The sequence below is a fragment of the Pelophylax lessonae genome (genome assembly GCF_965119305.1).
Source record: "Pelophylax lessonae genome assembly, chromosome: 11".
Taxonomy (NCBI): Eukaryota; Metazoa; Chordata; class Amphibia; order Anura; family Ranidae; genus Pelophylax; species Pelophylax lessonae.
The window spans coordinates 155,762,849-155,834,937 of NC_138778.1; the positions used below are offsets into that span (position 1 = coordinate 155,762,849).

At 44.2% G+C, this 72,089-nt stretch overlaps 1 protein-coding gene across 1 annotated transcript; it reads right to left on the reverse strand.

Moving 5' to 3' along the window:
• Positions 1-18,023: 18,023 nt before the first annotated feature.
• LOC309566284 (uncharacterized protein) lies at positions 18,024-30,267 on the reverse strand. Its single transcript, XM_082271388.1, has 5 exons — positions 30,117-30,267; positions 29,872-29,959; positions 21,347-21,422; positions 21,149-21,240; positions 18,024-18,135 (listed from the first exon to the last, which is right to left on the reverse strand). Exons 2-5 carry the CDS (start codon positions 29,944-29,946, stop codon positions 18,109-18,111), a joined length of 270 nt encoding a protein of 89 aa, XP_082127514.1. The 5' UTR covers positions 29,947-29,959; positions 30,117-30,267; the 3' UTR covers positions 18,024-18,108.
• Positions 30,268-72,089: the final 41,822 nt, after the last annotated feature.

Below are 72,089 nucleotides of genomic sequence, written 5' to 3' on the forward strand. Positions count from 1 at the left end.
GGAATCTCCTATAGAGATCTTTACTTTCTTCGTAGTAGTCGTTCTGTTTTGTACAATTCCGTTTGATTCTTAGGAATTGGCCTGTAGGTATTCCGTTTTTTAGCCATTGAGGATGGTGGCTGTCAGCTTTCAGTAAGGTGTTTGCTGCTGTCGCTTTACGGAAAGTGTTTGTTATTAGTTTGTTATCTTGTTTGCTGATCCATAGGTCTAGGAATGATATCTTGGTTTGGTCATAGGTGTAGGTTAGATGTATGTTCCGGTCATTTATTACCCCCCACAAGGTTGCAAACCCAGGGCTGGTGCAAGGATTTTGACACCCTAGGCCAGGGGTGTCAAACTAAATTTTATTGCGTGCCGCATCAGCATTAGGGTTGTCCTCAAGGGGCTGGTTGTATCTGCAAGACTATCTATCTACTTAGATACCTAGGAGTTTGCAGTGTACAGAGTGTAGAGTTCATGAGTGTGCTACATACAGATAAGATTGCAATGTACAGGGTTGCACTGTGTACAGACTGCAGGGTTGAGGAGTGTATGACATACAGAGTGCAAGTCTTATGGCTGTTCTACGTACAGAATGCAGAGATAAGTACAGGGCATGCAGAGTTCCAGAGTGTGCGGAGTATAGAGTGCCCCCCCACCCACCCCTCCAAAAAGCTTCCTCACATCTCATTTGCCTGGCTCTAGTACCTCCCAGCAGTGTAGGTGGCTCTGCGTCTCTCTCTGTCTCTCACTTGCAGGGAGATCATTGGTTGGCACTGCTGTGCCCCGCTGTGAGTGCATGCAGGGTAGGCAGGGATCTACAAGAGTTGGAGGTGGCGGAACAGAGTTCCACCACATTCCAGCTGAAAAAAGCCCTGGGTGCGAGGGCCACATGAAATGACCTTGTAGGCTGGATTCGGCCTGCAGGCCTTGTGTTTGACACCTGTGCCCTAGGCACATTTTGGCTCCACTCGTGACTCCATTCCAGGGGGGAGTGATGAGGAGCAGGGCTGGCACAAGGCTCCCAGGCTCTGGCAGTGATGAATGGGGTGATTATGTTCCCCCTCCCCGGACATGTCCATGATCAGTATTACATAGAAGTGTCTACCCAATGCTCACTGATCTCCCTCTTCCCTCCAATGGATGATGAGGAGATCCCAGGGATGGAGGAGGAGAGAAAGTGAAGTCTGATGGCTGCTACAGGCGATTGAATGGCTGCGAATCCCCCCCTCCCCCCTTAAGTGTGTGATCATTGCTGCAGAGCAGGGAGTAAAACAAAGCCAGGCCAGATACAATCCACTGCCACAGATTGGCACAGGAGCCACACTCCTCACTGGGGTCCTCCACAAACACTGCACTGGGTATAGCCTGAAACCAGCAGCCGTGGCTGCGCCCTAGGCGGGTGCCTAGTTTGCCTAGTGGTAGCGCTGGCCCTGTGCATACCCTTACTGTGTACTCTATACATTTCTTATGATGCACGAGACACCCTCCTGACACCCAGCCATTAATGTTGGTTTCCACCAAGGTCGGGATCAGATAGCACTGAGGCTGGTTATACCACACTTTAGTGTTCCCCTCCCTCTTTGTTCTACCCTTTTGCGATGATTACGGATATCGATTGTAGGAGGTTGCAAGGTTCAAGCAGACAGGAATCAGGAGTTAAACAAGCTAGGAGACAGCCGAGAATACAGGAACAAAAACTTGGCAATGGTAACTAGGAACACTCAGAGGACAGGATACTATTGCAGAGAAGAGAGGACAGGATACATTGCAGGGAAGTGTTATCATGGAATTTTGTGCATGGTGCAATGACTCAATACATAAGCCCGGGATAAAAAAATTCCTTGCTGTAGCATCTCATGGATGCCAAGAATGCTGTCAATGCAAAGCCTGTGCCAGAAAGATGAACCCAATTTAAAAAAAAAAAAAAAAAAAAAGGAACAGTGATGATTATTTGACTGTGTAAGCTACAATGGACAAGATGGCGCTCCCATTGAAGTCTATAGGATGCAAAAACACACGACTCTGCCCCGAAGAAGCTCATTTACTTTTTTGAAGTTCGAGCAACAAGCTTCAAGTGACACGACGCTCAAGTGTGAACAGGAACAACAAGGGACTAGGGAGTTGGGTGGCTGATACTGAAGATCTCTGTATGGGTATGGGGGTTGCCCATCTTTGCCCTGGGTGCTGGATAACCTTGTACCAGCACTGATTACATATAAAGAGTTATAAAAAATTGACCTTTCTTTTTTATTGAGTAGGAACCTCTAATTTTTCATGTTTAATCATTGTCATTATTGCAGTACTTGTTCCAGTTGCATCTCAGAAGACTACATAGAATGAAGCAAACTACATACTTTTTTTATCAAATATGGAAATTTATGTAAGCACAGAAATTATAAAAGGTTACAAGGGGGATTTATTTGCATTCTGGGATTTTTCGCTTCTGCATTTCTATAGCAAAATTTTACTGTGAAAGAAAATATCATAAATCCACAACTAATATAGTTTTCCTTTAATTTTAAGAAAAAAAAAATCAGTTTAGCTTCTGGGTATACTTATAAAAAAAATGTACAGGGTCCTTTTAATGCTGCTTCAAAGGTGACAGTGGAAAATATACAAATCCTTTAAAATAAACACTTAGGCCATCCTAAAAGATCTGCTAAAAAATATATATATATATATATAATGTTCGGGGGTTCTGAGAAATTTTCTAGCAAAAAAATTATGATTTTTTTACATAAAAGAGCGGAGTGCCAGAAATGCCCCGGTATGGAAGTGGTTAAAGATGCACGCGGTGTCATGAAACAGGAGATTTGTTTGCTGACAGCCTTAGCGACAGTGTTCTGTGGCAGTGCATATTTTTCTGTAAAATAGATTTTTTTTTCTTGTGCAATAGATGGTGCTAACTATCATAGAAAGAAAATGATTATACTTCTGAGCTCCATGGGAGAATTTCGGGGCTAATAGGCATTAGCCCTGTGGGTTACTAAACCCATAACAGTAAAATCAGTCTGTATATGCAGTAAAGCATGCTTGTTATACTCACGGTGGAACATAAGGGGTTAATCCTATGCATTGTGTAAAAAGGCTGTTTGATCCTGTCTTCTCTTATCCTCCCCTTCTTCCGCGGTCACCAATCCATCTCCTGATAGAAAAGAGCATTGGGGGCACTCTGTACATGCTCAGTTTAGTGTGTATTGCTAGAGAGGTTTTTTTTTTCTTGGGAAATTGCATGTGATCAACATAGGGCCAATCAGAAAAGGAAAAAGGAAAGCGCCTCTAAGTGCAGTGTAAAACCGTTTAATGACATACAAATGAGGAACACTTACACTATCATTCACGAGAAGCAGGCATGTAGGGAAATCACGGGGTTCGTTCCATGAACTCCCTGTTGGCTTTCCCCTCTCCACCATTGGTCCGATGAAGGAGCTTTACTGTGCATGCTCCGAAATGCGTTTCCGCACCCGTGACGTCACAACGTTCCTACGGGACCTTGGCTCGGGACCTTCCTCCTAGTGCTCCACACCTCTCTTCTCCATCCCCCCACGCTGCTGGATGGCTTCAGCGAAAGGGTGCCAACAGGGAGTCCATGGAACGAACCCCCGTGATGTCCCTACATGCCTGCTTCTCACGAATGATCGTGAACCACCTACCGACCGCCCCACGCAAATATACTGTAGCAGGGCGGCTCGGCTGCGCAAACTCACATAGATCTACGTGATTTTGTGCACGCAGTCTCGACAGCGCACTCGCACCACCAGAGTTTAGACACAGCGGGAGGCAGGCCGAAAGAGGTCGCAGGCCTCCCGCGGTCATCAGAGAAACTGACAGAAGACCCGTCTGCTTATGTAAACAAAGCAGGCGAGTCTTTTGTCACACAGGCAGGGAGAGATCAGAAGTTTCAGCTAAGTTACAACCCCGATCTCTCTGTGCATGTCACAGAACCAAACCCCCCCCCCCCCCCCACACAGTGAATAAGCATTGTTAGACATTAACCCCTTTGATCACCCCAGTGTTAACCCCTTCCCTGCCAGTGTGATTTATACAGTAACAGTGCATACTATTTAGCACTGATTAGTGTAGTAATGTCACTGGTCCCCAAAAAGTGTCAAAAATGTCAGTTAGGGGTCCGATCTGTCCGCCGCAATGTCGCAGTACCGCTAAAATGAGCTGATCACCACCATTACTAATAAAAACAAAAAAATAAATAAAAAGTCCAAAAATCTATCCCGTAATTTGTAAATGCTATAACTTTTGCGTAAACCAATTAAAATACACTTTTTGGGATTTTTTTTTTTACCAAAAATATGTAGCAGAATACAAATTTGACTAAACTGATAAAAAAAATAGATTTTTACATTTTTTTTATTGGAAATGTTTTATAGCAGAAAGTAAAAAATATGGTGTTTTTTTTTCAAAATTGTAGCTCTTTTATTGTTTATAGCGCAAAATCTAAAAACCGCAATGGTGATCAAATATCACCAAAAGAAAGCTCTATTTGTGGGGAAAAAAGGACATCAATCGTATTGTGTACAGCATTGCATGACCGTGCAATTTGTCATTAAAGTAAAGCAAAAAATGGCCTGGTCATTAAAGGGGTAAAACCTTCTGGAGCTGAAGTGGTTAAAGACTGATTGCTCCCACAGAAGCGCCCTATGATCTTTATATTCCTGTACAGGGCCAATCTGCACTGTCCAGAAAGAGGGGCAGGGCTCCTGCAGCCTCATAGGACAGTCAGAGGAGAATGAAAACTCCTCCTACAAGCTTTAACTAGAAACTGATAGAAGTCACAAGACTGCTATATACTGCTGATGAGAAAATGTATTTAGCAGTTTATATTTACTAAAATAACTGCATTTCCATGTTCTGTGTACTGTGAGAGACCAGTAATAGTGAATGTAGGCTCCTGGGTTTAGTAACACTTTAATATTAAACAGGAATGGGAAGCCAAGCACATACTAGAGAAAAAAAAAACCTGGAGAAATGGTCCTTTTAATGCTGCTTCAAAGGTAAGAGTGGAAAATCTACAAATCATTTAAAATAAACACTTAGGCCATCCTAAAAGATCTACGTGGTGTTATGGAACAGCACAATTTTTACTGACAGCCTTAGCGATCGTGTTCTGCGGATTTGGCTGTGGAATTGATATTTTTCTTGTAAAATTAGCTTAGCTTAAGCCGGCCATAGATTGAGCTTTTTTCTTTTCTGCAATCCAGTCTTAGTCTGTAGGGTTCAATACTGAGTCGGCCCATTCTTTGTAGCTATAACAGCTTCAACTCTTCTGGGAAGGCTGTCCACAAGTTTTATTGGTGATGCAGGGGTTAAGTGTGTCCCTAGGGGCGTGCCTCTTACTGTAAAGGGGTGTGGCCTGCCTTTCTCCCTCTCCACCGGGAGATCGCGAGTGGCCGGCGGACATTTGGTCCGCCGGTCACACGCACGGACTTGTTAGGGAACGAGCGGGGGGCGGGAGGGTGCCTCCGGCGGCGCGCGCTCGCCCCCTAGGGGCTCACAGGCTAGCGACTAGTACTACGTCACTTTGCCTGTACGGGGCTGACCGCCGCAGTAAATAGTCGTGCGGCGGTCGGCAAGTGGTTAAGCCGGTGCATGCCCCTATTGGCTATGTTATGTTTTTGCAAACATTTTCAATAAAAAGAACTTAAAAAAGAAAAAAGCAGGGCTTGACGAATTTGCTTTGAATCTAGGAGCCAGATAAAGTTTTTTTTAAGGAACAAATCTTACGGGTAGAACGTGTAACATGTTCCTGAAGGTGAACTTATCCTTTAACCCTTTCACAGCCAGAACAACTTTTGTATTTTTTGCACATGTTTAAAAAATAATTTTAGGCCTGAAGATTACATATATATAAACATTATATATTTTCCGAAAGCAGACACCCTAGAGAATAAAATAGTGGTAATTCCAAATGTATTTTTGTCACATATTACCGTAAAGGTCTAGGAAACATTTTCTGTAGAAAAACACATTAAAAGTTAATTCTAGGGGCACAAAAATGCAAAAAATTACCACATTTTTGGGTAAAATAGTAAAATATAAAAACTGAGGTTGCACCGAGTAAATAGATACCCAACATGTCAAACCTCATACATGTCAGTACCCTATTTTTTCCATAGGGGATGCTTTAAATGCCCCCTATAAGTCATCAGTTTAGCGTTATGAACAAGGTCTGATGCTAGAATTATTGCGCTCATTCCGGTGTGCATTTACATTTGTACATGCGTATATGTGGGGGGGCGGGGGGATTATATGTGTTTGCGTGGAACTTTAGTTTTTTTTTTAAATTGACAGCTGAATGTAAAACGAATTGTCGGCATAAAAAAATCAGGAATTAGGAAAAAAGGTCCCTCCCCCCTATATCCATATCCTTATCAAAGCATGCAGCCCCACAGGTCTGTAAAGGGAGGGAACAAGCAAGCGCCCCCCCCCTCCTGAACCATACAAGGACTCAACATGGGGGTGCTTTGGGGCAGGGGGAGCTCTGCCCCCCGCCCCAAAGCACCTTGTTCCCATATGGATAGGGACAAGGGCCTCTTCACCAAAACCCTGGGCTGTGGTTGTGGGGGTCTGCGGGCGGGGGGGCTTATCGGAACCTGGAAACCCCCTTTAAGAGGGGGGGCCCCAGATCACGACCCCCCCATGTGAATGAGTATGGGGAACATAGTACCTCTACCCATTGATCAAAAAAGTGTAAAAGTGAATAAAGACCATACAAGGTTTTTTTTTTTAATAATAAAGGACTTGTCAATGTCCCCCGATACAGATCCATCGTCAATCACCTTGCCCGGCGCCACAGCCAGATTCAGAAAACAAAAAAAAATGCTCCTGTGGTCTGCCTTCCCCACCGTGTGCCAGTTCTTAGGCTAAGGGGTAGGGGCACCCGGCGATGTCAGCTGGTGGCACCGCCCCCTGTGACATAATCGACTGGTGCATGCTGGGCCACCAACATCACAGGGTGGCAGTACCACCAGGTGACGTTGCTTTTTCGCTTTGTTGGGGAATGGGTAGGGGTCTTATGTACCCCATACTCATTCACACGGGGGGGGCAGATCTGGGAGCCCCCTTGTTAAAGGGGACTTCCAGAGTCAGATAAGCCCCCCACCCGCAGACTCCCACAGCCACGATTCCCTTGTTCCCATCTACATGGGATGGCAAAGCACCCCCTCTTGTTGAGGGCATGTGGCCTGGTATGGTTCAGGAGTGGGGCGCTCGCTTGTTGTTTCCTTTTCCTGACCTTCCAGGCTGCATGCTCAGATAAGGGTCCGTTATGGATTTTGGGGGGGACCCCACGCCAATTTTTTTCTCATTATTTTTGCTGGCAATTCCTTTTTTTACATTCATTGATAGGGCTCGCTCGTCCCCTCCTTTTCCTGACCTTCCAGGCTGCATGCTTAGATAAGGGTCTGATATGGATGTTTGGGGGGAACCTCACGCTAATTTTTTTCCCTTTTTTTTTTTGCTGGCAATTCTTTTTTTTACATTTATTGATAAGGCTCACTCGTTGTTTCCTTTTCATGACCTTCCAGTCTGCATGCTCGGATAAGGGTCTGATATGGATGTTGGGGGGGACCCCACGCCAATTTCTTTCTCCTTTTTTTTGCTGGCAATTTTTTTTTTTTTACATTTATCGATAAGGCTCGCTCGTTGTTTCCTTTTCCTGACCTTCCAGGCTGCATGCTCGGATAAGGGTCTGATATGGATGTTGGGGGGGACCCCACACCAATTTTTTTCTCCTTTTTTTTGCTGGCAATTCTTTTTTTTACATTAATTGATAAGGCTCGCTCGTTGTCTCCTTTTCATGACCTTCCAGGCTGAATGCCCGGATAAGGGTCTGATATGGATGTTGGGGGGACCCCACGCCAATTTTTTTCTAATTTTTTTTTGCTGGCAATTCTTTTTTTTACATTCATTGATAAGGCTCGCTCGTTGTCTCCTTTTCCTGACCTTCCAGGCTGCATGCTCGGATAAGGGTCTGATATGGATGTTGGGGGGAACCTCACGCCAATTTTTTTCTCCTTTTTTTTTGCTGGCAATTCTTTTTTTTACATTTATTGATAAGGCTTGCTCGTTGTCTCCTTTTCATGACCTTCCAGGCTGCATGCTCAGATAAGGGTCCGATATGGATTTTGGGGGGGACCACATGTCAATTTTTTTCTCATTATTTTTGCTGGCAATTCTTTTTTTACATTCAGCTGTCAGCTGGGAATTCCGCTGACAGCTGATGACTCATCGGTTGTTAAAGACACAGCAGCCGGCTTCCCAGCACACTTCTAAGCAACCAGCAATATAGAGTGTGTTTAAAGAGAAATAAATAACACAAAATGCATGAAAACTGCATGCAAAAACGCATCAAAAACACAGGTTTAAAAACGCAAAATGCACCTGAAAACCACATCAACCGCATAGCTGGGAACCTATGGTTACCCATTATGTTTTAGCCCTGAAGAAAGAGGATGCCTTTGAGCTCCCAAAATACATTGGCACATTTTTTTTTTTTTTGTGACTCAATACTATTATTAAAGGTTTTTGGACTCCTGGACTGTTTGTTTGGCGCTCTCATTGCACTTTGCACACGTGAATCTTTCTCTGTTTTTGTCAAACTGCCACCCCAGAGCCACTGTGCCCTATTACATTCTGACCAATTATCTGATAACTTGGACTCTTCGCTGACAGTAGAATATAAATATACAACTTTAATAGAAACTGTTACTTAAATATTCTCCTTTATACATTTATTGGTTTAATTATTTATATTCTTTATGTCTTTCTATGTGGTTGTTTTCTCAAATGTATACATCTTTCTATGTGAAATTTTTTTTTTGCATATGTCTTCAAATTTCTTCTATTTTATATTCTTCATGCCTTCAATATTTTATATTTCAGAATTTTTTTAATATAATTTATACCTTTTTTTTTTTAGTTTGAAACATCTCTTCAATGTGTACTTACTGCAGGGTATTATAGTTTGCCGCAAAATCCAAACGCTACAGGTTTGAAAAGTTGGGTCGATATTTGTCTTGAATATGAAACAACACTACTGCACAGGCACTGCTGGTTGGGTGAACCAGCTTAAATGGGTTCACCATCAAAGATGAATTACTCCACCCTGCCTGCAGCTACAGAGGGCAGTAAGGACTTGGTAAATGTGTAAATATTTGACAGATTGATAAGATTTTATTCCTACCAGAGCTGCATGGTGATTATACAGTACATTTACTGGCCACTTTATTCGGTACACCTGTTCAATTGCTTAACACAAATTGCTAATCAGCCAATCACATGGCAACAACTCAATGCATTTAGGCATCTAGACATGGTGAAGGGGACTTGCTGAAGTTCAAACCGAGCATCAGAACGGGGAAGAAAGGAGATTTAAGTGACTTTGAATGTGGCATGGTTGTTGGTGCCAGACGGACTGGTCTGAGTTTTTTTAAAAACTGCTGATCTACTGGGATTTTCATGCACAAAAATCTCTTGGGTTTACAGAGAATGGTCCGAAAAAAGAGAAAATATCCAGTGAGTGGCAGTTGTGTGGAAGAAAATACTTTGTTGATGTCAAAGGTTAGAGGAGAATGGGCAGACTGGTTCAAGAAGATAGAAAGGCAACAGAAACTTACATAACCAATGTATGCAGAATGCCATCTTTGAACACACAACACATTGAACCTTGGGGCAGATGGGCTACAACAGCAGAAGACCACACCGGGATTGGGACTACAACTCCCACAGACTCACCAAAATTGGACAATACAAGATCGAAAAAACGTTGCCAGGTGTGATCAGTCTCGATTTCAGCTGTGACAATCAGATAGTTGGGTCAGAATTTGGCGTAAACAACATGAAAGCATGGATCCATCCTGCCTTGTATCAACAGTTCAGGCTGGTGGTGTAATGGTGTGGGGGATATTTTCTTGGTACACTTTGGGCCCTTTAGTTCCAATTGAGTATCGTTTAATTGCCACGGCCTACCTGAGTATTGTTGTTGACCATGTCCATCCCTTTATGACTACAGTGTAACCAGGGCTTTTTTTTTCTCAAAGAATAGGTGCATGAACTCCCCCCTTCAATCACTCCTTGTCTCTGCCCCCTTCTACCTCCGAGCCCCCGAGCCCCATCCCTTGGTTCCACACCCTACACACCTCCCAGTACCTCCCCTTTTAGAGAATAGAGAACCAAGTATCATTCTGTGGTGATAAGTAATTTGTATGGAATTTGTTAATAACAATAAGAAAAGCAGTAAAGTAGATCCTCCCAATAGACCCCCCCAAACAACAATAGATTCCCCCAACAACAATGGAGCCCAATAACAATAGACCTCGGCAGCAACAACAGATTGCCCAGCAGACAGCCCATCATCAATAGACTCTCCAGCAGCCAGCAACAATAGACCCTCCCTCAACAGTAGATCACTTTCAGCAACAATTGAACCCCCAGTAACATAAGCCCAACCAGCAACAATGGATCCCCCACCAGCAACAATAGACATCCTCAACAATAGACTACCAGACATAAATAGATGCCCTCCAGCAACAATAGACCCCCCCCCCCGGGTAGATCTTTTCCAGCAGGTGCTCCACTCTGGTATAAAATGCTGGTGCTCCACTCTGGTATAAAGTGCTGGTGCTCCACTCTGGTATAAAATGCTGGTGCTCCACTCTGGTATAAAGTGCTGGTGCTCCACTCTGGTATAAAGTGCTTGTGCTCCACTCTGGTATAAAGTGCTGGTGCTCCACTCTGGTATAAAGTGCTGGTGCTCCACTCTGGTATAAAGTGCTTGTGCTCCACTCTGGTATAAAGTGCTGGTGCTCCACTCTGGTATAAAGTGCTTGTGCTCCACTCTGGTGGTGCTCCACTCTGGTATAAAGTGCTGGTGCTCCCCCACTCACCAGAAAACAAATGCTCATGGATCAATAGATACACTCAGATCACTCTGCGATGTGGAACTCTCCTATGTGGCAAAAGCTGGGTCCCAATAGTGGTCCTGTGAGGGTCTACAAGAAGCTGCTGGAATGTGTTGCTGGTCTGGTTGTCCCTCAGTGAAAGAAAAGGTCCGCCATAGTGAAGTATGTCAAATATATATGTACTTTATTACCGCATAGAAACACTTACAAACAATGAGGCTCGGTTCACACTATTGCGATGCGGGAAGGCTGCGAATTCGCAGCCTGTTCCCGCATCGCACACGCACCCCCGGCAGTTCACACTGCCATATGCGATCCGCTGGGGGTGTCAATGTAATCTTAACGACACCCCCAGTTTGATCGCATATTGCAGTGCGATCGTGCAGTTCACACAGGATCGGATCGCACAAGTGTGAACCGCTGTGCGATCCGATCCTGATGCGGCAGCAAAAATGCCTCCTGTGCGTCTTTGCTGCGGGTGCGGTGCGAATTTAGCCATACAAACTGTATGGCTAAACTCGCACCGCACAGCTGATCGCATGTCATGTCGGAGCAGTGCGCTCCGACATGACATGCGAACCCGGCACACGCAGAAGTGTGAACCGGGTCTCAATATAAAATGGCAATGGCCGGTCCGATCGTTGCTGCTCCTGCAGGGTGCGTTCCACCGGCCGGATATGACGTATCTCGCTCTGACCTTGCTATACGTATGTTTCGCCCTCCCCTCGGGCGCCTTCTGTAGCTTTATTTTATTAGCAGCGCTGACTTATATTCACATTCACTTTAAAGGCACTTGCACTTTATTGTCAGCAGCAGCTTCACATTTAACTGAGCACACATCTCTTATTTTTTACACTTATACCATAAGCGCAAGGTTTACCACACACCGCCAAAAGAAAGCTCTATTTGTAGGGTACAGGGTCGCATGACCACGCAATTGTCAGTTAAAGTAACGCAGTGCCGTATCGCAAAAAAATGGCCTGGTCATTAAGGGGGGCAAATCCTTCTGGTCCAGAAGTGGGTAAAGTAGGTTTAAACTTGAACTGGATGACATTTAGTTTGTTAAAGCGCCATTTCATTTACCATTGCCAATTTTTTTTCTATAATTTAGGCCCCTTTCACACGGGTGTTCTGTATGTCCGTATATCACCCCATCCGTTTGTGGGTGATATACGGACATAATGCATGTCAATGGGACTGCGGATGTCATCGGATGTCCGCTGACATCCGATTTGCGTCCTTTCAGTTCTGTTCCGTTTTTTGGAACGGAACAGAACCCTATTTTTCTTCCGTTTAAAAAACGGAAAGGACGCAAAATCGGATGTCAGCGGTGTCATCCGCTGACATCCGCAATCCCATAGACATGCATAATGTCCGTATATCATGCGCAAACGGATGGGATGATATGCGGACATACGGACTGGATGACACAAATGTCATCCGTGTCCGTGAAAAAAAAAAAAGTGCTGGAGCGGATCGCAATACGGTCCGCCCCGTGTGAAAGAGGCCTTACTGTTTTTTTTTTACCCCCTCCCTCTAAATTCCAGTTGCAGCACTACCTTGTAGCTCACTGTTCCTCCACAGCATTTAAACTGATTAGGAGAGGTGACATCACTCCCATGGTCATGTGACAATGCTTAAGCATAGTGATTGGTTGTTAGACCAAGATACCATCACAGGTCATATCCAGAAGCGCTGGGTAGAGATCGACTGATATCAGTTTTTCGTTGCCGATACCCAGGGCTTTTTATTCTCAGAAAATAGGTGCAGGAACTAAACAACGACCCCCCCCCCCCCGCAAAACCCATCTTCCCCCCCACACTGGGAGACAAGTTATTTCTTGTCAAACACAGAAGCCGTACTTCTGAGTTTACAAGTCATAGTGGTGAGCAGGGAGCAGAGGGCCTGAGCCAGAGGTGGTGGAACAGAGTTCCACCAAGTTCCAGCTGAAAAAAAGCCCTGCCGATACCGATATTTTGGCCATTGCATATCGGTATTGGCCAATATGGGCCGATATTTTGAACATTTAAAGTTTTGCAAAATAAACACAATTTTGGACACAAATCTGGTACTGAACATGTTAATGTTTGTTTATTAACATTTTTACCATTAAGGGCTCGTTCTTCGCACCTTAACTGCATGGAAACTGATAGGAAAACTGCACTTGCAGGGACATCAGTTTCACATCATCTGATTGTGAATGATGCATGAACTGCTGCAGTAGTGCACTCGCTCACTGCAATAATTTTAAATCACTACTGCAGCAGTGCAGTCAGTGGCAGCAAAACTGCTAGAAAAAAAGCTAGACAGTGAGTTGGAGCCAGTGGACTACCACTGCAGTAGTGCGCTCACTGCAATGATTTTAAATCACTAACTGCAGTCAGTGCAAAACTGCTAGAAAAAAAGCTAGACAGTGGGGAGTCAGCGGAATACCGCTGCAGTAGTACACTCACTCACTGCAATAATTTTAAATCACTACTGCAGTGACTGCAGTGGTGATTTAGAATTATTGCAGCAGTGAGTGGCGCACTACTGCAGCTGTAGTCCACTGACTCCAATCCACTGTCAAGCTTTTTTTTCTAGCAGTTTTACACTGACTGCAGCACAGCACAGTCAGTGAAAAACTGCTAGAAAAAAAGCTAGACAAAAGCTAGACAGTGGAATGGATTGGAGTGGAGTGGACACTACTACTATACTACTACATTTTCCATACTCCCAGTTAAGTAGAACAATATTATAGTGTAGAAAGCATAACATTTCATGTTCACCAGTTACCTTTAGTGAGTGGCTGGCTGGCTGGCACCCTTTGGTGGGTGGCTGGCTGGCATCCTTTGGTGGGTGGCTGGCTGGCACCCTGTGGTGGGTGGGTGGCTGGCACCCTGTGGTGGGTGGCTGGCTGGCTGGCACCCTGTGATGGGTGGGTGGCTGGCTGGCACCCTGTGGTGGGTGTCTAACTGGCTGGTTGGCACCCTGTGGTGGGTGTCTGGCTGGCACCCTGTGGTGGGTGGCTAGCTGGCACCCTTTGGTGGGTGGCTGGCTGACTGGCTGGCACCCTGTGGTGGGTGGTTGGCTGGCACCCTTTGGTGGGTCGCTGGCTGGCCCCCTGTGGTGGGTGGCTGGCTGGTTGGCACCCTGTGGTTTGTGGCTGGCACCCTGTGGTGGGTGGCTGGCTGGCACCCTTTGGTGGATAGCTGGCTGGCACCCTTTGGTGGGTAGGTGGCTGGCTGACTGGCTGGCACCCTGTGGTGGGTGGCTGGCTGGCGCCCTTTGGTGGGTGGCTGGCACCCTTTGGTGGGTGGCTGGCTTGCACCCTGTGGTGGGGGGCTGGCTGGCACCCTGTGGTGGATGGCTGGCTGGCACCCTGTGGTGGGTGGCTGGCTGGCTGGCATCCGGTGGTGGGTGGCTGGCTGGCTGGCACCCTTTGGTGGCTGGCTGACACCCTGTGTTGGGTGGCTGGCTGGCACCCTGTGGTTGGTGGCTGGCTGACTGGCTGGCACCGTGTGGTGGGTGGCTGGCTGGCACCCTGTGGTGGGTGGCTGGCTGGCACCCTGTAGTGGGTGGATGGCTGGCTGGCACCCTTTGGTGGGTGGCTGGCTGGTACAGGCACAGGGCCTGTGGCTGGCTAGCTGGTACAGGCAGGGCCTGTGGCTGGCTGGTACAGGCCTGTGGGTGTGTGGGTGGCTGGCTGGCTGGCTGGCACCGGGCAGCTGTGGGTGGGTTTATGTATAGCGGCTGTGTTAAACACACTGTGTGCACTGTACACTGCACTGTCACTCACTGTCCCAGGACTCCCCAACTCCAGACGAGGCTGAGGGAGGCGGCCTAAGAAGTCAGAAGCTGTCCCAGTGCGCAGAGGAACGTGGCACAACATACGCCATGACGTCACAGCCATATCGGTAACCTTCGGAGCCGATTCCGATATATTTCGGGGAAAGTGCATATTGGCCCTCGATATATCAGCCTTGCCGATAATCGGTCGATCCCTAGTGCTGGACAAATGAAATGGTTCTGTCCACAGACCCATACTCATTTTAAAGCCTTGTATGTATGTTGGCGTCCAGTTATGTTGGCGTCATGCCTGTATGCACTGTTCACTGTGAGACCTTATATAGACAGGTATGCGTCTTTCCAAAGCATGTCCAATCAACTAAATTTACCACAGGTGGACTCCAAACAAAGTTGTAGAAACATCTCAAGGATGATTAGTGGAATCAGGATGCGCCTGATCTCAATTTTCAGTGTCATGGCAAAGGCTGTGAATAGTTATGTACATGTGCTTTTTTTTTTTGTTTTTTATTTTTAATACATTTGCAAAGATTTCAACAAACTTCTTTCACGTTGTCATTATGGGGTATTATTTGTAGAATTTTGAGGAAAAAAATTAATTTAATCCATTATGGATTTAGGCTTTAACATAACAAAATGTGGAAAAAGTGAAGCGCTGTGAATACTTTCCAGATTCACTGTATGTTGGCATCTAGTTAGGCAGCGTCATACTTGTATGGATGTTGGTGTCTAGTTATGTTGGCGTCATACTTGTATGTATGTTGGCGTCTAGTTATGTTGGCGTCATACTTGTATGGATGTTGGCGTCTAGTTATGTTGGGGTCATACTTGTATGTATGTTGGCGTCTAGTTATGGTGGCGTCATACTTGTATGTGTATGTATGTTGGCATCTAGTTATGTTGGGGTCATACTTAAATGTATGTTGGCGTCTAGTTATGGTGGCGTCATACTTTTATGTATGTTAGGTGGCATCATACTTGTATGCATGTTGGCGTCTAGTTATGTTGGAGTCATACTTGTATGTATGTTGGCGTCTAGTTATGTTGGCGTCATACTTGTATGTATGTTGGCGTCTAGTTATGTTGGAGTCCTACTTGTATGTATGTTGGCGTCTAGTTATGTTGGCGTCATACTTGTATGGATGTTGGCGTCTAGTTAGGTGGCGTCATACTTGTATGTATGTTGGCGTCTAGTTATGTTGGAGTCATACTTGTATGGATGTTGGCGTCTAGTTATGTTGGCGTCATACTTGTATGGATGTTGGTGTCACACTTGTATGTATCTATGTTGGCGTCTAGTTATGGTGGCGTCATACTTGTAGGTATGTTGGCGTCTAGTTATGGTGGCGTCATACTTGTATGTATGTTGGCATCTAGTTATGTTAGGGTCATACTTGTATGTATGTTGGCGTCTAGTTATGTTGGCATCATACTTTTATGTATGTTGGCGTCTAGTTATGGTGGCGTCATACTTGTATGTATGTTGGCATCTAGTTATGTTGGGGTCATACTTATATGTATGTTGGCGTCAAGTTATGGTGGCGTCATACTTGTATGTATGTTGGCATCTAGTTAGGCGGCGTCATACTTGTATGTATGTTGGCGTCTAGTTATGTTGGAGTCATACTTGTATGGATGTTGGCATCTAGTTATGTTGGGGTCATACTTGTATGTATGTTGGCGTCTAGTTATGTTGGCATTATACTTGTATGTATGTTGGCGTCTAGTTATGTTGGCATCATACTTGTATGTATGTTGGCTTCTAGTTATGGTGGCGTCATACTTGTATGTATGTTGGCATCTAGTTATGTTGGGGTCATACTTGTATGTATGTTGGCGTCTAGTTATGGTGGCGTCTAGTTATGGTGGCGTCATAATTGTATGTGTATGTATGTTGGCATCTAGTTATGTTGGGGTCATACTTTAATGTATGTTGGCATCTAGTTATGGTGGCGTCATACTTTTATGTATGTTGGCATCTAGTTATGTTGGGGTCATACTTATATGTATGTTGGCGTCTAGTTATGGTGGCGTCATACTTGTAGGTATGTTGGCGTCTAGTTATGGTGGCGTCATACTTGTATGTAAGTTGGCGTCTAGTTATGTTGGCATCATACTTGTATGTATGTTGGCGTCTAATTATGGTGGCGTCATACTGGTATGTATGTTGGCATCTAGTTATGTTGGGGTCATACTTATATGTATGTTGGCGTCTAGTTATGGTGGCGTCATACTTGTATGTATGTTGGCATCTAGTTATGGTGGCGCCATAGTTGAATGTATGTTGGCATCTAGTTATGTTGGCGTCATACTTGTATGTATGTTGGCGCCTAGTTATGTTGGCGTCATACTTGTATGTATGTTGGCGTCTAGTTAAGCGGCATCATACTTGTATGGATGTTGGCATCTAGTTATGTTGGCGTCATACTTGTATGGATGTTGGCGTCTAGTTATGTTGGCGTCATACTTGTATGGATGTTGGCGTCATACTTGTATGTATGTTGGTGTCTAGTTATGTTGGCGTCATACTTGTATGTATGTTGGTGTCGAGTTAGGCGGCGTCATACTTGTATGTATGTTGGTGTCTAGTTATGTTGGAGTCATATTTGTATGGATGTTGGCGTCTAGCTATGTTGGCGTCATACTTGTATGGATGTTGGTGTCATACTTGTATGTATCTATGTTGGCGTCTAGTTATGGTGGCGTCATACTTGTATGTATGTTGGCGTCTAGTTATGGTGGCGTCATACTTGTAGGTATGTTGGCGTATAGTTATGGTGGCGTCATACTTGTATGTAAGTTGGCGTCTAGTTATGTTGGCATCATACTTGTATGTATGTTGGCGTCTAGTTATGGTGGCATCATACTGGTATGTATGTTGGCATCTAGTTATGTTGGGGTCATACTTATATGTATGTTGGCATCTAGTTATGGTGGCGTCATACTTGTATGTATGTTGGCATCTAGTTATGGTGGTGCCATACTTGAATGTATGTTGGCATCTAGTTATGTTGGCGTCATACTTGTATGTATGTTGGCGCCTAGTTATGTTGGCGTCATACTTGTATGTATGTTGGTGTCTAGTTATGTTGGCGTCATACTTGTATGTATGTTGGCGTCTAGTTATGTTGGGGGTCATACTTGTATGTATGTTGGTGTCTAGTTATGGTGGTGTCATACTTGTATGTATGTTGGCATCTAGTTATGTTGGCGTCATATTTATATGTATGTTGGCGTCTAGTTATGTTGGCATTATACTTGTATGTATGTTAGAGTCTAGTTAAAAGTTAATGATACACACCAAAAACACTAAAGTGCCACATGTTTATTTATAGCAGTAGTGCCACGTGTTTATTTATAGCAGTAATGCCACATGTAGACAGATTTTCATTCTTCAGTGAGGGAAAGAGTACTTCTTCAATATTCACCACTGCTGGTTATAATGCACAGACTGCAAAGAAGAAAACATTTTTTTTAAAAAGAGCTAATTAATTTAGGAAGAAATAGATGTTTTTTGTAATTTGCACCCTGTGGTAATTTTAAATTAAATGTACACTTATTGTGGTAGAAACTTTTTTTTTTTTTTTTTTACTAATACATTGATGTTTTAGACTGCTGACATGAAATTTAAAGCAGCAATTACAGTTTTTTTTTCCAAACTATGATTCATTTCTCAAGAGCTTACATAGGGATGTTTTCTTACTAAATATATATTTTAAAGCCCATTAGCTGACATTTCTTTGCCAGCTCAGTGTTCTAAAACCTGCATATCTATAGTCAAAATGTTAAATTGTATATTCAGTTCCACACTGAATTTCAATTATTTCTAGCCTACGCCTGTTAATCTGGATGATCTTGAAGTTTGTAAAGTTACTTTGTGAAGATCCACACGCATTTATTCCTTGGATTCTGTGACAAGTATTCACTATGCCTTGTGGGTAGGTACTGCCGTGTCACACATTTCACAGAGCCTGCCTCTAAGAGGAGGAGTTTCAGGAGGCGGAGTCAGTACAGGAATCACTGCTTGCAGGCAGTAAGGGACCATGGGATATGTAGTCCTTAGAAAATGAAAGTAAACAGCAGAGAAGAAGCTGCAAAGAGTACCCTTGTTCTGTCGATTATTGCAGATTGTTGGATAATGCCTCTGACGATCTGCGCATTCGCAGTACGTAACATCAGTCCAGCTGATCGACCAATCAGCTGGCGTGATGTCAACACTGCACATGGTCAGATCGTCTGAGGCATTATCCGATGCAGTAATCAACAGAATACCAGAGGCAGTCCGATATGTCCTGCATGGCAGCTCCTCCGGCAGACTAATCTCCATACGGGGCGCCGGACACATGGAGTTCAATGGGGATTTTATTTTTTAACCATGTGATTAGAGCTAGAGGTTCTCACAGGCTAAAAAAAAGGGTGGGCTCAGGGCACAGAGCACTGAACTGAAAATTCGCTATTGTCACACGGATCCTCCTCCTGGCCAATCAGGAAGTGGGTCATGAGACCGTTTCCCGATTGGCCAAAAGGAGAGGCCATGCTATTGGCCAAGGAGGAGGAGGAGGTAGGAGATGCCGGGGAAGCCGCCGCCGTTGCTGCCAGAGGAAGCCGCCACCAGAGATGAAGCTGATGGGAGGCTTCTAATGGGGCTAGGCAGGATTCCAACAATTCCTGAGAATCTTCCGGGGTATCCCGGAAATCAATGCAAGTAACTGATTGTGTCCACCTGTTCTATTTCTCATGTCTGCGCTCTTTAATGTAAGTGATGGGGGGGTATGGTGTGCGAGCTGGTGTGGTCCGGGGGGGTAGGTATGGTGTGGTCCGTCTGCTACCCCCCCAGCCCATGGAGCACCAGCCACCACTGGTGGAATGTTCCTGCCATCTTCCTGTCCAGACCTAGTCTATGGGTGGGACATTGTCAGGAACAGTCCATGCACATGACTGCTAGCGTTTAGGGGGCAGGAACCGGTCTTGCACTCTGAGGATCAGCAGATTAGGTAAGTATATTTCCGCTCTCCTCGCCCCTAGGCAAAAATAAAAAGTTAACTCATGCAGTGCAGGCACAGCCTCAATGCTTGGGGAAAAAAAAGTTTCCCAGAGTTCCTCTTTAAAGATGAACTTCGGGCCTGTTTAAAAAAAAATGAAGTCATCAAGTACAAATACAGTAGCTGCTGACTTTTAACAAAAGGACATTTATCAGCCCAGGAATCAAGCTTGGTCTTCACTGCAGCTGATCCTTTGCCAGGCTTCAGATCCTTGGTGCTGCCATCTTGGATGTGGGAGCTGGCTGTAACCTTTTGTTTTTTTAAAGCTGGCTCCCCTCTGCATATGCACTAAGCTTGCAGACTGGTCATTGTGGGCGGGTGGAAGGTGGGCCAAGCTGGCGTAACTTTCGCCTGGGCAAGAGTTGCAGGTACTTGTAAGAAAAGAGTATCTGCTTTCAGAAAAAAAGAAAAAAACACCTATTTTGTTAGAGATGGGGAGGAGGCTGCACAGAACTTTTAAAGTTCCTCAACCTTTTCAACACAGAGGAACCCTTGAAATAAGTTTCTGGTCTCAGGAAACCCCTGCTAAAAATTACTATATCTAGAACTCATGATACAATAGTGTGAAGGTCATTTGGAAGAATGCTCCTTACACTAGTGAACATTGGGAAGAATTTTCCTTACACTTGTGGTCATTGGGCAGAATTATCCCCTTACAGATAGCTAAAAGGTTAATGGGGTAAGTGGCAGAAATTGCTCATTGTTCATTGCTCATTGCTCAAGCAATGAGGAACCTCTGGAGAAACTCTAGTTGAGAAACCCTGTGTTAAAGGATCAGTACATAAAAAATGCACTTATGTTTTTTTCCATATTTCCCTGACCTAATCTAATTCATCTTTTACCTATACAGATGCATACCTACCTCCGTTTTAGGTAAGTATTCATATGTGCATTATAACCCTATGGGCATCTGTGAGACCATTTCCAAATGACTCCAGCCTCGTGACATGACTCCACGGAACCCTCAACAATCAGCGCTATTTTGGGGTGAAGCAGTCTGTGTGACCTTAGAAGAAATGCTACAGTAAGTCCCATCCAATATATCACTAGCACACCCTGTTCTGATAAACAGATAGGACACTAATGTGTCCAATGGAATGCAAGGAATCTGGTTGATGTCTGTTTATATGAACATGGATTGCTGGTGGTATCTTGGAATGGATGTATGCTTTGGCGGTTCCATCCGACGTTTCACCATAGCACCCTCCTATGACTAGGTCTTAATGCTGTATAGAGTGTGTTGGACTGTTTTTATTTATAGTCCTAGAAGAAATGTTCTCCTTCCTGTATTACACCTTGTGCAGCTTATTTTGAGATTTTTAGTTATCTACCCGTACAAGGTTTGGTGATCCCCATTATCTCTAAGATAATATAGTCTATATCTCATAATCTTACATGTTGCACAAAGACAGTGCTACTTACATTGTATCGATTCTTGGTTTTGGCTGAATATTCTTCATCATGGGTTGATATTGGATTGTAGGTCCCTTGGGTACAGTGCTTACAGTACTTCTCTATAAAACAAAAAAGAAAAATCATTGTCTTTTCTAATACATTGTACTGCATCTGTTATTAAGGTCTGTCAGCTCTGTTGTAGTCAAGGATGCACCTTCCTCATACCTCGCATTGTCTTGGAGTTTTCTTTGTTGTTCCCCTGGTCAGACGAATAACCAGAAGGCTGGACATTAGTATTTGTCTGTCAAAACGCAACAATTCATGTCATTATTATTCAGGAAAAGAGATATAGTAGATACATATATAAAATATATCACATGCAATATGAATCAGCCAAAGTGTGCCCAATTGGGCTTTAAATAGATGGGTGGAAGGGTATACCCAAATGTATGGCCTTACTGTTGTGTTTTTTTCTGCCCTTCATGCATGCCCTCTTAGCCCCTGTTCACACCGGTGCAACTTGTCATGCGATTTGACAGATCAAAGTGGCATGAAAAGTCGCACCCTATTTCTGGCTATGGAACTGTTCATATTGGTGCGACTCCGATTTTAAAAAAGGTTCATGCACTATTTTTGGTAATTTCATGAGCGACTTGCATTGACATCTGTGCAGGAAGTTGCACAGATGTCGGCAAGCCGCACGTGAAATCGCACTGAAATGGTGCTGAAGTTAGTGTGATTTCAAAACCGCATTCGGTGTAAACTGGGGCTTGGTCTGAACTTTTTTATGTCTCCCACATTCCCCTTTTTCTGTGCCCCTTCATCTCTAGTTTTTCCCCTAGTACTTAACTTTGGTGCCTTTTGAAACAAACTCTCCTAGCAAGCCAATAACTGCAAAAGAGGGTTTTCAGTGTCTAGAGATGGCTTACTACTGGCGATATCTATAATGTCTTTCTCACACTAGCATACGCATGGTATGTCCTCACCAGTGCTGAAAAGGTGTCAGGAGTCATTGTGGGCAGGACACTTGTGGGGAGGTGCAGCGTGGTGCAGCGGCAGTAATTTTACAGACTCCGGTTGCAGAGAACAGAACTTGTATTAATGCAGATTCCAGTAATTTGTAACAAACCTGGCAGGAAGACACCCGACCAGGAACACTCACAGCAAGCAACAGCATGGTGTAGCAGAGCAGGTCTCAGATGTGCCAACAGCATCTGTTTTGAGGGTCAGAATGCAGTTTGGCAGGTCTGGACCCAAAAGGGGGTGGGGTCTCCAGGTAGGATGGCGTGTTTCTATCTTTTCCCTACTCATCTGGAACCTCTCCCTGCCAATTATCGCTCTCTCTGTCAGACGGGTAACCTGTCCCTACACTATCCACATGCAAAATGCATGCCAAGCCTGGGAGTTAGGGACTTAAATAGGCTCTGCCTGACCCAAGATGGCTACTGGAGTCACATGTGGAGGCAGCATTTAATCCGATAGCTTCCCCAGTGACCCAGGAAATCATGGAGGAGCCATGTTCCTCTTGACTTCCTCACCCCTTCTAAAGCTGCTACAGTTTGGTGCCACCTGCAGTGGAGATAGTAGACTGCACCTGTCTACATACTTTTTCTTTTTTGGATGCAGTAAAAAGGGTTAAAACCCCTGACAGGTTATTTTTTCTCTGTGTCCCATTGGGAAAATTTTTCTTCATTTCCTGCTATGAGGACAACAGAAAATGAGAAATCTCCCCAAAGAGTATACCAATCCTAACAGTTATCACCTAAAAATGTGTCTCCATTAAAATTTTACCTGCACTTGCTCTGATGACAGCTTGAAAACTTTGAATGGTCTCACCCTTTCTGTCTTGGTGACAGTGGTCACAAGGACAGATGGAGGAGTGAATCCCAATATATCCCCCAATAGGATCACAGACAGCAATAAAGTGTTACCTTTATATACACTTTAAAGAAGAAGTATATCAAACCACTTTTGGCTGTACTTCTCCTTTAGGTCATAGGAGTGCAATTAGTTCTGCACTTATGACCCGTTTTCAGCCAACAGCGCATTAAAGTCTGCTGTCGGCTTACATTACTTAGCCGGTCCAGACTCCAGAAAGATCCAGATCATATGGTTGGGATCCACCCAGATGCCTGGACCAGCACCTAGCTCAGCCTCTCAGTGATCTGTTCAGAGCCTGAGCCAGCACCGCCCACCCTCTCCACAGCCCAGTGCTCCAGTGAGCGCTGGAGGGGCAGAGAGAGCTGGTGACTGACAGTGATGGCTCTCTGCTCAGAGTGAAGGGGGAGAACTGAGCGATCAGCCATCTTTAATTGCTCAGTTTTTACTGCAGAACTGGCAGGAGACAGATGCAGCATTGGATAAATGCTGCATCCACCTAGGTGAGTATAATTTTTTTTTTTTTTTTTAAGTCCATACTTCGCTTTTAATACTGACCTGGACCGAGGTTCAGAGTTCTGACCATGTTCTAATTTTACTGGCTTTATACTTGTAAAGGGTCAATGTGTATAATTACTGTAAATAACTAACATTTTCAGTAGAAGGCTAGCAGGGGCAGATTTCATATTTTTGCCAGAAAAGTGTGCATGTCTGGCACCAGTTAACAAAGCTAATGACAGCAAATTTCCAAAAGGCAAATGCAACAACAAAATCAATAAAATTCATTGGTACTCTGAGCATTTAGCCACAGTGCACGAGGCTTGGGGGTTTACTGGGGTGTACTGGTGGTGGGAATCAGAGATGTATAGTAACGAAGTAGAACTACTTAAGTACTGTACTTAAGTACCGAAATGCGGTATCTGTACTTTCCTAGAGTAGAATTTTTTTCTCCTACTTCTACTTTTACTTCACTACATTTTTTCGATGATTTCGATACTTCTACTCAAGTATTTTTTTTTGTGCTGCATAGTTACTCGTTACTTTTAAAAAAATTACCACTGCCAGAACAGTAGATGGCAGGTTGCATAAAGCTCAAAAAAATGTGTATAATGTCATTTGTAAATCAGCACATACGAAAATAAAGGCTGTGTATAATAAAAGCTGCTATACCAAATCTTTCCAATAAAAAGAAAATATGAAACAAACAAATAAATGATGCTACAGCGCTTAAAGTGCATCAAGAAACTACTAACAAACACCGGTTAATCATTTGAATAAATCATTTGAAATAATAAAAACAATATGATGTTCATACTTTTGACTTCTTTCTTTAATAACTACATAACACAGTACTTCTACTTCTACTTTCAGTACTTGAGTAGAAATTTTTTTTCAAAACTACTGGTACTTTTTACTTTTAGTACTTAAGTAGCAAATTTTTTGAAAAAACTACTTGCAATACTTAAGTAAAAAAAATGTTGAATACTTTAGTACTTCTACTTAAGTAACTTTTTCTGCGAGCACTTCCACTTCTACTCAAGTAATTTTTTGATCGAGCACTTGTACTTTTACTCAAGTAGAAATTTCGAGTACTTTATACAAGTCTGGTGGGAATAGGTGCACCGTCCAGCCGCACTGGCTGAAGCCTGTCAAACTCAATGAGAGGCTGACAGCTGCTGCGGTCGATTCGACTGGACGGTGCACCTAGCGGTACTGACAGTATGTGCCTGAGGACAAGTGCCTCCCAGAGTCTGACAGGCTGCCGGCAGCAAGGCTGGAAGCTGTACCTGTACCCTCCTCCTGCACATGCATGCCAGAGCCCCATTCTTCGGTGCTAAATGCCCAGTGTGCATGGGGTCTTAAATACATATCTATCCTTAACCAGTTCATGAAGGTCATTCTTTCAGAATACAAAGTTTTGCAAAGAGAAAGCAACCATAGGGATCCCTATCTATATTTAGCGCCACCAATTTCATGGATATGATAGTTTAAGGCATATATGCTATGGACAGATTTATGAACTGTTACCTTCCAAGTGCTATGTACTAACATAATTCTACATAACCCTGGATAACAATTAGAAGACCAGCATTGCAGTAGCCACATTGTGGGTTTAAAACCATCCTTAAAGAACACAATTACCACTGTCATTGTTGGACTTTATGAGTACGGGTGGGGTTTGATTTTGTATCGAAGCAGGATTCTGTCTGAACTTTGCCTATGTTTGATTTCTCTAGCTACAGCAAAAAAGTCATATGTTTAGCAGCAATGTCACTACTGCTGCTAAAAGTTACAGCTTCCTACTCAGGGCTCCTAGTTGCTAGGAAGCCAGCAGCCGTTGACACCCTATCAACCAGTAAAACATTCCCACCTGGCCCATTCAGCTGTCAGCATGGAATTACCTGAATGTAAACTAAAAGGATGGTGGCTGACATCACTGACCAAATATGGCCAAGGCCATCATCCCCACCCCTGTTTACAAACAAGCGGCGGGCCCCAGGATTCTCATTAAGCAGTGTGACGGGGGAGCTTCCGCTTTGCAATTTGTTTTGGCGGGTTGGCCGCGTTGCTCATAAAGATTGACTATTATCTACATTGCTGAATGACAAGATTGTAAATAGATTTTTAAAAAATAAAGGACTAATAAATGCGTGGCTTGTTTATGTACCCTGTACTCAGGGGGGAGAGGCTGGAAATCTAGGGGCCTTCTTATTTTAAAGCACTCAAGTGGAACTTCCGCTTATCTGTCTCCTCCCCCGCTCCTGTGCCACATTTGGCAACTTTCATGGGGGATCGGGTACCTGTTTTTGACAGGTATTCTGTCCCCACTTCCATCGGACCTCACCGCGGCGAGGTACATCAGAGGTTCGGCCCCCCTTCTCCTCATTCTGTTTCCAAGCCAATTACTTAGTTAATTAGCCAGCATGCTACGCGCATGCGCAGTAGGGATCGGGCCGTGAAGCCGCACTGCCGGGTTCCCTTACCGGCAATGGCGGCAGCAGCACCCGAAACGTTGGTTGTGGTGCCGACATCGCTGGATTCCAGGACAGGTAAGTGTCCTAATATTAAAAGTCAGCAGCTACAGTATTTGTACAGTATGTGTAGCTGCTGACTTTTAATTTTTAGAGAGGGGGGGCGGAACTCCGCTTTAAGGAGGGCTTATGGATTCCGATAAGCCCCTACCTGCAGACTCCCACATCCACCAGGCTAGGGATGTGGGGAAGAGGCTCTTGTCCTCATCAACATGGCAACTAGGTGCTTTGCCAAGGGGTTTTTCCTTGGAAATGGTACCCTCCCCATGTTGAAAGCATGTAGCCTGGTATAGTTTGGGGGGGGGGGGTTGCTGCTCCCTCTTTCCTAACTAGCCAGGCTGCATGTTCTGATCAGAGTCTGATATTTATTTTTGGGGGAACTCATGTCATTTTTTTTTTTTTTGTGAGGGCCTATGAACCCATGCCAGACCTTTATCAAAGATAAGAATCTGATGTACCTTTTTTGGGGGGCCTCAACAAAATATTTCTTTTGTCCTTTTTGCTGGAGGGTGTAATACAACAATGGTGATATTTTAGAAAGAAAAAAAAAAAACATTTGAAACCTCCCTCAGTGTCCACCAAAATACATACCCTTAAAGCTGAACTCCAGCTTTTGTTAGACTTTACATAATTTGTTTGAGCCAGCTTGGCCCAAATGAACTATGTCCCTTCCTAACATGTGAGAGCGCTGGATGTGCTGTATGAACCGTATGTAGCTGAGGCACAACAAGCCGAGACTTCCAGTAGAATCTATCTGATCGGCGTCAACATTCTAGCAATAAATACAAAGCTTCCTCTGATTGGCTGAGTCAGAGGTTATGACATCATCAGCCCACCTCTCTGACTTAGGCAAGCAGAGGAAGCTTTGTATTTATTTCTAGAATACATTGCTTTCTCTGAATGGCTGAGCGCCAATCAGATAGACTCTACTGTGTTCCTGGTATGAGATGGGAAGTCTCGGCACAAACAAACTATATAAGGTCTAACAAGAGCTGCAGTTCAGCTTTAACAGTCTGGAAGGCATTTTGGGGGTCTCCATGCAATTAAAAAAAAAAAAAAAAGCTGGCATGAAAATGTAATTTACCAGCAATTTAAATTGTATTTTATTTTAGTTCTGCTATAGCACATTGTAGTGTATATACTGAACATGTGTTTTAAAGGAATTTTGCATTTTTAATCTTTCAGTTTAACTCCTATTTAAAGTGCTGCAAAACAGTATATGTATATACATACAGTATATATATATATATATATATATATATATATATATATATACACACACACACACACTATATTGCCAAAAGTATTGGGACGCCTGCCTTTACACACACACAAACTTTAATGGCATCCCAGTCTTAGTCCATAGGGTTCAATATTGAGTTGGCCCACCCTTTGCAGCTATACCAGCTTCAACTCTTCTGGGAAGGCTGTCCACAAGGTTTAGGAGTGTGTCTATGGGAATGTTTAACCATTCTTCCAGAAGTGCATTTGTGAGGTCAGACACTGATGTTGGATAAGAAGGCCTGGCTCACAGTCTCCGCTCTAATTCATTCCAAGGGTGTTATATTGGGTTGAGGTTCAGGCTGTGTCCCCCTTACTGTGTAGGCCAGTCAAGTTCCTCCCCCCCAAATTCGCTCATCCATGTCTTTATGGACTTTGCTTTGTACACTGGTCCAAATCATTTGGTGGAGGCGGGGATTATGTTGTGGAGCTGTTTTTCAGGGGTTGGGCTTGGCCCCTTAGTTCCAGTAAAGGGAACTCATAAGGCGTCAGCATACCAAGACATTTTGAACAATTTCAGGCTCCCAACTTTGTGGGAACATTTTGGGGAGGGCCTCTTCCTTATCCAACATGACTGCACACCAGCAACAAAGCAAGGTCCAAAAAGACATGGATGAGCGAGTTTGGGGTGGAGGAAATTTGTGGACAGCCTTCACAGAAGAGTTGAAGCTGATATAGCGGCAAAGGTTGGGTCAACGGTTGGGTCAACTCAATATTGAACAAAGGTTGGGTGAACTCAATATTGAACTCTACAGACTAAAGCCCCGTACACACGATCAGATTATCGAACGATCTGTCGTCCGTTTTTTGTGGCATGCTAGTCTGATGTGGAAAGTGAAGAGGTTATTTTCATACGAATTTTCCCGTATGACGGAATTCTACTTCAGAAGTGATGTCATGTGTTGGATTGCTTTGTATGTGTTCTTTCGTCTCTGAGCATGCCTAGTCTTGCTCTTAAGATTTTTTTCCGTCGAAAACTGTACTAATGAGAAGAAAATCGGACTTTGTGTTGACGGACGATAAAAATTTTATAGCCTGCACATCAGGATTTTTTCGGCCGAAAAGTCGGAGTCGGCTGTCGAAAGCACCATACTAACAATCCGTCGGTCGTCGGACGAAATTTCCCTTCAGATTTTCTTATCGTGTGTACGGGCCTTAAGACTGGGATGCCATTAAAGTTCGTGTGTGTAAAGGCACACATACTTTTGGCAATATAGTGTAAATATATATATATATATATATATATATATATATATTTTTTTTTTTTAAATTTCGTTTTTTTTCATTGGTAAATGTTTGCTATATCGGTGCTGAACCACCTACTAGCCTTGGAAACCGCCTTCAGAGTTTACAATGAACTTTTAAGATTCTGCCCTGACTTCACTGGAGTTTGGATTCAGTTGTGCGATCCGCAGGGCTTTTATTCAGCGGGAACGCGGGGGAACGCAGTTCCGGTATCTCCATGGCTGAATGCAGGGGGTTTATTGTTGCTGAGGAGGTCTATTGTTGCTGTTGCGTGATCTGTTATTGTTGGGGGGGGGGGGGGTTGTAGGTTGCTGGGGAGTCAGTTATCGCTGGAAGGAATCTAGTGTTGAGGAAGAAATCTCTAGTTTCTGGTTTCTGCAGGGCGTATTGATACTGGCTGCTGAGAGAACTATTGTTGCTGGGGGGGGGTCTTTTGTTGCTGGGGGTATTTTGTTGTGGGGGGATATAGTGTTGCTAGGGGGTATATTTTGTTGTGGAGGATCTATTGTTGCTGGGAGATCTATTTATATTGGGGAGGGGGGGGTTGTTGCTGGCTACTGGGGATTTATTTCACTGATTTTCTTGTTATCATTACCAAACTCCATACAAATTTCTTATCACCACAAAATGATACTTGGTTCTGTGTTCTCTAACAAGGCAGTACTGGGAGTTGGATAGAGGATGAAACCAAGGGATGGTGCTTGGAGGTGGGTAGAGGATGGAACCAAGGGATGGTGCTTGGAGGTGGGTAGAGGATGGAACCAAGGGATGGTGCTTGGAGGTCGGTATTGGGTAGAACCAGGGGTTGGTGCTCGTAGGTGGGTAGAGGGTGGAGACAAGGGGTGACTTGGAAGGGAGGAGTACCTGCACCTATTCTCTGAGAAAAAAAGCCCTGGCGATCCACAAACTGAATCTAGGCAATTTCTCAGCCTTATTTATAAGTCATTTTAATCTATTGAAAATGGATACTGTTCAATTAACATTTAGTCCTGTCAAAATAAAATTTGAGAACCATTCTAACATTTTCTTTGAAAATATCAAGTATCCCTCGAATTCACAATATAAATTATTAGAAGAAAGACAAGCCAAAGGTCTAATTTTGACACTAACGTTGCCCACTGGGTCCCATCCAAATTAAGAATATGAATATCCCACTTTGCTAATAAAATATAATGGGGGGTAAAAAATGATTTTGTTTTTGGTGTCTTGCTTGTATTTTTACTGACTCAATAAATTAACATATCTCATGCATGTCAATATACAAACATGTCATGACTTAAAAAAGGCAAACTACAATAAAGATGGATTACTCACCGCATTCTCAAGCTTAGCTCTTCTCTGATCCAATACATGCTGCTTACGCCTTGCTTCCCAGTGATAAGCTGACATGGTGTTCAGAGTTCTGTACAAATTAAAACTTATGAGCCATCAAACAAGAAATTGCTGAATTGTTGTAATTGATTCAAGCCTTAACTTTTCTGCAATTTATAAAAGTGCAGTGAAATCTAAACCAATCTTGTCCTCTATTTTCTATCAAGATATAGTTTCCTGATAATTACCCTGAGAAGCCGGTACTTTGTTAATCATTAGAATGCAGTCTGATAGACGGTGTGTAATGGAATGAGTTTTCAGTTCATTAGTATTAGCCGCTCTACCCTCCCCTGCCACAGGCTGATCTCCCTTGCATTGACATAACAATGCAGTGTCCAAGCAACTGCATACACTCATCAAGCTTCACAAAGAGGAAGGCTGTTTGTGTTAAATGACACCAAGAGGAAAGAAAAAATAATTATTATACAGAAAAAAGGACTAAAATGAATTTATTTTTATTTCGAATAAGCCAATCCAAATATGCATAATATAAAAATAATTTTAAATATTCTTCTGTCCAGGATTCTACTTTCTTGCTTACACAGTAGTTTAGATAATAATAATAGTAATAATAATAATAATAATAATAATAATATATAATTATTCTAATATAATGATTTTAATGATTATTATTATTATTTGATTATATTGATGGTAATTATTATTATACAGGATTTATATAGCACCAAAGTTTGCGCAACAATTTATAGTAGATCTATTCCAATTCCATCCAAGAGTTTAGAGCAGGAGTGTCAAACTTAATTTCAGTGTGGGCCGCATCAGCATTATGGTTGCCCTCAAAGGGTCGGTTGTTTCTGTTTGACCAGATGTCCGGAGCACCCCATCCCCCTTTACATTAGATGTCAAGCGCCCCCCCCCCCAACCATCAAAAGTCAAGAGTCCCCCACCCTTTCTTACATCACAGTGCATCCCCTTTATCTTGTGCTGATGCTGGGGAGGCAGACAGTGCAGGGTCTGGAGGAGGACAAGAGAAGGGCTGGAGTCAGCTGAATGCTGAGACCAGGGGAAGCAGAGATGAAGGCATAGGCGAGGGCATACCCTTATTACTATGTGTGGTGCTGATTCCCCCTACTGCCCAGGCCCCCCTCCCCTTTTTGACCTCCCCACCCCCAAAGTGCTGCTGGCTTCCCTCCTTTCCTCTCCCCCTGGCTGCTGCGGGGTATATTTCAGGATGGAGAGTGGGGGAAGAGGCTGGTGTATGTGTAATTTACCTGCCCCTTCCTTTTCTAAATGAACACAGTGAACACACTCGTTCACTGTATCCATTCATAATTGAAGCGTAGTAAACTCAGTTTACAAGGCTTCAGTTTGTGAATGAACAGGAAGCAACTCAGCACAGAGCACTTCCATTTCATTCACTGCTCCGTCCAGCTGAGGCTGCAGAGAAAGGCCTGCGTGATTAAGATTTGGGATGCATACCCTAATGTAATAGGCTGCACACACCTATGAATGAAGGGGTGCTGAAGCTGCACAGAGAGGCGCAAGATTTGAAAGAGGAGTTCTGTCCTCCTCTCTGCTGCCTACTGCTAAAATAAGGTGCAGGCGGAAACAAGGTGGGCGCCTCAGCTGCAGGAGAGGTGCGAGGGCCACATAAAATGGCCTGAAGGGCTGGATTCGGCCCATGGGCCTTTTGTTTGACACGTGGTTTAGAGGGTTGTAAGAGCTTATAATCTAAAGGGAGAGGCAAGTGATACAAAAGGGGGGAGGTGGGGGTGGGGGTAGTTGATTAAGAAAGTAAAATTACCTTTGCTAGGAAGAGGTGGGATAGACTTCCCCAAAACAAATCGTTTTCAAAGATTGCTTAAAGGGGGGAAGAGTAGGAGATGGCTGTATGGATTGGGGTAGGGAGTTCCAGAGGAAGGAGGGGGGTTCTGGAGTAATCCTAAAGACATGCATTGGGATGAGGTGACAAGGGGGCTAGAGAGCAGGAGGTCTTGGTAGTGGCGAAAAAGGCGGTTTGGATGATATTTTGAGATAAGGCTGGTGATGTAGCTTGGGGCAGAGTTGTGGAAACCAGTATAGGGATTGCAAAAGAGGGTTGATAAACACTTAACAGTTGGTTAGGTGGATGAGTCTGGAAGCAGCATTCATGATAGACTGAAAGGAGGATAGCCTGTGCCCAACAAAGTGGTAGTTGCTGTATTCCAGGTGAGGATATTCTGACAGCGGAGGAGTCCTGCTGTTAGAATATAATGGCACAGCAATTACTTCATCCACCTCAGTTGTGTGGATGGAGAAATCTGTTCATTTTTCTTTGATTATCCGTCTGGCTGATCTAAAAAAAAACAAAGAGGGGTATCTATGGCCAGCTTTATTGATTGCAATGCTTGTGATCATGATGGAGAAAGAGTGGGAAAAAAAACTTTCAAAAAAAATTATGAAATAACCTCCATATTTACTACCCCATCCCCATCATTTTTATTTAAGCAATGCTTAAAATTAAGGGCATTCTAGACCCAAGTGCTTCTATGAGCAGCAGTTCATCAACTGGATAAAGTAATGTTGCCACCAAATCTGTCTAGAAGCCTTTAGCCCTTAAAGCAGAGCTCCACCCAAAACGGGTGAAGTCCTGCTTTAAGTACTCCCCCCCCCCCCCTGCCACATTTGGCTTGTCATTTTTTATTTTTTTGGGGGGAGCTGGCACCTTGTTTTGACAGGTACCTGCCCCCACTTGGATCGCCTAGGCGATCTGAATGGACGTTCTTCTCATCTTTCCTCCCTGCAGTATTCTGATACAGGTCACAGGTCACAGAAGACTGGCGGACCATTCAGGACACGCAGCGCGACTCGCTCATGCGCAAGCTGTCACAGCCAGGTATCCACAGTTGAAATGCCAGCCCCGGGGAGAGAAGAGGGAGAGAAGCGATGGCTCAGGTGAGCACATCGCTGGGTCGTGGGACAGGTGAGTGTGTTTTTTTAAAAGTGAGAATCTACACTTTTTGTAGCTGCTGACTTTTACTAAACATAGAAACGACTGGAGCTCCTCTTTAATGTCTCTACTGAGCTCCCTTTGCAGTCCATTGACTCTGAAATGAGTGTACTCCCAGGAACTAGGTAATAGACCTAGTTTTAACATATAGCACAAAGAATACACAACGCAAATAAAGTTTTATTTGTATTTCTCTAATGCTTAAGGTGCTCAAAGTGCTTAAAAGATGATGTAGCCAACTTGTGCATGCTCAGCTGAGCCGAATAACCTACCAGTATGCCTTTGGAGTGTAGGAGGAAACCAGAGTACCTGGGGAGTACCCTAAGCACAGGGAGAACATACAAACTCTGTGCAGGGGGTGTCCTGGTTGGATTTAAACCAATGACCCTAGTGCTAGAAAGTTAGAAGTGCTAATTACTAAGTCTCTGCAACACACGTTATATGCAGCACCCACAGCAAAGTGCACACAGTACAGACAGCATAACTAGAATACGCAAAACACAGAACATAGAACACCCCGTATGCAAAGCACTAAACATGCAAAACGTGCTCAGATAACAACTCACAGAACATATAGAGCACAGTTGCATGTGTAGTGGTGGCTATGAGATCCCCATCACTGCTGGAGCCGCTTGCTGTTTGTGAAGAGCGGGATGTGTGCACCTCTGCCCCCCTATCCCCACTGGAATCTGTGTAAGGAGCAGGCTGTGATTCTCTCTCCTACCTTCACTATTGCTGACAGGGGTGGCTCTGTGTAATCCCCCACTTGCATCTTTCCTCTCCCTTCTGGCAGCCACAGACCTGAGCCAATTAGCGGTAGGAGGGGACTCAGACTTAACGCAGTGGACTCTGGATATGTAGTCCCCAAGGAGTGCTGTACAATATAGGGTAATGGAGCCACAAACTACAAGGGCCACAAATTCCTTCAGACAGAGGAGAGACACAGGAGTTTTCACAGGCATTTTGGAGTGATCAGGGTCTCATGTAGTAGATATGCCGAGCTGAGCAGACCTGTTGCTGGACTGTCCACAGCTGCACCAAAGGGACAGTGGCAGAGGGCCTTATGCAGAGAGCCTAAGAGAGAGGACCTGCTGTGTTTGCCCATCTGCCTACATGCCAGAGAATTGGCCCAGAGGGCTAAGACCTGTGAGCCTTGTGAGGATCCTAGTAGAGAGACTGAGCCTTGTGGGATCTGACTCCAGAGGGCTGCAGACCACCAAGTGATCTGTACTGGATTCCTGTGTACCAGGAGCTGTGAGCTGAGCATCTGTGTTTATCTTAACACTGAAACAGTTCATGCAGGAGAGACTCCCCTCTCTTGTTTAGCAGCTTACTAGTCATCTGCTGCACACTCTTAAAAGGACAGCTGCTACAAGTGCACCACCTACAGAAGGGCCCCAACGAAAGCTGATCAACACTGACAATTAGCCGCCAGGTAAACACCGGGTACTTTGCATTTAATTCCAGAAGTACCCCTTAGTTAGGAACCAATACTGAGACAGTATGGTAGTGTGCACTGTGCACACAATGACCTTTATTTTGTTGGGTTACTTGGATTACTTGAAACTTTAACCCTGTTTGCACCAGTTATACTTTGGTTTTGCTTGACTAACTTTACACAGTTTATAAGCTTCCCAGTTACAGAGAATAGGACCCTGGATATGTTGTATGCCAATGTGGAGAAGGCATTCAGCTCTTTTCCTCTTCCACCTTTGGCCAGATCAGATCATAATTTGGTCTATCTCAATCCTTGTTATGAGCCCCTGGTTAAGAGACAAGCTGTGACCACCAGATCGTTGAAGAGATGGTCTAAGGAGTCCTTTTAATTATTGAGGGGCTGTTTTGAGAGTAGAGATTGGATTGCTCTCTGTGAGCCACATGAAGGGGACATTGATGGGCTTTCTGAGTGCATAACACATTGGTGTTGATTTACTAAAGGCAAAAAGACTGTGCACTTTGCAAAGTGCAGTTGTACTCTGCAGAAGCAGTTGCTCCGGAGCTTAGTAAATGAGCAGAAGCTCTGCTGACTTCTACTATCCAATCGTGTGCAAGCAAAAACGCTGGTTTTTAAATTTTTCCTTGCATGTGATTGGGTATTTCTTTACAAAGTGAACCTCATTTACTAAGCTCTGGAGCAACTGCACTTGCAGAGTGCAATTGCACTTTGCAAAATGCACAGTCTATTTGCCTTTAGTAAATCAACCCCATTATATTAATTTCTGTGTATATTCTTTTGTCCCAACAAGATTAGTTTGTTGTTATTTAAATAATAAACCATGGGTAACTAGCGATATAAAGGATATTCTTAACTCCAAGAAGATGGCTTTTAGAGTGGGTATTAGGGAGGAGTTAAAAATGATTCAGAGGGACCTGAGGATAAAGATTAGAGAGGCTAAGGAGAGATATAGGAGAAAGCTTGAGTGGAAACTCCAGCAAAACAAAGTGAGAGAGGTCTTAAGCCAGTTGGTGGAGGGAATGGGGGAGATGTGGAGAGGGCAAATTAACTGAACCGTTTTTTTAATAGGTATGATTCAGAGGCCCTGGCTTTGACTCCCTCAGATTTAACACAAAGTTGTGGGAGTTGAGGAAAGTACCCTCCACTCCTCATACTAGATGTCCTTCCTTGTGTGTTCTGATTCCCCCCTATCGGATACTTTTGCCAGTTGTTCTTTTTTAAAAAAACAACTCTGCTCCTCCTTTATGGGTAAGTGCATCAATGTCTTTTTACAGCTAATCAGGTGAGAGAACAGTTGAGGACACTTAAAGCGGAGTTCTGGCCTCAAAATCGACAAAATCAATTTTGGGCCACCCGCTTGCTCTAGGTCACCTGAAAAACAAATTGATAATTACGATTTTTTTTTTTGTTTACATACTTTGTTATTGAAGAAAATATACTCACCTTTCTTCCACTTCCTCCCTCTGCGTCCGCGGCCCGCGCCGTCACTTCCTCCTTGCATTGATTCCTGGGAGCTGAACGTCATCGCTCCCAGGAATCAATGCGCCTGCACCGACCCCGCTTGTTATTCCCGGGCGCATCATTCCCTGCTAAACAGCTTCTGGGCATGCCCAGAAGCTGTGGAGGGATGACGCGCCCGCACCGGAAGTGACGAGCGGGGCCGGTGCAGGCGCAATCTGGGAGAAGAGGACACGGAAGAGGATGCAGAAGAGGACGCGCTGGCTTCAGCTGCCCACATCCGGGATGGCAGCGCTGGAGAAGAAATTTTCAAAGTATTTCTTCTAAAAGGTAAGTGCGACCCAGGACAGTTCAGAGGCTATCCATTGTGGAATGTACTTGCTCTGACTGTCCCGGGGGGATTTTTATCTAAATTTCCCCCCTCGAGGCCAGAACTCCGCTTTAAGGCAGGAAAAACATCAGGCCCTGATGACGTTAGCCCCAAGGTGCTGAGGGAATATGCAGACCAGCTAGGGAGTCTTTAACCTGAGCCTGAGTCTATGAAAGATTCTTGTGTTGTGGAAGACATCCTGTCTTGTCCCTGTGCCAAAGACATGTGTTCTTATGGCTCCAAGGATTACAGACCTGTGACTTTGACCTCTCAAATAATAAAGACTTTGGAGAGACTTGTTTTACATCAGTTGCGACAAATGGTTAGTTGGTATTCAGACCCTTTGCAGTTTGCCTACCAGCCGAGACTGTGAGTTGAGGATGCTATCATCTTCATGCTAAATCACATGTATGCACACCTGGATAAGCCAGAAAGCACTGTGAGGGTCATGTTTTTTTTCCTTCTCCTGTGCTTTTGATACTATCAGGCCAGATCTCTTGGGCAAGAAGCTAGCAGAGATACAGGATGATGTTTCATTTGTGTCATGGATTGTAGACTACCTGACAGGATGACTACAGTATGTGCGTTTGCAAGACTGTATGTTGGATAGGGTGATCAGCAATATTGGGGTTCCACAGGGGATAGTTCTCTCTCCCTTTTTTTACTGTCTATACCACTGTTTTCAGCTACCAGACAGAGTCTTGCCATCTTCAGAAGTTTTCGGACGACTCTGCGGTAGTGGGATGTACCGTATCAGGGATGGGGAAGAGACTGATAGGACTGTGGTGTAGAACTTTGTCACATGGTGTGAGGATGATCATCTGTATCTAAATGTGACAAAGACAAAGGATCTGGTTGTGGATTTGAGCAGGAGAAAGGCACCAGTGCCCCCCATCTCCATCCAAGGAGTGGATGTGGATGTAGTAGAGAGTTACAAGTACATAGGGGTGCACATAGATAATAAGCTTGACTGGAGAAAGAACACTGGTTGGTGCTCTATAGGAAGGGCCAGAGCTGCCTCTACTTTTTGAGGAGGCGGAGGTCTTTTAACATCTGCCAGATGATGATGAAGATGTTTTATGAGTCTGTGGTAGCCAGAGCTCTCCTGTATGCAGTAGCGTGCTGGGGAAGCAGGCTTAGGGTGGCCAACGCCAACAGACTCAACAAACTGATTTGCAAGGCCAGTGATGTTGTTAGATTGGAGCTGGATTCCTTAAGAACAGTGTTGGAGAGGAGAATGTTGTATAAGGTACGTTCAATCCTGGACAATTCCTTTCACTCACTGCACAACACGCTGGTCAGTCTGGGGAGTACCATTACTGGCAGATTGTTACAACCACGATGCACCACAGAGCGACACAGGAAATCATTTTTGCCTGTGGCCATCAAGTTATATAATTCTTCTCTTTGAGGACTGGAGGTGAAGATTTAAATCCGGTTTATGATCAGAAATTTTATTTAGTTTTCATAGTATGTTGGTATTATGTTAATTGTTATTTGGGGTAATGCTAGAGAAGTTGGTGTATTATTTGCATTTTGGTAGTTTGATTTTCTGTTATTTTTTTCTATGTCGTATTTTGATTGTGTCAATGTTTTTTTTAGAGCATAGTTTTAATTTGTTTTATTTGATGCTAATGGCTGTTATTGATAATTTTGTTGTGTCATTGTTTCTTGTTCTGTTCGTTGGTGTTGTTTTTGTTGAGTGCGTCTGTCGCAATAATTTCCCCTTTGGGATTAATAAATTATTCTGATTCTGATACAGTTATCAATTGCCAGTTTAAAAATCATTGCTCATTTATCTAGTATAGCATCTTGATTTCCTGCTTGGTTGCCTTTTCATTGGATTATGCATTTAACTGCACTACTTTAATACAGCCATTTAACCTACCACCAGTTGCTTGGCCTATTTTCTGTGTATTGTTAAAGAGTGGTAGCAAACTAACACTAAAGCCCCGTACACACGTACTGATCGTCGGCCGAACGATCGGCCGTCTTTTGTCCAGGGCTGTCGTGTCTGCTGAAAACTGCAAAAGACTGCACACGAATTTTGTCGGCCAACAACAGCCGACTGCAGTAGTGATGTCATGCGATGGTTAACTTTCCTTGTCTTTTTTTTTCTGAGCATGCCCAGTCTTGCTAATCTGCTGTTTGTCGGCCGAATTCTGTACTGACTGGCGAACAATCGGCTGTTCTGGTGTTGGCCAACAAAAATTTTAATGCCTGCACAACAGATTCTGTTCAGCCAAAAATGCGCTGTCGGCTGTCGGAAGCATCATACTAACAAGCCTACAATCGGCCGATCAGTCGTCGGCCGAATATTTATGGCCGACAATCGGTACGTGTGTACGGGGCTTTAGTTATTCAGGTGTGAGCAGCCTTCAGCCTACAACCAGTGTGTCAGTGGGGACCGAGCAGCTTTAAGAGTCGTGGCAGAACGGAGATCCCATCATCACCAGCGTCTCCTACGGAGGTAAGCACTACACATAGACACACACAGAGCACACAGGATACAAAGCACAAAAACTATGGAAAATACCACTTCTGGTTTGGAAACCAAACATTTGGAAGCTATTTTAATCATCATATAACCGATTCAAGGGAAAACACATTTATAGGGCTCTGCTGAAGCTTTCAGAGGGATACAAGCAGTAGTCTTTGTGTCATACACAGGAATATAGAGATATGCTTGCAAGGCCTTTGGAAGTAGAGGCAGGGAGAACATAACACTGAGGCTGCACCATGCTTATGTATCTTTTATGAGCTAAGTGCTGTCATATTAATGAAGCCTTTATGTTGCTAGATGGCCGTGTTAAATAATTATTTCAGCATTTGAAAACAACCTCCTCTATGTTAGAGAAGTACCTTTTAGCTAAATAACACATGGCTCATTATATATAGATGTTTGACCATGGCCCAGCCACATGGTTATATTGGGAGCTTGTTAAAAACATTTTTACACTAAAAAGTAAAACATTACAAAAGCCACATAATTACTGACACTAGACATTTGAATCTTTACACTTCATTGCGGTGCTTTAGGCAATGTGCATTAACGCATGTTATCTTATGTCTGTGTATGTGTGTCATGTCATGTCTGTTAAGTTAGCCTATTTTAACAGGTTGCCCATGTACCAAAACTCAGCAAAAACTGGATAAGCACATTTCTTTTGACCCAGCGTACCCCAATGTGGGGTATGTGCATTAGGGTTCAGGTCAACAGGACTTGTTTTTTTCTGTGTTTGCTGTGTATTTGGAACACAGATTAAAGAGCACACACAGTGCTTGTGCTGTCTAACCTGCCCCTCTCTAAGCTGTAAAAAACCTGGCTGATCCTGCCACTTCCTGTGTCCCCTCTCTGTACTGACCACGATAATCATGGCTGCTGTGCCCTGATCACCGTGGTCAGTTTACATCCCTCTGTCCTCCTCAGCCCCCTTTCTCCCCCTCACCCCCTACCTCCCTCCCTGCCTGTCAGCTCCTGTGTCTCTGTCTCCGCCCCCCTCCTACCGCTATTAGTACAAATAAAATATTAGAAATTGTCACTGCCAGCCCCTCTATTATATGTAGTCATAACACACATGGTTAGTGTTTTATTAAAACAAAGCTTGTAAATACCTTTTTAGCGCTATCTTAAGGTTGGTCAGGTGACCCCTATCCAGTCTCCTACTCGGGAGATCTCCCTTTGACGTCAGCTGGGGAGGTCAGCTCAGCCCCTCCTGCTGTAGCCCAGGGATCGGAGTAAGAGACCAGCCTGAAGATCGCTCTAAGAAGGTATTTACAAGCTTTGTTTTAATAAAACACTAACCCTGTGTGTTATGACTACATATAATAGAGGGACTGGCAGTGATATACATGTTTGTGGTAACAACCAGTTTAAATAGAGGTCAGCAGAACCCCATTGACTATACTTGTGCAGTACGTATGGCAGTATCTAGGACACAATGGGGTGGATTTACTAAAGGCAAATAGACTGTGCACAATCTTTTTTGCTTTTAGTAAATCAACCCCAATATGTTCTAGTAAGGAGCATACGAACTGCAGGCAAAAGGGGTTAAATACAGTTTTTCCTTATCAAATGCTGCATTTGCCATTTAAATGCAGCAGCATGCGTTCAAAATAAAAATGCAGTCTTTGACTTTGACTAGAACACCCATTGACATGAACAATTACTGTGTCTGGGGACATGATGAGGCAGATCCAGGACAGGAACTAAATAAATAAAAAGTAGTAGTGGATCAGTAATAAATAAGTATCAATGCCTTCCTCCTTTTGCTGCATAGGGGGTCGGACTTGCTCTCTTAGCAAGGGAGCCCATTTAACAAGATTTAGTACTGAGAAACAAACTGGGTAAGGCCCCTTTCACACATACGGGACCGTTCATTTCATCAGTTCAGTCACGTTTTTTTGTCATCAGTTTTTTTCAGTCAACATAATTTTTTCATCCTTTGTCATCAGTGTTTCATGCATTTTTCATCCTTTGTCATCAGTTTTTCATCAGTTTTTCATCCTTTGTCATCAGTTTTTCATCCTCTTTTATCCATTTTTCATCCGTTGTCATCTGTTGTCATCATCAATTTCTCATACGTTTTCATCCGTTGTCATTCGTTTTTCTTCTATTGTCATCCGTTTTTCATCCATTGTCATCTGTTTTTCATCCGTTGTCATTCGTTTTTCTTCCGTTGTCATCCGTTGTCATCTGTTTTTCATCCGTTGTCATCCGTTTTTCATCCATTGTCATCCATTTTTCATCCGTTGTCATCTGTTTTTCATCCGTTTTCATGCGTTGTCAGTTGTCACCCATTGTCACCCATTGTCATCCGTTTTTCATCCGTTTTCATCCGATCCATGTTTTTAATGGATGAAAAATAGAGCTTTCATCCTTCAAAAAAAGGGATGTTGACGGAAGCGGATGAAAATGGATTTAAATGAATGATTATCCATTTATATCCGTTTTTCCATAGGAATGCATTGATGTCTGGTTTTCATCGGCTGCAACACTGTGCTGTGTCCTAGGTGTACCAGAACAGATTGTCCAGTGCCTAAAGTACAGATGTGAAACTGTGCCCCCTTAGCCCACCCCTAAAGCATGCTGTAGAATGGATGTCCTGTCCTGCACCCATTCTCTGCCCCCTTGTTCTGGCTGCCCATGAATGTTATGGAGTGTGCACTGTGCATGCGTGGCCAATTGCTTTCTTTCTAAAAGCTAGAAGGACCAGCTAGAATAAGCTGTGGGAGGATGGCATAGAGAGTGGGTATGTTGGAGCACAGTTTGACTGCAGTAGCTGTCAGAGCAGACATGAAGGCACAATTTTGCTTGTTGCTAGGCAATGATTTGGAGTGTGCCTGTGGTGAGGGGGTGCTCCTCCGGCCCATCCTTTGTCCTGGCTTTGGCCATACCTATATAGTATTTGTGCATCTCATGGAAGCCTAACTGCAGATACTAAGCACCGTTACAGTTTTTCCATTTTGGATTACAGGTTTATGGTCTAACAATTAAGAAATAATGATTGATATTGGATTTCATTTAAATATCTGTACTATAGCCTATGCGCCTCATGCTCACTTTCGTTTTGCACTTTTGAGCTTAGTATATCAGCCCTTTAATGGCTGCAAGGGCCTGTTAAAGACAATTTGACCTATTCATCATAAGACAAGTTCTCAGCCCTGCTGAGATGTGAAACTACCAGAAGTATATTCACCAAGCAACTTATATTGGCTGTGTAACCCTATTTTATAGGTACGTAGAATAACCAGAGTCTTTGCTAAATGAGTTTAATATTAAGTTTGCTTTGCCAGTGCCTACACCTAGGACAGGGCATCTCTGAGCTGAGAGAATCCCCTTTCTGAAAAATTCACCAATAATCTAATCAATTACTGCACCCAGTATATATTAACTGTAGCACCCTACAGGTAGGTGCTAGGTAAAATATATAGTCGGCCTTGTCTGCCTAACAGCAGGGCTGTGATTTGTTAGGTAGGGTGTCAGGGCTTCCAGATGTGCCTCCTGAGGGGAGAAGTATCCCCACTGGCTCCTGTGAGAGGATTCTCATAGGGCAGTGTGAGAAGCCCAATCAGGGGACACATCCTAGCTTGTAACTACCCCAGAAGGCAGATTAGGCTGCAAAGGATTCTGGGAGTGGGTATAAGTTTGGGGGGAAGTGCATGACAGGCGGGAGCAGAGTCCCAGGAAGGAGAGTGCAGCTGTCTCTCCTCCTGTCTGGGGAAGGTGGATGTCTCGGGGTGTCGCTTGAGTATCCAGAGAGTGCAGAGTTGAGCTGAGGGTATCCTGTGTGCCGAGAGCCTGAGGAGAGAGAGGGGTCCAGTCCCAGGAAAGCCTACACAGGTCGTGAGTACTGAGGATTGCCCCTGGGGGTTCGCCTGAAGAGTTAGAGGGGACCACTCCGGAAGAGGTTCTGGGATCCAGTGTCAAAAGTTGTAAAGGGGGTACCGGCAGTCTGGGCCCTGAATTGTACAGAGAGTGTCAGTGAAGCGACAGTTGCACAAAGTTCTACAAGATACTACCTCAAGCTATACCTAGCGGGGGACAGTATTCAGTGACTTCCCCAGCACAGCAGTGTCAGGAGTTCTATAGCTCAGTCTTGGATCTACAGGACTATAAGTCGGGGATTCAACACTTTTCAGCTACACAAAGAGTTCTCAGAGTCAGTGAGCGTTGGCTGGCGCCGGCTGGCGCCGGCTGGCGTCAAGGAAGTACCAACGGGCATTTTTCAGCAACAAAGTCCCATGTGTAATTAGTTTGAGCTGCAAGAAGTATCCCACTCACTCCCTTCTCCCATCCCTTTTTAAATCAAATAAAAACCACATACAAAGATGCCGGAGTTGTCGCTGCTTCGGTTATCACACCCAGGGCCGCAGCTCACATGGGCTGGAGAGAGTACCAGTTCTAATGGCAGACCCACATAAGGCCACAGGCCTGGAAACCTTGCTACATAACTATAAATAAGCATAGAAATAATGCACTATTGGATCAGTGGTGATGAAGAGATCATCCAGCCGGCATTTGACCAGCCCGAGAATGCTGCCTCTTACTATGAAGCAAAACCTAAACTATTAGAAAACAGGAACACGTGCCTAAAAGTCTCTGCTCCTGGCCTGAATGATTTGATCATGCTGCCCCATTTTTTGTATAGAATCCTTATCTAAGAATATCACAATCCACCAGTCTGGGGTTTCTGACCCCCCTAGCAGGGAAGGAAGTAGATGTTTAACACTAAGCAGGAAGTGCCTCTCTGTAACCAGATATCTCTGTGATAATTAACAAGCAACAGCTATTTACAAATACAGGCAAAAGAAAAAAGCCAACTCCCTGCACACTCCCCATGTCCTGTTAAAGACAAAATATTACACATAGTCAACATCAATTTAAGAAAAATGTAATACATTGTTTTGAAGCAAAAACGGGCAACGTATTGACCAAATTGGCAACTGCTCCTTCCCAAAGTGGTACAGATGAGGCTGGGGGATAAATCTGGGATCCCTCAGATTATCATTTCTCAAGATGGTAGTCTGACTTGTTCTCTTCTCTGTACTTAGGCTGAAACCCTGGGTTCTCCTGAGAGCTGACTGGGGGAGGATGTCCATGGATCCTGTCTGGTATCATGGAGGAAGGTGACCAGCGGCCAGGGCCTTGTTGGTACAGATCCCTTAAAGGGATCCCAGAGACTAGTGTTGCTAAATCCCTCTCTTGGTCCTAGAAATCGGCATACTGGGTGTAAGCTAAAGGGGCTAGTGTCTTGAAGAAGCAAAGTTCACTAACCTTCTATGCTAGAAAGGGACTTTATTCTATACAGTCTGCTATATAGTTCTACTGACAGCCTGCTACACAGTTCTACTAAGAATGTTGTCCTGGCATGTGAATAGTTAATTTGGAGTATCCTACTAAATCCCTTCTCCTATCCAAGTTCTTCAGATAAAAAAAAAAATACACATCCCCTAGACTGGTCATTGGAGACATCGAGTGGAAGAGTGTAGGCACCTGCCTGTGTGAAAATACCCTGTGAGAGGTTGCGGATTAATCAGTGGGAGACCCTGGCAATAAAAATTCAGGCGGCTCCTGTGGGGGTAGCGCTACATTGGTATCAGGAAGATAAGATGCGATGTCTGCCTGAGGTTGAGATGAGTCTATTCTTTGAAGTGTCATCTGAGCCATCTATCAGTGACTTGCGGAATAGGCAACCGACACCTTGTGCTGGTATCCTGTAGAGCAGGTGTGACCAGATATATCAGACTACATAGAGGGGACCGGACAAGGTGAAGTAATAAGGTTTTACTTTAAATGCACGCAAGCAACAACAAAACAACATAAATACAATAAAATCTATGTTTAAACATCCGTGAAACACACACTACCAAACATACCAAATAAACCTAAATGACAATAAACTAACAGAGCTTTATACAAGCAGCAGGAGGAATGAGGTAAGGCAGGGTCAGTTGAGAGGAATAAGGAACAGCAGAGAAGAAGGATTAGGAAAGAGGCCAGAATGGGGATCACTCAGGCACACAGGCAGCAGGATCTGGAGATGAGATGCATGCACAGGAATCAGTTAACAGGTATTATTGATGAGCCGAACACCCCCCCCCCCCCCTGTTCAGTTCACACCAGAACATCTCGAACAGGGAAAAAGTTCTAGCGAACATGCAAACTCTTTTAAAGTCTATGGGACTCGAGCATGAAAAATCAAAAGTCCTCATTTTAAAGGCTTATTTGCAAGTTATTGCCATAAAAAGTGTATGGGGACCTGGATACTGCCCTGTGGGACATGCATCAATGCAAAATATTTTTTTAAAACGATTGTTTTTACAGGAGCAGGGATTTTATTAAAGCTTAAAGTGAAACAATAAAAATTCCTTAAAATATCGTGCCTGGGGGGGTCCCCTTAATGTGCCTGTAAAATGGCGCATTTGTGTGATGTATGTAGCCTGCTGCAGCAATACTGACATTTCTAAAGGAAAAAATAATAATTTTAGCTTGCTCGTGGCTGCAATGCTGATAATGAAAATGAAAAAAAAAAAACCGGCATGGGATCTCTCCACAAAATCCATACCAGACCCTTATCTGAGCAAGCAGCCTGGCTGGCCATACCAGGCTGCTTGCCCTCAACATGGGGAGGATGTTTTGGGATGCCCCCCAAAGCACCTTGTCACAATGTTGATGGGGACAAGAGCCTCTTCCGGACAACCCTGTGCTGTGGTTGTCGGGATCTGCGGGTGGGGGGCTTATAGGAATCTGGAAGTCCCCTTTGACAAGGGGATCCCCAGATCCAGCCCCCCCATGTGAATGGATATTGGGTACATCGTACCCTTACCTATTCACCAAAAAAGTGTACAAAAAAGTCCTTTATTAAAAAATAAAAAAATAGTATCCCCCGATGTAAATCCATCGTCAATCCGGTTTGCCCGCCGCACACGAAAAATAGAAAAAAATAAAGACGCTCCCGCCTCTTTACACCCCTTTCGCGTTTGAGCTGTTTGAGCTGTGACAGCACTTTTATAGGAAAGGGGCAGGGACACCAGGTTACATCACCCGGTGGCACCGCCCTTTCTGGCGTGACGTCAGTAGTTTATTCATTGCACCAGCACAGTGCATTATGGGGCGCTTGTGACATCAGAAGGGGGCGGGTGTCCCATGAAAAGATATAATAAAATATTTACAAAAAAGTGAGGGGTGTACTCATTTTTGTGAGATACTGTATTGTGCAGCATATGGTCTAAGCAATGACAGGCTCCCCACCCCTTCAACCTCTGCAACAATGCTAGCAGCACCCATACGTCTATTTCCCAAAGACAACTTCTGGATAGCTGATATGACACGTGCACTTAACTTCTTTGGTCAACCATGGCGAGGCCTGTTCTATGTGCAACCTGTCCTATTAAATCGCTGTATGGTCTTGGCCAACATGCTGAAGCTCAGTTTCAGGGTCTTCACAATCTTCTTATAGCCTAGGACATCTTTATGTAGAACAACAATTCTTTTTTTCAGATCCTCAGAGAGTTCTTTGCCATGAGGTGCCATGTTGAACTTCCAGTGACCAGTATGAGAGAGTGAGAGCGATAACACCAAATTTAACACCCCTGGTCCCCAATGACACCTGAGACCTTGTAACACTAACGAGTCACATCACACCTGGGAGGGAAAATGGCTAATTGGGCCCAATTTGGACATTTTCACTTAGGGGTGTACTCACTTTTGTTGCCAGTGGTTTAGACATTAATGGCTGTGTGCTGAGCTATTTTGAGGGGACAGCAAATTTACACTGTTATACGAGCTGTACACTCACTACTTTACATTGTAGCAAAGTGTCATTTCTTCAGTGTTGTCACATGAAAAGAGGACTCCTGCAGCCTTCCCCATATGGACTATGGCTGTGGCTATAGACAGCTCTCTCATCCAAAAGAAGAGACACGCAAGGGAATCCAACAGTGATCGGGTATGTACCTCAAAGAGACGCAGCAGCCCCAGCAAGGACGACCGGTCCCTGTGTGAGAGGTATGTCCAGGGGTGTCCACTAAAGTCCACTTTTGCAGTGGGGGGGAAGAAGCCGGTCCGGAGAAAACCAGGTCAATGCGTGACAGCTACTTACACTCATTACATCCCTCCATACATCTGTCTCGCCATCCTCCCTTCTCTCCTTCCATTCATTCCTCCATCCATAAATCTGTCCATTCTTAAATTCATTCACCTCTACTTCCATCTATCCCTGACCCAACACTAAAAAAAAAAAATCAGATTGGACATTATATTTATATTTACGAAAACCATGTACTATAAGGACAAAGCTAAACATACATTCACTCTGTATCCAATCAGGCCCTTGTACTACACACTTGATGGTAGCTGAAAATGAGATTGTACAATCAGATTGTAAAGAGTTTAGTCAGGCCTAGGGCAGCACAAAACCTAAATACACCACTGAGCTGCTGACTTTTAATTTTGTTTCCGCCAGCTAAAACACCGCTTTTTTAGCTTTCTCTTAAAATTTCTACTTTGATCTGAGTGCAACGTGTGGGGTAGATAAAATACCTTTTCTAAAGCACCCTGGAAACTGCAATTGCCTGTTTATCTATGGTAGGAAATGCTTGGGTGTATCAGGTATAGTGGTTGGTCACCACCAGTACAGTACATTTCCAATTCCTTTTCAATCATTGTCAAAGCAAAGAAAATCTACGCAAACTATATCCATGAGACCTGAACTCTGTAATTGCCCCATTAGAGTAATTTGGTCTGACAAGGCAACATCTACAAAGACTACTTTGTATTTCATCTTGGGCCAGTAAAAACTATCTTAAACTAAACTATATGTTTTTGCAGGTCCCAGATAGCCATGGTGATCTTGCAACTTTCTGAGGACCATCTTTTGGAAATAATATGGTAGAATCAGTTGACGCTTTCCAAAGTGGTCTTAAGTCAATACCACACAATAGAGCAGGTCTTTTCTATCTTACACCTCTCCCAATCATTCAGGAACTGGCCAAACTTATGGGTAGAGACTTCTTTAACATCTTCTGGCCTTTGGCATTCAGGCCCCTATGTATGGGGTCAGCCTTTTGATTCCTCATTATCTGCTGTGGAGGTCTGGAGCAGTTCTCAAATAACCCTAGCGTAACAGGGTAGGGAAACATGTCTGGCACTGTTTCTGTTCCTCTTCCTTTGGAGTCTCTAAGCTGCCTTTTAGAAAAGGCCACTTTATCTTCAACTATTTCGACCTACTATTTTCTTCCTATTCATTGTATTTGGTAGCAGGGATAAACCAATGTCTAGATAGAGCATCAGCTCCAATGTTCTTTGGCAGAGGTTTGTACAGGGCCAGTGCTAGACTATTCTGCGCCCTAGGCAAGACCAGCTACTTGCGCCCCCCCAATAAATAAAAAAAAAAAATTCCCTATTTTCCTATACTCGCGGCACACTCCATGCATTCCCCATACTCCCCCCTATACTTGCAACATTCACAGTGCCCCCATTAATGCAGAGTGACCAGTGCCCCATTAATGCAGAGTGACCAGTGCCCCCATCCAATGTAGAGTGACCAGTGCCCCCATCCAATGCAGAGTGACCAGTGCCCCCATCCAATGCAGCATGACCAGTGCCCCCATTAGTGCAGCGTGACCAGTGCCCCCCATTAATGCAGAGTGACCAGTGTCCCCATCCAATGCAGAGTGACCAGTGCCCCCATCCAATGCAGAGTGACCAGTGCCACCATCCAATGCAGAGTGACCAGTGCCCCCATTAATGCAGAATGACCAGTTCCCCATCCAATGCAGAGTGACCAGTGCCCTCATTAATGCAGAGTGACCAGTGCCCCCATCCAATGCAGAGTGACCAGTGCCCCCAACAATGCAGAGTGACCAGTGCATGGGGATTAGAGCACTGCATGATTACAAAAAGCCAAGTGTTCTGTCTATCATAGGTAGAAGCTGGTCCAGGAGGCGGGACTTTGTATGACAGCCTCCCCACCAGGTAAGCAGAAGAACTTGGCTCTTTGTAATCAGGCGACACTCTAATCCCCATCTCCCCCCCCCCTTCCCCTTCGGAGGCAGCCCAAGCGGAAACTTTGACGCCCCCCTGCTCCAGTTCACGATGCACGGTGGACGTCTGGTCACCCTAGGGTGGCAGCCAGGCTAGTAGGGAAACCAGTGGCTGTGGCTGCGCCCCCTAAGCAGCAGTGCGCCCTAGGCGGCTGCCTAGTTTGCCTAGTGGGAGCGCCGGCCCTGGGTTTGTACTTCATTGTGAATTGATAGTTGCTTAAGATCGCCAACCAGCAATGTCCTCCTGTAGCATTCACTTTGGCTGTAATTAGTATGTAGGTTTAAGGGATTGATTCCTTTTTACTTCAAACAGCTCCCTACAGGTAATCATGAATCTTTTTTTTTATTTACAATACAGGAGTTTTTATTAAAAATTTAAAAGCATTAAAACAATACAAATACAAATAAAATCAAACAAAAAACATTTGACATGATGACATTGTGAGCTCAGTACATGCAGATATACAGAGTGGACAAGTGAAAGATCGTCCAACATAAAGTAGGGCTTACAACTAAATTGTCATGAACACATAATGAGCAATAGTGTGTGTGTGTGTTTGGTAGGGAGGAGGAGAAAAAGAGGAGGGGGGGGGGGGGGGGGAGGCAATGTTCCATCATTATACTATTTATTGGTATAAAGCCCAAAGTACAGAAAGGAGTAATACTCAAACAATAACTCCACTAGCTGGATGCCCAGGGAAGCCACAATTTATCATATTTCCATGGACATCCTCTATCCCTGTAAGTAAGCTTATACATATGACCAAGGCCACAATAGGAACTCTGTCAAAGTCCACTTCAGCAGGATTTCCTTTTTAGCTTAATACAGGAGGTAAGAGATCAATAATTTCAAATGATGAGACTGTTGTGCATCCTAGCAAAGCCAAATCTGGTGAGACAAGTAATGATAGTTGTAAGCAAAGAATAATAAACTCAAAAACCTCTGACCAATAAGGAGTGAGCTTAGGACATGTCTAAAACACGTGCAAAAAAGGTTTCCTGAGTGTATCTGACAGCGGGGGCAAAAAGAGTCTGTCCCCGGGTACATCTGAGAAAGCCTCAAGGGGGTATAATAGACCCTATGCAGAAATTTGACCTGAATAAGTTTGTCTCTGGAGGAGATGACTAGCTTGGGACCGTGTTCCAGACAGTCCCCCCAGTCTTTTTTATCCAGAGAGGGAATATCCTCTTTCCAAATTTCCCACAAGCGCTCTATCTTAGAGGAGTTGACCCACAGCAGCGCACCATATAAGGATAAAGGTTTTTGTAGGTCTCCCTGGACCAGCAGCTTTTTAATAGGATCAGCCTGGAGGATGAGTGAAATATACAGCTTAATAACAATGGCCCATTTACACTAAGAACCTGTGAACTGGATAGTTGCACTTACTAGGAGTGAGGCTTTGGCTGACAAAGACTATGGGTCGTAACCCAGCTGGATACTCTTAGTGCAACACACCACCCAATACTTCAAAACTAGCATCCACACAGAGCACATATGGCTTCTGGGCATTAGCAATTTAGCATACACTAAGACTGGCCTCTGTCAGCTTCATCTTAAATGGCGTGAAGGCCTATTTACATACAGAAGTCCAGTTGTCCCAAAAATTACTTTTGGAGGACCTCTTTTGTTTCTCTTAAGCACACAAATTACTCCACAGCAATGAATACCCTTCTATAGATCTATGGTAGTAGATCTATGGTAGTATTCAAAAGAAATGACTATCAAATATGGAGACAATCCATAAATAAAAATGGGGATTTAGTCCCACCATATGGCCATATCGTGCTCAAGCCATATCATATGGCCATATGGTGGGACTAAATCCCCATTTTTATTTATGGATTGTCTCCATATTTGATAGTCATTTCTTTTGCATGTGTGCGCTATTCTTTTTTAATATACATGTCGCTTGGTTCATAGCTGAACCGGCTTTAGATATACATGTTCAGGGTTTGCTCCCCCAATTTTTTGCTTGTTTATGGTAGTATTCGCCAAAACCAAGGAAAAAACTTAGCTCTGTGATATTTTGAGGTTGGGCCAATTCATCCTCAATTTTAGCTAGATTGGTGGCCACTCCATCAGTTGAATGATGCAACCTACTTAAGAGACCGATGACATGCAGAACTTGCACTTATTTCCCGACAACTTTAGTCCTTCTTTTAGGTGATGTAGTACACAAATGAGTGGTTATTTTCTTCTAATGTAACCCCAATTAAAATAATGTCATCGAGCTACACAAAAAATTTCTTGGGCACTAGGTCATCCAAAATACTTACCATTACCTTTGGAATGTTGCAGGTGCACCTCTTCTAGAAGACCAAAGGATATTTAAAAGGCTGTAATCTCCTGGTTCTCACGCACTATTAGAACTTGCTGGTACTCAGAAGGCAGAACTATCATGGTGGACCAATGTGAAAAAACTAAATTAATACCCGCGCTGGTAGATCAACTAAGAAAGTGAATTAATAAATGAATAAATAGTATGAAATATAAAGTGCATAAATAGTATGCAGCAGCTGCTACACTAAGCAAATCTTAGGAAAATATTAAAAACCAAATTTAAGCAGCGCTAGCATTAGTGACAATATGAAATAAATAAAATCAATATTATATGAATGAAATTACGAATGAAAAAAGGTCCTTAATCGTAATCCAATTAAGTGCTCAAGTGCTGATAAATAAACAAAGTTCATTAGAGTGAACTACAATGTGAATAAATATGAATAAAACAGTCCTTAATCGTGATCCAAAAAAAGTACTCAGGTGCTGAAGTTTATACAAGGTGCTCCAAAGTGATAGGTGACCCCTCTCGGTTCCCCACTCACCAAATTGCCAGAATTTTTATGCCTTGAAATTGTATTGCACATTAGCCCTCTTTGCCAGGCTCTCAAAGATATTTCTCCATATAGCCTTGGATAGGATAGGTAAAGATCCACTTTTGTATCCACCATTAAAATAAGGAAAAGCCATACATAGTGAAGTATGTTTAAACTAATTTAATCGCTTCATAAGCCAAAAACATACTTACAAACAGAAATAGTAAAAGCGCATGTACAAATTGCCTCGTGTAGGCAGCACTTGGCGTGCGTTCCACGACCAGGAAGTGCCTGACCGAAAGTGACGTTCCGTCTCGTCCGTAATCGGAAATTACGTCAACGCGTTTCGCCGTCCTCCACTGCGTTTTCCGGTTACGGACGAGACTAATTTTTTCAGGGGTTTCCATAAGGATGTAATTCCCATCCCCAAGCAGCTTGGGGGCAATACTGGAGGCTACTCTCAAATATCTCCCCCTGGTGGAATTTCCAAGGTAAAACACCATTTCAGGCCGATAGCCTTTAGAAAGTACATTGCAGAGCTCTTTAATGACAGATGATATATTCAATTCATTAAAAGAAGCAGTCTGGCCACCCTCAAACTACTGGAAAGCACTATGTACTGCTTTACAATTATACCAGCCCCAACAGCATAACGTCATTATTTTCTTGTTCGTAAAAGGGAAAACCATGCATTTTAAAGCACATTTGAAGAGAGTATTATATATAGATAAGACAGAAATTAAAGCACATAGGGCTTTATATATATATATATATATAAGAGCAAATTCCGGTAAAAGGGGTCAAAGTGGGGACATGATACAGGAGGTTGTCATAGGCTGTGCAGGCATAGCACAGGAGATGTCAGAGGCTGTGGGGATACGGAACAGGAGATATCAGAGGCTGTGTGGACATGATACAGGAGGTGGTCATAGGCTATGCAGGCATAGCACAGGAGATGTCAGAGGCTGTGCGGACATGGTACAGGAGATGTCAGAGGCTGTGTGGACATGATACAGGAGATGTCATAGGCTGTGCGGACATGGTACAGGAGAGCAAAACAGGACAGGTGGTAAGAGGCTGTGCATTGTATGGTACAGCACAGAGAAAAAAAACGGCAGGTGGTCAGAGGCTGCGGAGGCTGGACGGGTCCAGTCCTTTTAGCCAGCTGGCCGTGATGTGGAGACTGGTACACACCACCACCACCTAGACAAGTGCAATACATTTAGAAATGGCTCCGCCCAGCGCCATTACGTCGATGCGACTGTGCAGTCTACCCGAAAATGGTGAAGCATATTCAGGCTTTTCCGGCAATCTTTGGAACGGCGCATGCGCAGTTGCTGTGTTGGCCCGGGCCTGCAGTCATATTCTTTATGGGCGCCGCTGCCCTCAAAGTGGCCCTAGGGCAGGCGGACTTGCCGGCCTATTGGGGAATTTTCCGTTATCCCGGTAGACCAGTCTGGCCCTGCCTGTGTTAGGACTGGTAAGAGATATTATCTTCATAGGAAGAATCTTGTTCTCTAACCCGGGGACAGTCACAACTACTTGCAAGCTTCCATAAATGGGATATAACTCAAATTTTAGACCCCACAATTCAAATTGCCAGGAACTTTAAAGGAGTATGCTGCTCAAATATGTGGGGGGGGGGGGGTCAGCCTGACAGTGCTCAGACCATACGGCGCACACTGCAGCAAATTGTTCTGCATGGGTGTCATCCCAGAAGGAAGCCTCTTCTAAAGATGACGCACAAGAAAGCCTGCAAACAGTTTGCTGAAGACAAGCAGACTAAGGACATGGATTACTGGAACCATGTCCTGTGGTCTGATGAGACCAAGATAAACCTATTTGGTTCAGATGGTGTCAAACGTGTGTGGCAGCAACCAGGTGAGGAGTACAAAGACAAGTGTCTTGCCTACAGTCTAGCGTGGGAGTGTCATGGTCTTGGGCTGCATGAGTGCTGCCGGCACTGGTGAGCTACAGTTCATTGAGGGAACCATGAATGCCAACATGTACTGTGACATACTGAAGCAGAGCATGATCCCCCTCCCTTCGGAGACTGGGCCGTAAGGGTAGTATTCCAACATGATAACAACCCCAAACACACTTTCAAGATGACCACTGCCTTGCTAAAGAAGCTGAGGGTAAAGGTGATGGACTGGCCAAACATGTCTCCAGACCTAAAGGATATTGAGCATCCTCAAACGGAAAGGTGGAGGAGTGCAAGATCTCTAGCATCCACCAGCTCCGTGATGTAGTCATGGAGGAGCGGAAGAGGACTCCAGTGGCAACCTGTGAAGCTCTGGTGAACACCATGCTCGGGAGGGTTAACCACTTGCCGACCGCCGCACGACTATTTACTGCGGCGGTCAGCCCCTACTGGGCAAAGCGATGTAGTACTACGTCGCTCGCCCACGAGCCTCTAGGGGGTGAGCGCACGCTGCTGGAGGCGCGCTCCCACCCCCGCTCGGTCACTAACATCCCCGCGCGAGTGACCGATGTCTGCCGGCCACTCGCGATCCCCCGCTGGACAGGGAGAAAGGCAGGCGGCTAATTTAAACAAAGCCGCCTGTCATTCTCCCTGGTGTAACTGCAGAGACTATACGATCCTGCTATGTAGGATCGTATGTCTCTGTGGTTACATCACAAGCCACGCCCCCCACAGTTAGAATCACGCCCCTAGGGATACATTTAACCCACTGATCACCAATAAAGTTAACCCCTTCCCTGCCAGTGTCATTTTTACAGTAACAGTGCATATTTATAGCACTGATTACTGTAGTAATGTCACTGGTACCCCCAAAAGTGTAAAAAATGTCAGTCAAGGGTCTGATTTGTCCGCCGCAATTTCGCAGTCCCACAAAAAAAATCGCAGATCGCCGCCATTACTAGTTATAAAAAGAAAAAACAATAAAAATGACATAATTCTTTCCCGTAGTTAGTAAATGCAATAACTTTTGAGCAAACCAATCAAAATACGCTTTTTGCGATTTTTTTCACCAAAAATATGTAGGAGAAAACAAATTGGCCTAAAGTGTTAAAAATTTTAGATTTTTACATTTTTTTGGGGAATTTCATATAAATAAAAATTGGAAAAATATTGTTATTTTTCCAAAATTGTTGCTCTTTTTTTGTTTATAGCGAAAAAGTAAAAATCACACAGGTGATCAAATACCACCAAAAGAAAGCTCTGTTTGTGGGACAAAAAGGATGTCAATTTCATTTGGGTACAGCGTCGCACGGCGCAGTGCCGAATTGCAAAATAGGCCCTGATCTTTGAGCAGCCAAATCCTCTGGGACTTAAGTGGTTAAGGCAGTGCTGGAAAATAATGGTGGCCACACAAAAACACTTTTTGCCCAATTTGGACATTTTCACTTAAGGGTGTACTCACTTTTGTTGCCAGTGGTTTAGACATGAATGGCTGTGTGTTGAGGTATTTTGAGGGGACAGCAAATTTACACTATTATGCAAGTTGTACACTCATTACTTTACATTGTAGCAAAGTGTAATTTATTGAGTTTTGTCACATGAAAAGGTATAATAAAATATTTACAAAAATGTGAGGGGGTGTACTCATTTTTTGAGATACTGTACCTAGAAACTACTCATTACTTTACATTGTAGCAAAGTGTAATTTATTGAGTTTTATCACATGAAAATGGATAATAAAATATTTACAAAAATGTGAGGGGGTGTACTCATTTTTTGAGATACTGTACCTAGAAACTACAGGCCAGTTAGCCTAACATCAAAAGTATGCAAACTATTAGAGGGGATGAATAGGGACTATATCCAAAAATTTTCTGATAAAAAACAGAATTAGTAGTAACCAGTATGGATTTATGAGGGATCAATCTTGCCAGACCAACATTCTGACATTCTATGAGGAGGTAAGTTTTAATCTGGATAGACTAAGGACTGTAGATATGATGTATCTGAACTTCGCCAAAGCATTTGAGACAGTATCCTACAAACTTGTACATAAATGATGTAGAGGTTGGAATAAATAGTTAATAGTGATGGGCCAAACACCCTGATTCGGCTCGCACCAGAACTCCCGAACATGGAAAAAGTTCAGGCCAGAACAGCGAACTCTTTTAAAGTCTATAGGACCCAAACTTGAAAAATCAAAAGTCCCCATTTTGTAGGCTTATATGCAAGTTTTTGGCCATAAAAAAGGGGTATGGGGGCCCGCGTACTGCCCTGGGGGACATGTACCAATGCAAAATTATTTTTTCAAAAAGATTGTTTTTAAAAGAGCAGTGATTTTAATGATGCTTAAAGTGAAACAAAAATGAAAAATCCCTTTAAATTTAATGCCCGGGGGGTCCCCTTAGTCTCCCTGTAAAGTGACGCATCTGTACCATGTATAGAACCTGCTGCAGCAAAACTGACCTATATAAAGAAAAAAAAAATGACATTTAAATATAATTTTCCAGCTGCAAGCTTTCTTGAAAAATAAAAACCATTGCCGGCAATACAAAAATATAAAAAAAAAGGGAGAGGGGTCCATCCAATCCATACCAGACCCTTTGGGTCTGGTGTGAATTTTAAGGGGAACCCCTCACAAAAATGTAAAAAAAAAAAAGGGGGGGGGGTCAGCGAGCGAGCGGCTACCCCAACCTGAACCATACTAGGCCATATGCCCTCAACATGGGGGGGTTGCTTGTTCCCATGTTTATGGGGACAAGGGCCTCTTCCCCACAACCCTGGGTGATGGTTATGAGGGTCTGTGGGCAGAGGGCGTATAGGATTCTGGAACCCCTTTTAATAAGAGGGTCCCCAAATTCCAGCCTCCCCTATGTGAATGAGTATGGGGTACATTGTACCCCTACACATTCACCAAAAAAAGTGCATCAATCATGATGTCCGCCACACTGCAACACCAGAAAAAAAAAAGCTCCGTTCACGATGAAGGCTAATGTCTGCCTGCTCCACCGTGTGACAGTTCTTAAATAGGTAAGTCATGATTCATGATGGATCTACATCAGGGAACATTTTTTTTTTCAGTAATTGTCAAAACTGTGTGTTCTTTTTGACACTTTTTTGGTGAATGAGTAGGGGTACAGTGTACCCCATACTCATTCACATAAGGGGGGGCAGGATCTGGGGGCCCCCTTGTTAAATGGAGCTTCCAGATTCCGATAAGCCCCCTGTCTGAAGACCCCCACAACCATCGACAGGGGATGTAAAGAAGAGGCCCTTGGCCCCATTAACATGGGAATAAGGTGCTTTGGGGCGGGGGGCACAGCCCCCCATGTTGAGGAAATGTGGCCTGGTATGGTTTAGGAGGGGGTAGCCGGTCGCTTATCCCCACCCCTTTTCCTGGCCTGCTAGGCTGCATGCTCAGGTAAGGTTCTAATATAGATTTTGGGGAGGAAACACTAGGCTGTTTTTTAAAGTTTAGTGTGGGGTTCCCTTAAAATCCATACCAGACCCTTTGGTCTGGTATGGATTTGGGGAAGATCCCCACGGTGGTTTGTTTTCACATTTGTTTATTGCCTGCAATGTTTTTTTTTTTTTATTCAGCTGTCAGTGGAGAATCCCACTGACAGCTGATGACTCATCCGTCGTTAAGTACGTGGCGGCCAGCTTCCCGGCTCACTCCTTAACAACCATCTGGTCACTGTACCCTGATTGGGGAATGCTTTGGGGCCAGGTGCATTGCTTCAGCCAGTCAGGGCTTAGAATGCACTGTGCAGTACGAAGTGCATTGTGCGGCACTCGGCGGGCAAACATCGAAACGGGCGCTGTTCGGGGCTGAACAGATGCTCGGCCTGAATCATTCACTCATCACTAATAGGTAAATCTCAGTATGTGCTAACTATACTAAGCAGGGTAATAACCTCACAACAGGATATAGCAACCTTGCAGGAAGACCTTGATAAACTAAAGGGGTGGCTAAAGAGGTTTAATATTGATAAGTGTCAGAGGCGTAACTAGAATCTTCAGGGCCCTGGTGCAAAAAACCATGAAGGGCCCCCCTGACCCCAGGGTGACCCAGCCCTATGCATCACCCCTGTACACCTGGATAGGAGGGGCGGCATATAGAGGAACTGATCCCCTCCATTCTCTTCCTGCAGTGGAGAGTTGATTAAATCCTCTGTATGCTGCTCTGTGTCAGCAGCGATGGGATGAGATGAGTGTCAGCAGTGATGGAATGGAATGAGTGGCAGCGGTGGTGGGATGGGATGGGATGAGTGGTAGCGGTGGTGGGATGGGGTAGGATGAGTGTCAGCAGTGATGGGATGAGTGGCAGCAGTGATGGGATGGGAGGAGTGGCAGCAGTGGTGGGATGGGATGAGTGTAAGCAGTGATGGGATGGGATTTAGGCAGAAACAACTGTAAAGCTGCCCGGGCCCCCCTGCTGGACTAATAGAGCCCGGGCCAGGTACAACAGGGCTGGTTGTAATGCCCTATCAGCGGCCCTGCTGAGGATTGCCCCTGGGGGTCTGCCTGAAGTTAGAGGGGACCACTCCGGAAGAGGTTCTGGGATCCAGTGTCAGCTAGCTGCAAAGGGGGTACCTAGGTTGAGGACCCTGAAGCTACAGAGGGGGTACATAGTCAGTGGACCCTAAAGAGTTCAAGGTCAAAGGGGGCACCTGCAGTTTGGTCCCTGAATTGCACAGAGCATGCCAGTTAAAGTGACAGCTATACAGAGTTCTACTGTAATACTACCTCAAGCTGTGCCAGGCGGGGGGAAATTATTCAGTGACTTTCACAGTGCAACAGTGTCAGGAGTTCTACAGTTCTCTGTCTTGGATTTTCTGGACTATAAGTCGAGGATTCAGCACTTCTTCTGTTCCACAGAGTGTTCTCAGTGTCAGTGAGTGTTGGCTGGCATTTCAGAAGTAAAGTCCCAATTGTAATTAGTTTAAGCCTCAAGGAGTATCCCACTCATTCCCTTCTCCCATCCCCTAATTCCAATAAAAACCACAAACAAAGAGGAGTTGTCGCTGCTTCAGTTGTCACACCCAGGGTCTCAGCTCACATAGGCTGCAGGGATTACCAGTACTAATGGCAGACCCACATCAGGCCATAGGCCTGGAAACCTTGCTACACATATTTGTATGTTTAACACTTGTGGTATTTATGCAGCCTACTGTGGTGGGTTGGAGGACCTATACTTGTACATTAAGGGGAATATTATATATTATTCTCCCTCTAATGTGGTTATTCCCAATTGTATTTTATTATTATTCTGGACCACTGCCTGCCTACAGTTGGTACTTAGTTTCCACCCAGTTGCTAGCCAGTCTGGGCTGGATTTGCTCTCCCTGACTAGGGTTTATAAAATGGGGGAAGCAAAGTGGAAGAGTTAGCCACAAAAACCCCATTAGACAATGCTAAGGTAGCCACCTGCTTCCCCTTTAGCAGGCCCAGCATGAAGCATGTGCAGAGACTCAGGATATTGGCAAATAATACCTTTATGCAGGACCATGTGTTTTATGGAGAGAACTCTTAATTTGGACCTTGTGAGATCAGTTATCAAGTAAAGCATTCAGAAAAGCAATTTTTTAGCTGTACATTCCGATAATGGGTGAGCTAGAATGACTGAAATATCTAACATGGCATGGAGATTTTTCACACCCTGGTGGGCCTGATACACAGCAAAACAAAATTCCTTTACCACTTCAATACTGGACACTTTCCTGCCCAGGCCAATTTTCAGATTTCAATGCTGTCTCACTTTGAGTGACAATTGTACGGTCATGCACCACTGTACCCAAATTAAAAATTTTCATATTTTGCTGGACAGATAGAGCTTTATTTTGGTAGTAATTAATTACCACTGGGTTTTTAATTTTTTTCTAAACAAACAAAAAAAGTCAGAGAAGTTTGAAAATAAAAATGTTTTTCTTACGTTCTGTTATAAAGTTTTGCAAAAAAGTAATTTTTCTCCTTCACTGATGTGTGCTTATGAGGCTGCACTGATGGGCACTGATAGGCTGCGCTAATGAAGCAGCACTGATGGACATTGATGAGAAGGCACAGATAAGGCTGCACTGATGGGCAGCACAGATGGGCACTGATAGGTGGCACTAATGGGCACTGAAGGTGGCACTGATAGGCGGCACTGACCAAGAGGCACTGATTGGCAGCACTGATAGGCACTGTTGGGGTTGCATTGATCATCAGGACACTAATGATCAGAACCCTGATTATTAGTGTAAAAGTACCCTGTCACATTTGCCGGTTGTTGGCTCTCATCTTCTCACGCTCCTCTCCTCACGCTGTGATTGGACACAGCTGATCACATGATAAAGGTCCGCTGTGTTTGGCCCTTTACCCAATCTGTGATCAGCTGTGTCCGAAGGGCGCACGGAGGGGAGACGAGATGAGCGTGCTGTAGCGTCTTTTGGTTATAGCGCAGTCAAGAAGTGGTTAAATTACATGCTTGGGTGATCTCCTGAACCTGCCTATAAAGTGGTGCATCTGTACAATGTATGCCACCTGCTACTGCACAAATTATATTTACAAAGAAAAAATAAACTTTAAGTTTCTGGTAAGTGACTGCTCCTTGCTTCAATTTGGGTCCTTCAGGGTCCTGTTGTCTCATCTTTACCAACAATTTTTAACAATAAATGATATGGATTCTTAAGATAACTGGTTGGCATTCTTCTTGTCCATTTCCCTTGGATTTCCAAGTCAGGGAGGCCGTTGCTCCTTGGAGGCCTCCAAAGTGTAGGTAATGCTGCTGAGGATGTCATTAGGTTTAACTCACACTACTTGATAGATGGAAAAATAGATTCAAATCTAGTGCCTCACATCTACTTTTTCTTGAAATGTAGGTGAGGGATTAAACCTCTGGATCATTGGAATAAGGAGGGGAGTATTTCTGAGAGTTTAGTACCGCTTTAAGGTCTATTGGTGTTGAATACATTGTATGCACATAAATAGGATACACGGTTACATGAATGGGTCCAGAGAGTAGTTCTCTAATGCCTCGTTTCCACTGAGCGGAATGGTTCGGGTCGGTACAGTTTGGAAGGGTTAGAATGGTCCGGTCTATTCAGGTGAGTGATTCCACTGCAAGTCTGGCCACAAGGGACCATGCAGGTTTTACGCCAAATGAGGTGTTTGTTTTGCTCTTTCATTTGACGTGAGCATTGAAGTTTTCCTGTCCGCCAATCAGTGGAATCTATCGTGTGACGCCAGTAGCTCCGCCCTAACCGTACCGTACCATTTCCTATGGCCCTACATCTGAAGCAGGACCAGGAATGGTGCGGTTTGGTTCAGTTGTATGGGCCACTTTCATAATGGAAACACTCAAATTAGCGTACTGTACCGAACCGACCCGAACCGATCCGCTCAGTGGAAACGAGGCATAAATGGTCTAGGGCTGGGAGTGGTGTGCCTCGGAGTTCTGTTTTGTGACAACGCTGTTCAACCAGTTTATTACCAATATTATTTTTGAAATTAAGAGCTTGATTTCAGGGTTTGCTGATGGATACCAAACTTTGCAGATAAATTAATATGGCATAGAATATAGAAACGTTACAGGAGGACCTTGATAAAGCAGGGAATGGGCAGCTACAATGCAGATAAGGTTCAATGTTGAAAAATGTATAGTTATGTACATGGGTTCTTAAAATACACATGCAAAATACTCACGTGGTGGGGCTACTCCTGATGCAAAAAGATCTGGCATTCCTTGTAAATCAAAGACTTAACAATAGCATGCCAAGCCACAGCTAACAAATCTAGCAACATTTTTCTCATGCTTTAAAAAAAGGGCATATATTCAGGAGATAAATCAGTAATGCTACCTGTAACGGCTACCCAGGTGGTGAGAGGGTATCAGCCGTTGGGGAAGTCCTTTTTCCCGGCAAGTCCCTGTGTACTAATGGAGTAGTATAATCCCAACACTAAGATCCAAGAGGAGAGTCAGGTTCAGCTGTTGAACGACCGGGTAATAATGCAGTAAAAACCCCCTCCAGGAACGAGACGAAGCTACGTTTTGAAGGGTCAAGAAAAACAACTCTTTATTGAAACAAGAATACAGGCTTTTATACACCTGGGGAGTATATCAGACACTACATAAACAATGGCCCGACATCCCCCTAGACCAGTGGTTCTTAACCTGGGTTCGATCGAACCCCAGGGGTTCGGTGAGTCAGTCTACGGGGTTCGGTGGGGGGGACAAAGGGGCAATTGCTCCCCCCGAGAAAATATTACTGATTGTGAGGCCGAGCGCACCCCGGGAAATCAGAGCTGCGGTCGGGACAACTCACAGCCATTACACATAGACACTTGACACTCTGCCCCCTGTACCTCCCCCAGCAGGTTTCCAGCCTATCTCCTGCAGGCTGCTTGCTGCGTGAGTGGGCGGGATGGGGATGTACCTGACCACGGAGATCGCGCCCGCCTGGAAGTGGGAAGTGTGAGCAGCTGAGCAGAGGGAGCCGAGTGAATGTTCCTGGAGGTAGGCTCAGCTAGCTGTACATGGTGGATTCGTTTACAAGGACCTCTATGCTACGTCTGCTGAGTTACTGCAGCTTAGCATAGAGGTGCTGTTAGCTGACAGATGGAAATGCATGTCCTTTTCATTTAGCTCAATAAAGCATTGTGAATACCCCCTGGTGTGTGCCCTCCTGATACCCAATGGAATGCTCTCCCAACACCTCCCCCCAATGTGTGCCCTCCTAACACCCCATGGTATGCCCTCCAAACAACTCCCCAAAGTGTGTTCGCTCTTGACACCCCATGCTATGTCCTCCCAGCCCCCCAGTGTGTGCCCCCCTGATACCCCATGGTATGCCCTCCCAACCCCCCCCCCGTGTATGTCCTCCTGATACCCCATGGAATGCCCTCCCAACACCTCCCCCCAGTGTGTTCCCTCCTGACACCCCATGGTATGTCCTCCCAGCCCCCCCCAGTGTGTGCCCTTCTGATACCCCATGTTTTAATGGTTTTGTTCTTTGTTCTTAATGGTTTTGTTTTTTGAGATACAGTCGCCAACACTTGCAGGGAGGCCCCAGCGAGATTTGAACTCGCGACCCCTGGTTTACAAGACCAGTGCTCTAACCCCTGAGCTATGGAGCCTTTTTTTTTTTTTTTTATGGTTTTGTTCATTTTGTGCACTTATGTATAAATATATACCTAATACCTAATAATGCCCAAATCAACATAATGTAGACAAAAGTGCATCGTTAATCAGCAGACATTCCGTCTCTAGGCTGGCCATACCTTGACTTCATGGAATGTCCATATAAGGAATCACTTCCTGGGGCTCACAGTGCAAAGAGAGATATGTTAGCAGGGCGTGTAAATAACCGAATGGTTGCTGGGAAATCCTTCACACACATGAACCAGGTAAGCACAAATATTCTCTGTCAAAGGTAAGGGTCTGTTACACTACCCCTTTGAAAAATTCTGGTACACCTTCAGCTATAGAATGCTTTTTCATTTTGGTCACCAATCCATAGGAACAATGTCCTGGAACTAGAAGGGGAAGATGGACCTCAGCTAACAGTGACGAGAAGTACATGTTAACCACGAACCAGGAAGGGCCTGCTTGTAACCAGTTAGCTCTAAGATAATTACCAAGCAACAGCTATTTACCAATATAGACACCAGAGAAAAAAAGCCTTTTTACCTTCTCTTCCCTATTCCCCTTACCTTTTATACTCCTCTACTGCCCTGTTTGTCTACCAGAGCCCCCTGGAAATATCTAGTATTTAAGGTATGGGTGAATATGTGACACACTTTTCTTCCTCTTATAATGTACTATTCAGCTCTTGAGTTGCCAATCACTAAGCCTCTGGAACTCTAAAGTGGGGGACAGGGTAGGAGTCTTTAGCCCTGTGTAAGCTCTGACCCAGGCCAATCCAGAACTTATACAAGGCTTTTTGTCCACTTCTCTGGAGATCAAGACCAACTAACTCCAAATCCAATACAAGCCACTTACAAGTCAGGCCGAGCATGATGACCTCCCCTCTGATGAAGTCCCCTCCCAGGAACGCGACACATAAGAGTGGAGTTACGGAGTGAAGTCATCTTACTCGGCGGCTCAGCATGGCGAGTGGTATGCATTGAATTCAGAATGAACTGGCCTAGATCTCCAGGGGAGGGGCGTGAACTTTTTTTTATGGCGGCCGTTGTATTTATCCTATATTGTGCGAGTAGAATTGTTTTTAATCTTTAAAAAAATAAAAGGTGGAGACATGGAATTATGTCCTTCATCTCCAATTTGAGTAGATTCACAGATATTCACATGGTGGTGTTGGAAGAGGTGGTCATGTAAATATGAGAAGGACATCAATATCCAAAAACAGTGTACCATTTATAGAAGATTAAGGATTTGTTTTTCGTTTATGCACTTTTATTTAATTAACAGGCAAAAAATTTTGGGGGAGCATACCCATGTATTTCTAAAGCTGCTGCAGCTATGAACCAAAAGACATGTATATTAAAAAAGAATAGCGCGCAAATGCAAAAGAAATAACTACCAAATCTGAAGACAATCCATAAATAAAAATGGGGGTTTGGTCCCACCATATGGCCATATCGTGCTCAAGCCCACTACTGCGTCAAAGTACCCCATTATCAGTGGGTCCTACACTATCCATGAAAAAGAGATGAATCCAGCCTAACCCTTGGAGATAATACTCCTTGCTGGGAAGGATGTGCAAATGCACTACAGGGGACTCCTACTATATCCACTAGATGGTGGACACTGATTGAGTACAGGTGTGTGTGGGGGGGTGGGGAGGGCTGCTCAACCTCGATGGTCTGGTCAGACCGAATACATAATAAACAGGCAAAAAATTTTGGGGGAGCATACCCATGTATTTCTAAAGCTGCTGCAGCTATGAACCAAAAGACATGTATATTAAAAAAGAATAGCGCGCAAATGCAAAAGAAATAACTACCAAATCTGAAGACAATCCATAAATAAAAATGGGGGTTTGGTCCCACCATATGGCCATATCGTGCTCAAGCCCACTACTGCGTCAAAGTACCCCATTATCAGTGGGTCCTACACTATCCATGAAAAAGAGATGAATCCAGCCTAACCCTTGGAGATAATACTCCTTGCTGGGAAGGATGTGCAAATGCACTACAGGGGACTCCTACTATATCCACTAGATGGTGGACACTGATTGAGTACAGGTGTGTGTGTGGGGGGGTGGGGAGGGCTGCTCAACCTCGATGGTCTGGTCAGACCGAATACATAATAAACAGGCAAAAAATTTTGGGGGAGCATACCCATGTATTTCTAAAGCTGCTGCAGCTATGAACCAAAAGACATGTATATTAAAAAAGAATAGCGCGCAAATGCAAAAGAAATAACTACCAAATCTGAAGACAATCCATAAATAAAAATGGGGGTTTGGTCCCACCATATGGCCATATCGTGCTCAAGCCCACTACTGCGTCAAAGTACCCCATTATCAGTGGGTCCTACACTATCCATGAAAAAGAGATGAATCCAGCCTAACCCTTGGAGATAATACTCCTTGCTGGGAAGGATGTGCAAATGCACTACAGGGGACTCCTACTATATCCACTAGATGGTGGACACTGATTGAGTACAGGTGTGTGTGGGGGGGTGGGGAGGGCTGCTCAACCTCGATGGTCTGGTCAGACCGAATACATAATAAACAGGCAAAAAATTTTGGGGGAGCATACCCATGTATTTCTAAAGCTGCTGCAGCTATGAACCAAAAGACATGTATATTAAAAAAGAATAGCGCGCAAATGCAAAAGAAATAACTACCAAATCTGAAGACAATCCATAAATAAAAATGGGGGTTTGGTCCCACCATATGGCCATATCGTGCTCAAGCCCACTACTGCGTCAAAGTACCCCATTATCAGTGGGTCCTACACTATCCATGAAAAAGAGATGAATCCAGCCTAACCCTTGGAGATAATACTCCTTGCTGGGAAGGATGTGCAAATGCACTACAGGGGACTCCTACTATATCCACTAGATGGTGGACACTGATTGAGTACAGGTGTGTGTGGGGGGGTGGGGAGGGCTGCTCAACCTCGATGGTCTGGTCAGACCGAATACATAATAAACAGGCAAAAAATTTTGGGGGAGCATACCCATGTATTTCTAAAGCTGCTGCAGCTATGAACCAAAAGACATGTATATTAAAAAAGAATAGCGCGCAAATGCAAAAGAAATAACTACCAAATCTGAAGACAATCCATAAATAAAAATGGGGGTTTGGTCCCACCATATGGCCATATCGTGCTCAAGCCCACTACTGCGTCAAAGTACCCCATTATCAGTGGGTCCTACACTATCCATGAAAAAGAGATGAATCCAGCCTAACCCTTGGAGATAATACTCCTTGCTGGGAAGGATGTGCAAATGCACTACAGGGGACTCCTACTATATCCACTAGATGGTGGACACTGATTGAGTACAGGTGTGTGTGGGGGGGTGGGGAGGGCTGCTCAACCTCGATGGTCTGGTCAGACCGAATACATAATAAACAGGCAAAAAATTTTGGGGGAGCATACCCATGTATTTCTAAAGCTGCTGCAGCTATGAACCAAAAGACATGTATATTAAAAAAGAATAGCGCGCAAATGCAAAAGAAATAACTACCAAATCTGAAGACAATCCATAAATAAAAATGGGGGTTTGGTCCCACCATATGGCCATATCGTGCTCAAGCCCACTACTGCGTCAAAGTACCCCATTATCAGTGGGTCCTACACTATCCATGAAAAAGAGATGAATCCAGCCTAACCCTTGGAGATAATACTCCTTGCTGGGAAGGATGTGCAAATGCACTACAGGGGACTCCTACTATATCCACTAGATGGTGGACACTGATTGAGTACAGGTGTGTGTGGGGGGGTGGGGAGGGCTGCTCAACCTCGATGGTCTGGTCAGACCGAATACATAATAAACAGGCAAAAAATTTTGGGGGAGCATACCCATGTATTTCTAAAGCTGCTGCAGCTATGAACCAAAAGACATGTATATTAAAAAAGAATAGCGCGCAAATGCAAAAGAAATAACTACCAAATCTGAAGACAATCCATAAATAAAAATGGGGGTTTGGTCCCACCATATGGCCATATCGTGCTCAAGCCCACTACTGCGTCAAAGTACCCCATTATCAGTGGGTCCTACACTATCCATGAAAAAGAGATGAATCCAGCCTAACCCTTGGAGATAATACTCCTTGCTGGGAAGGATGTGCAAATGCACTACAGGGGACTCCTACTATATCCACTAGATGGTGGACACTGATTGAGTACAGGTTTGAGTACTTTTATTTAATTGATTTTTTTCACTATTTTATTATGAAGATTTTGATAGGCTTTATGGTTGTGTCACATTATATGTATTTGTGTAAACGGTATATTAGGTGTATTTGCACTGCACAGATTTTTAGAACAAGAGATTGATCAAGATTAGGACTTGTTCAGACGTGGCCAGGGGGCAGTAAAAGCAGGCAGTGAAAGCAGAATTAAGCTCTCAATTTAACAAAAAAAATGCTGTCAGGCAGGGTTTTTATTACAGACGAGACCTTTGGTCTCTTCTGTCATAAATGTTTCTACCTGCCTGTCTGTGGTAATGCTCTTCACTTAGGTTGGAATATATTTTCAGATCATTGATGTTTTAGCCAGTTTCTAATCTCACTGTTTGAATAAAGATCTCAATTTGTTGACTTTAAGGCTAGGTTCACACTTGAGCTTGAACTTCTTTAAGTGTTATTTGGAACATTTTTGTTCATGTGCACTTGTAAGCATCTTTTAGATGCCAGTTGCAGCAGTGCTATGCAGCCAGGGTCTTACAATACACCGAGAGATCCATTCAGACATTCGCTCGGGCCTATAAACACTGCCCTCTTTGTGACTATAGTGGGTTCTGGACAATATTTCCCCATCCCCTCAGCTGTATAACTCCCCGATTGCCAAGAGCTTACTTTTGTAAGCCTTGCATAGTGTGTGGTTACAGGTTAGGGCTTTATGATTTGACTGAATGTTGGAGGCCCATGGTACATGGGGAATCCAGGTCACCTGGTGCATAACATAAATTAGTAAAAGCTATACTCATTCCACCAGGAGGCAACTTATTTCCATATCAAACCACAGCTCTGCGGTAAATCAGGTTTACACTTACACAATAAAGAATTTCTGTTGGCTTTACACAATCTCACCTTTACCTTACCAGTGTGTTGCAGGGTTTCCTTTACTCCACGCTTGTATTCATGTACTTAGTCAAGAAAGAAGCATTGTGGCTATTATGAACTTTTACTGAAGTATTAAAAAGGATTACAGATGATCAGTTCCATAATTCTACATTATGGAAAATTGTAGAATTTTCCCTTGTCCCACCCATTGACCCTAGCATAAGGAACAAACTATTCAGAGAAAGAGAATACAATAAGACACGTGGCCACTCACTAAAACTAGAGGAAAAGCGGTTTAACCTTAAAGTGCGTAAGGGGTTCTTCACTGTCAGAGCAGTAAGGATGTGGAATTCTCTTCCACAAGCAGTCGTATCAGCAGGGAGCATCGATAGTTTCAAAAAACTATTAGATGGGCACCTTAAAGACCACAACATACAGGGGTATACAATGTACGGTTAACAGCAAACACACACACACATCATAAGTTGAACTGGATGGACGGATGTCTTTTTTCAACCTCACTAACTATGGAACTATGTAACATGGATGGCCATACTTTACAGTACACATAGTATGAATATGTCGAAAATATAGTAACCTGATTGAAACAGATCTAAAGTCCCACTAACTCTACAGAAGGGGTTGTTGAGGTGCTACTCACAAAGTAAAGTCCTCAATCATGTCCTCTTCAGGCCTAAAGCTGGCGAACGAACTGATTCCCCATCCACACAAGCACGATGGATAGAGTAATCTTCCCCACTGCGACATTGTATTCTGACAATGGAGACCCTCTGCTGTAAGAATACACTGATCAGTGGCTGCAGTTGCTGGTCAAGAAAAATGTTCCTTCAAGCCCTTTCAACAGAGAGGGAAAGCTAATAGATGGCTCGAAATTCAGCCAGTCCCTGCTGATCTTCATGGCTTCCACTTACCCAGAGGAAAAGTGCGTATCAAGCCCAGAATGGTTCCTCCTTCCCTCCTATAAAGGCACTGGGCTGAGCTACCAAGAAGCACACACCTCAAGAGGGTAGTGACCATACCTTAAAGGGCAACACCTGCTTACACACAGTGCCAGATTTAGACCTTGGGGGGCTCAAGACACTTCAAGTTGGGGGACCTCTCAACATAGAAATTAAATTAAATTACAAAAAAAAAAGTCAACTGAAACTAATAAACCACATTTGTTCTAAATAATTATAAAAAAAAAAAAACTCACTGGTTTGGAGTCAACCTCATTACTTTACTTGGTGCAAGACACCTAAGAAAAGAACGTCCTCTACTCTCTGCCGATTTTGTTTGATACTCTTTAATTCTGGCCGAATTCCAATCCAGTGCCATGCCTGTCCTGAATTCTACCAGTCTCATAATATTCGAAATTGCAGAGTGTCGGATTCGCTCCTTGACCCAATCAGGGTCAAGCGGGGGAGTGAACTTCTCTCTCATGTTTCTCACTGCAATAAATTGACGCTGGTCATTAACTTCACTCCCACACAATGGGGTTGGGACTGTTGCCTGGTACTTTCCAAAATTTTTTAAACTTTTCCCTTGTCCCACCCACTTGTCTCTAGTAAATAATACATTCTGAAACACAGTCATGTTATAACAAACATCTTGAATAGAAAAATAAAATAAGTTGAAATGAGTTGAAATGTGAAACATCTGCCAGAAGCCCTCATCCCTTTCTTTGCCTCTGAAGTCAGGCTTAACTGTTCCGAATGCTGACACCCTCACACACATTTTTAAATTTTTTAAATAATAAAACTCATTTTATAATTATACTTTTTTTTTAAAGGAAGGCTCGCAGTGGGGGGGGGCCCCCTTTGGCAGGGCAATTGCCCCTTTTGCCTCCTTATAAATCCAGCACTGCTTACACATGCAGTGGGGAAAATAAGTATTTGATTTTGTACATTTGTCCACTTACAAAAAAATGAAGGATCTATATGTAACACTGTCCCCGTAGGGCTTGCTGTAAGATGACTTCTTGGGCCTCCTCTGATTGCCAGCACACAGTCACTTAAGGAATAGTACATATATTCCTCCTTACTCCTGATGGCTCGTCACACAGTAAACAGTCCAGGGGTATTGGTTTTTAGTGTTTATTTTGGAACTTGGATGGGAGAAGGGAATGGTGGGATACTCCAACTGTAACTATTCACAATGGATAAGGACAACTTTTACTTGCCTCAATGGGTTGCTTGTGGAAACTGCAGCACTGTTTAATCCATACTGCGGTTTGTATGGAAAGGGTTAAGTCTCCTTGCTCTTTTCTCTCCAGCAATAGACTTGGTGATCCTACGTTATCTTCGGGACACGCACTAGCATCCCCTTTACTAAAAACCCATCCACTGACTCTTCTAGGTACAGGGTTAGCCCCCTCAGGTCAGGCCCCTTGACACAGATCTGTACTGCAAAATCAGATCCTCCAGTGTCTCCCCTTTCAGTTAGCTTCCCTGGACCCCCGGTTTCAGCTTCTCTTTGCCACTCTCTAGGCCAGTGGTTCTTAACCTTGTTAGAGGTACTGAACCCCACCAGTTTCATATGCGCAATCACCGAACCCTTCTTAATTGGAAAAATAAAATATGATTTTTTCAAATTCAAAACATAGGTATATATTTAGGACGGTCAGTGTCAGTGTCACATGACATGTGACATGTGAATCACTCCGCCAGGTCCGGGCTCTGTACTCTGGGGATGTTGTGTGTTTCCATGACGAAGGCACGGAGCAGGAGCGGAAGGACACTCCCGAAATTGGAGAAATAGTCCCTGACAGCGAAGTGGTACTAGTGGAGGGTGTGCGTGTCATCACGAATCATACGAGTCCTCCGCCAAACCCGTGAGACTGACTCACCGAACCCCTAGGGTTCGATCGAACCCAGGTTAAGAACCACTGCTCTAGGCCCTCAGGTTGACCACCTGAGGCCTCACAACCCCTCTACAGAGGAAGAGGCAGCAGCCCCCTCCTCCGGGACTCCTCTATCCAGCCAAAAGACCTTGAGCACATGTGCTCCTCGTTTTTATACAGTATCCCAGCAGGCATTTTTCCTCTGTCAAATCACCAGGGCTGTATCAAAAGCCTGTGCACTCATTCCTCAGGTTTCCTCCCACTGTCCAATTTGCCTCCCTATTGGACCAGTGTGAAACACTCTGCAGACAGAACGAGTTGCACCCAAGCACAATAAGCAGACCTCACTAACAAATCCTGCTCTTTGGTAAGCAGAGAACAATATAGATTTACCTGCAGTCCTTCTGGTAAGTAGACAGGACCTAAAACTATACTTTCTCACTAGCACCTACCTAAGAGGGTGCTACATATAATTTTGTATCATAGTTGTATTTTAACCTCTTCAATACCGGGCACTTTTTCCCCTTCCCGCCCAGGCCAATTTATAGCTTTTAGCGCTGTTGCATTTTGAATGACAATTGCGCGGTCATGCAACACTGTACCTAAACCAAATTTATGTCATTTTTTTCCCATAAATAGAGCTTTCTTTTGGTGGTATTTGATCACAGCAAGGTTTTTTCTTTTTTGCTAAACAAGTAAAAAAGACAGAAATGTTTGAAAAAAAAAATTTGTAAATAGATACATTTTTCCCTGCACTAATGAGCACTGATGAGGCCGCACTGACAGGCACTGATGAGGAGGCACTGATGGGGTGGCACTGATGGGTGGGACTAATATGCGGCACTGATAGGCAGAACTGATATGCACTGATAGGTAGCACTGATATGCAGCATTGGTGGGCACTGATAGGCAGCACTGCTGGGCACTAATAGGAGGCATTGATGGGCACTGCTGGGCACTGATAGGCGGCACTGATGGGCAGAACTGATGGGCACTAATGGGCACTGATAGGCAGCACTAATGGGCAATAATGGGCACTAGTGGGTGGCACTGATAGATGGCAATGATGGGCACTGGTGGGCAGCAGTGATGGGGAGGGCACTTGCAGGCAGCACTGATGGGGAGGGCACTGGCCGGCTCCCTGAGCCCTGATTGCCATCCATGGTGGGCATCCCTGGGGTCATAGGTGGGCATCCCTGGTGGTTCTAGTGACACCCCCCCCCAAGGGTCTGCACTGGTAATCAATGCTCTGATTACCAGTGCAGACCCCCCTGTCAGGAGAGCCACAGATCGGCTCTCCTCTACTCGTGCCTATGAGGCACGAACTTAGGAAAGCCGATCAATGGCACTTCCTATTTACTATGTGACCAGCTGGTCACATGTTAAAGAGCCTAAGTCAGTAGGCTCTTTACCGAGATCGGAGATGAGGTGTGTCAGAGTGACCGATCGCCGCTCTGCGCGCCCCCCGGGAAGTGGTTAAATAGACTATATGATAGAGAAAGAATATCAACCAAAAGTACAGAAAAAACACATGATACAAAATGTTATAAATTGAGTTGCAGTTCAGTGAGCAAAATAAGTATTTGATCCCCAAGCAAAACATGACTTAGTACTTGGT

Bases quoted from the DNA above. Each gene is read 5' to 3' on its own strand.
- LOC309566284 (XM_082271388.1), bottom strand. From the start codon at position 29,946: ATGTCAGCTTATCACTGGGAAGCAAGGCGTAAGCAGCATGTATTGGAT. The intron at 21,423-29,871 runs GTGAGTAATCCA...GCGTTTTGACAG, and splicing joins GAGCTAAGCTTGAGAATGCG to ACAAATACTAATGTCCAGCC. The intron at 18,136-21,148 runs GTAAGTAGCACT...TCTTCTTTGCAG, and splicing joins AAACCAAGAATCGATACAAT to TCTGTGCATTATAACCAGCA.